Source organism: Lathyrus oleraceus, chromosome 7, assembly GCF_024323335.1.
Source record: "Lathyrus oleraceus cultivar Zhongwan6 chromosome 7, CAAS_Psat_ZW6_1.0, whole genome shotgun sequence".
Taxonomy (NCBI): domain Eukaryota; kingdom Viridiplantae; phylum Streptophyta; class Magnoliopsida; order Fabales; family Fabaceae; genus Lathyrus; species Lathyrus oleraceus.
The window spans coordinates 9915559-9987647 of record NC_066585.1 but is presented as its reverse complement, the minus strand read 5'-3'; the positions used below and the strand labels follow the sequence as shown (position 1 = coordinate 9987647).

The window sequence follows — 72089 nt, the reverse complement described above, 5'->3', positions numbered from 1 at the left end:
TCTAAGTGGGAGATACAAGATACATTGAGGATCTCTTGTGAGACTTGTTTGTTTGCTTATTGCTTTGTGGTTGCTTATTCCAAAGGATGGGAGCTACTTGGATCATCCATATGATCTCAAGAGAGGAACTCTTTGTGTGGTTCATTTCTTTCCCTTTACCTTTTTGCTTTTGCTTAGGACTTAGCCCTTCTTCTTCTTCTCTCCACTCTAACCCAAGCCAAAACCCTTTTTGTGCAAACATTAAACCATTGTTTTCAAACATTAGAAACCTAAGCCTTATGCTTTTGATTTTTAAACTTTCTTTTCATAACACTTATTTTGAATTGAATCGTCAAGTCAACTTTGACCACTTTTGTATATACTTCTAATTGGTAAATATAACCCATTCAAATTTCCTTTGTGGTTCCAATGGCCACTTTCTTAAATCAATTTTTCATAACCTTTAGCTATTAGGTTTGAGTTATCTTTCTGGTAGATGTAATACTCACCTATATCCTTAGTGATGGACAATGAGTCTTCCATGCTTATTATAGGGTTAACCCCTCACTAGCATGTTGAAGCTATCCTCACATGGTGCATTTGTGGTTTGATTGAGTTTTCTCCCTTTGATAACAAAATACCTTAAGGCTTTTGGACCAATCAATTCACCAACTTTGTTTTGAGATTTTTACCCCGAACTACGAGGTTTTGATCCTAATCTTTTTTAAGATGGTACGTAGGCAATGGGTTTATCCATCCAAACATAAAATGTAAATAACTTGTACATTCTCTTCTCATCTCTACAATCATGTTTGCACAAACAAATTTTTTTACAAGACAACAACCTTCACAAGTGTGAAAAGGGCTCCCTAGGAGTACCTAGGATGTTTTGGGTGCCTAACACCTTCCCATTGCATAACCAACCCCCTTACCCAGATCTCTGTTTCTTTTACTAGTTTTTGTTAAAACTTATAGGTTTTTGTTCGCTTTCTAACCATTCCTTTGGATAAATAGAAGTGTGGTGGCGACTCGACTTTGTATGATTTACCTTGGATTTAGTCAATATCTCTAATGGTAACGAATACCCCGCTACAATCACCAAATCATTTTGGATCAGCTGCGGGTAGAACTTATTATATGGCATCGGAATCGGGTCATTGTGATATTTGTTCCCCTTGTTATGATTCTGATTTTTGTTCTGAATCTGACTTCAGTGATTTTAAGAAGGAATAGCCAGAGGATGTTGATGATGACATCCTGAGGGAGGGCCGTATGCCAGTAGATGAGAAGTTGCCATATAGAATTTCCCTTGACTTGGGGTAACACCGGATGGATGTGGAGTAGTAACTCCCTCCATTGCAGCAATAGGTATGACATGACCCTCTTTTCTCAATAAGGTTTGGAAGGTTTTCACGACCCATCCCATTTGGCTCTTTAAAAGATTGAATTCCTCCTTCAATGCTTCTTGACTTTTCCTTAGCTCATCCATCATCTCTTGAGACATGGTTCTTTAATCTAAACGCGTGTCGGGAATCACTTTGCTGATCATGGACAAAGGATGGATGAGTTTCTTTTTGTATTTCTGGAAAATGACATGCATTCTGATGAGATGTAGATGCAACGGAATGTGAATAAATGCAATGCAAGCCATGTATATTTGAGTTTTTTTTCAATACACGGGTTCAAAAGTCTGAGGTATTGATGAATCTAATTGCTTTCTAAGAATAGGTTCTCACCGGGTATGATCTAGGGTCTCAAAAAAAGTTCTTAGAGTCATGGATCCATTAGACTGTTTGCTGCATGCGGCAACTTACTTGTCGGGCATCAACTTCATCCAAAGAATCTACTCTAAGTGAGGTTCTCGCATCGATCCAACGAGAAATTCATCTCGTGGACCCACACTATGCAACCATCTTTCCTAGTTGGTCAAAGGATTAAGGTTCTACAAGTGATACTCAGAGTCATGGATCCTAATGAAAATATCGAATCTTACAGCAACTTACTTGCCGGGCGACGACATTCTCCCAAGGATCTACTCTAAGTAAGGTTCTCGTACTGACCCAACGAGAAATTCATCTTGCGGACCCGCACTACTCAACCTCATCCTATCTTTTGTTTTTACTCGAGACTCGGGTAAAAAGTCTTTCCCACAAGGTTTGCAATCAGAGTATCCAAGTACCAAAGCATAATGGAGCCAATACAACAGATTTATATCAATATGACAATAAAGATAGCAAAAGTAATAAAGAAAAGCCACACAAGTAAACAAAAAAAGCATACAAACAACCTAACTCGGCTTGACTCACTTAGGGAAACGTGTTTTATCTCCAGCAGAGTTGTCATCTGTTGCACCTCGAAAAACAAGAACACGACTTAAGCAAAGCGCAATCGCACGCTCGCAGAATGGACTGAACAGAGTCGCCACCGAACTTTATTTATTCCTAAAAAGGAAAGGGGAAATATCGATAAAACCCAAGAAAGAACAATAATGATTATGGTCGTCGCAACCAAATCAGGGTTTGGGAGTCGATTACGCAAGGGGAAGGTATTAGCACCCCTCATGTCCGTTGTACTCAACGGGAACCATTTGGTTAGTTGTGTGCGTTAGTGTGAGCTTAGAAATGTTAGGCTTCTCAAGTTATTATGAGGGAAAGAATAATAGGATCAAAATAAAAGAGAAGATGTTTTTGGATTTTTTGCAACGAAGGGGACTAAACCTAAGTTTTTTATTAATGAGCCTGACAAGATTTACAAATCCTGCTCCTACGTATCTCCGGGTGCAATAGAGAACTCAAGGCTTACGTAGTTCTGGGTAGAAAAGTATTTGTTTGTTGGTCGATTTTAGCGAAAGCTATATTGTATTAATCGATGAAAACATTGTTTTACCCAAAACAGATGAGGAGCGAACGTATACCACACATCGAATGGATTTATAAATTAACATTCGGAAAAACGTCACTTATCTCAACTCAACAATTGTGGCCGAAGCATTGCTTTACATCATCTTAAGACAAGATGTATTTCGTTTTGAAAGGGTTTTTCTAATCAATCACACGGCGGTGAAGAAAAGAGTTTGACTGGTTTGATGTGTTTTTGGGCTTGAAAGACGAGTATTTATGACTTGGAAGCTCTTACAACTTGTGTCTAATACTCGGGACTACGTCTGGACCTTTCACCCAGGTAATTTTTTTCTTCCAATTTTATTCAGAAAAGACGTTTGAACATTTACAAATATTTTAAAGAGAAGACGAATATTTATGGCTTGCAAGCTCTTACAACTTGGGCCTAATATTCGAGATTACAACTGGATATTTCATCAGGGTAATCTTTTTTTCCATATTTTATTGAGAAAAAGGATTTGAATATTTGAATGTTTTGAAGAGAAGACGAATATATATGTCTTGCAAGCTCTTACAACTTGTGCCTAACATTCGGGATTACAACTGGATATTTCATCCAGGGTAATCTTTTTCTTCAGATTTTATTGAAATACGAATTGGCCTATCAAGACGCATCACAATCAAATTGGGAACTTCATTCCAATACTTCACTACAATCATTGACGCAAACATTGCAAGAGCATCTGCCATCCGGTTTTCATCTCGAGGGATATGATGAAACTCAGCCTTTGTAAAGAAAGTTGAAATCCTCCTTGCGTAATCTCTATATGGTATCAAACCGGGTTGATTCGTCTCCCATTCACCTTCGATCTGATTCACAACCAAAGTTGAATCTCCAAAGATATCTAAATGCTTGATTCTGAGTACAATATCTCTTCATCCGGAAAATCATACCGCACTGGATGGTAATCTTCAATCGGTTGGTGAGCCAAATGGTTAGCCAAGACACTACCTTTGATCACTTTCTGAGATCGGTATTCGATATCATACTCTGATAAGAACATCTGTCAAAGGGAAATCCTCCCAATTAAAGCAGGCTTCTCAAATATATACTTGATTGGATCCATCTTGGATATCAACCAAGTGGTATGATTCAACATATACTGACGCGAACACTTAGTAGCCCAAGCCAATGCGCAACAAGTTTTCTCAAGCATAGAATACTGAGTCTCACAATCGGTGAACTTCTTAATGAGGTAGTAAATTGCAAATTCTTTCTTTCCAGTCTCATCTTACTGACCTAGGACACAACCCATACTATCTTCAAGCACAATCAAATACATAATCAATGGTCTTCCTTCAACAGGTGGAGACAGAATCAGAGGTTCAAGCATATATTCTTTGATACTGTCAAAAGCTTTATGGCAATCTTCGGTCCAATCACAAGACTGATCTTTCCGAAGAAGGTTGAATATAGACGCACATGTGGCAGTCATGTGTGAAATGAATCTTGAGATATAATTCAAGCGGCCGAGAAAACCTCTGACTTGCTTCTCAGTTTTGGGTGCAGGTATCTCTTGTATTGCTTTGACCTTGGTAGGATCAACTTCAATACCCTTCTCGCTGACAATAAAGCCCAACAACTTACCAGAATGAACACCAAAAGTACACTTATTCAGATTCAAGCTATACTTCCTCAAATGCTGGAATAGCTTCAACAAATGCTCAACATATTCCTCTTCATCAATCGATTTAGCAATCATGTCGTTGACATAAAATTAAATCTCTTTATGTATCATATCATGAAAAAAAGTAGTCATTGCTCTTTGGTAAGTTGCACCAGCATTCTTTAAACTGAAAGGCATCACTCTATAACAGAATGTTCCCTGAGGTGTAATGAATGTGGTCTTCTCCATATCTTCGGGTGCCATCTTGATTTGATTATATCCGGAAAATCCGTCCATAAACGAAAAGACTTTGAATTTAGTTTTTTGTCTACCAACATATCAATGTGTGGCAGAGGGAAATCATTTTTTGGACGGGCTTTATTCAAATCTCTATAGTCAACACACATGCGGACTTTTCCATATTTCTTCGGCACAGGCACAATATTGGCCACCCATTACGGATACTCGGCGGTCATAAGGAAATCGACATCAATCTGCTTTTGCACTTTTTCTTTAATCTTCACTGCCATATCAGGATGCGTTCTCCTCAACTTCTGCTTGAATGGCGGGCATTCTGGCTTCAACGACAAATTATGCTCCACAATCTCAGAATCTAAACCAGACATGTCTTGATAGGACCAAGCAAACACATCTGGATACTCTCGAAGAAGATCAATCAACCCCTTCTTAACATCTGGACATAGTCGAGACCCGATCTTGACTTCCTTCACGTCATCCTTGGAACCCAAGTTGACTAACTTAATTTGCTATTCGAATGGTTGAATGGCTTTTCCTTCATGCTCAAGAAGACGAGACAATTCATCACTCACTTCTTCATCACCTTCCTCCTCAGCCTCAAACACAGAGAATTCAAAATTTGGAGAAAGAGAAGGATCATTGTATTCAATGGGGTTAGAAACCAACCTACATAATGCTTTGATATTTTAATTTTAGAGAAAAGAATTTGTAATCAAATATTATGCAGATGGACAATTATATTATTTATTTATGTTTTTTGTGATTACCATTTTCAAAATAAAGCAAAAAGTAAGAACAAAACATCATAGATGTGGATGAATAGAATTAATTTTATTGATGATCAAATTGAAATGCCCAATAATGTCCACTTCTCCCTTGTGCATAGGAGAAGGATTTTTAAAACAAATAAAAGCAATTACTTAGATCGATGCAAAATAACAGGAATATCAACAGCAGTCCAATTGTTGCAGGCTTTTCCATGCGTCACAAAATTGGTGCAGTCTTCCTCTTCGTCATCCTCTAGCACGGTAGCTAAGTGTTGTTCATTGCCATGAATGAACCCTCCGGTACGGAAGCTAAGTTTCATATCCTCTGATCTAGCAGCTGATGAACCTTGCTGAAAACCCAGACCGGTTATATTATTGTTATCGGAGACCTCTACCACTCGTCCCCACTGATCAACATTTCCTTCTTCAACAATCTTTCTTGCATCTTTCAATAAGGACATAGGTTCCCAAACTCTCCTTTCTGCAGCAATAGAAAGGCTTGGAACGGAGTTCCAACCTCATCCTTAGCTTCAACATAAGAGAAAGATGACAGGTGGCTAACCAACAACGCCTTCTCCCCGCCAATGATGACTAACTTCTCATTCTTGACAAATTTGAGTTTTTGATGCAATGTGGAGGTAACAACTCCCGCCTCGTGGATCCATGGCCTTCCTAACAGACAACTGTAGGCCGGGTGGATATCCATGACTTGAAAAGTAATTTGGAAGTCACTTGAACATATCTTCACTGGAAGGTCCACTTCACCTATCACTATTTTGCGTGAACTGTCAAAAGCTTTGATGATTACACCATTATACCTTATAGGTGTTCCTTGATATGACAACTTTGATATGTTGACTTCGGCAGCACATTCAACTATGATCTGGTGTCAACCAATACATTGGAGAAAGCGTCATCTTTGTAATTCATGGAGATATGCAAAGCCAAGTTATGATTCATACCCTCCTCAGGGAGTTCTTCATCACAGAAGCTGAGATTGTTGCAGGAATTGATATTAGCTATAATATGATCAAATTGATCCACCGTAATATCATCTTCCACAAATGCTTGCTCTAGAACTTTTTGCAGTGCTTCTCTGTGCGCTTCTGAATTCATAATCAGAGACAGTACTGAAATTTTTTAGGGGGTTTGGAGCAGCTGCTCCACCACATTAAATTCCCTCTTCTTTATTAACCGAAGTACCTCATCATCATCATTAGTCTTCAAATTGCTGGATTCACCAGACTAACGCTTTGAAGTTCTAATCGAATCTACTGTAGGCACTTTCACCTTCTTACTGATTGAACAATCTTCTACATATTTTGGGAACACCAGCTCAAAGACTCGACAACTATGGGTCACCTTAGTAACATCAGCAATGCTCACGACATAACTGGTCGTAGGTAATGGAACCTCTTGACCATTCTTCACCATAGTTGCATTATACTTATAAGGAACAACCTTATCAAATGCGTACGGGACTGGACCCGCTAATCGTATGACCAACGGTGATACCGATCTTTGACAAATATTGTTACTATTGTTGCTATCATATTGAATCACCACTCTCTCAGGGTTCTTGAAAACGGGAACAATGACATTCACATCGTCACCTAGGTGATGGGATTGGAGGATTTGGATCATGCCTTCATCCATCAACCGCTGGATATCCCTTTTCACAATCATACAACCCCTTTGGTTAACACTACAGATAGCACAACCATCATGGTCATGCTCACAATTGCTCACCAAGCAAATGTCCTTATGCATCCTTACCAAGGACCTATGAATAAAATGGACATCATACACTTTGAACTCCCCAGGACAACCGTCCACCATGTTGACAAATGAATTTCCATGAGCGGGCAGTGGGATTGCTTTCACGTTCGACGCTCGGTCCTCAAAGCACACCATTCCACTCTTCACTAGCTTTTGAACTTCATATTTGAGTGGATAGAAATTCTCGATATCATGTCCTGGTGCTCCTTGGTGAAAAGTACATCGGAGTTCAGGCTGTACCACCATGGAAGTGGTTCAGGAATTTGTGGAGGATTTCTTGGCTGTAGTAGGTTCTTGAGAACCAATGATGGATATAGTTCTGCATATGTCATCGGAATAGGGTCGAAAGAGATCTTTTTCCTCTCAAAAGTTTGTTGATGATGATTGTTGGTATTGTTGTTGTTGTAGGTGTTTGTACGTTATTGTGGTTGTTGTTGTTGTTGAATTGGTGTTGATTGGTTTGCTGAGAACACATGAATTATGGAAGATACTTGGTGGTGGTGTTGATGGGGTGGTTGACTTCTTCTAATCTGATGCCTCATTTGCCTCCCACTGGAAATTGCATTAGTTTCATTGTCTTTCTTTTTACCAAAACTGATGTCGTATCTCTTGCTAGACGATACCTCCTCCTTAGACAACTGTCCTTCTCGGATACCTTTATCTAGCCTCATCCCCATATTTACCATTTCGGTAAAATCACTGGGGGCACTGGCGATCATCCGCTAAAGGAGGGGTGATTTGAGCAACGAGTTCTCTCCACCTTTGCGCATACTCCTTAAATGTTTCTTTATCCTTCTGATATATTGATCTCAAATGATCTCGGTCCGGAGCCATATCAATGTTGTACTTGTACTGCTTAACAAATGCTTCACCCAAATCGTTGAAAGTGTGGATGCTCGCACTATCCAACCCCATATACCATCTTAGCGCAACGCTGGTCAGACTATCTTGAAAGTAGTGGATCAACAGTTGATCATTGTCTGTTTGGGTGGACATCTTGCGGGCATACATCACCAAATGACTGAGCGGACATGTGTTCCCTTTATATTTTTCAAAGCCAGGCACTTTGAATTTCACTGGAATCTTCACATTCGACACCAGACATAATTCAGCAGCACTCTTCCTAAAAAGGTCTTTACCTCTCAAAGTTTTCAACTCCTTGTGCAGGCTCGGAATGATAAATGGTATCTTCCACACGAGGTAAGGTATGCACTACAGGTGGTGGCACAAACACGACCAGGCTAGATGCCGACATGGAAGCAAATGTAAGCGCAAAGCCTTCAGGCACGAAGTTTGGCGGCATTCCCCACGGGAATCCGGCAGGCATAGCAGACGCGAAATGAGCGGCAGTTGCGGGAACAGTAGAGTTAGCCACCTCTGAAATAACAATCCTCTGAGGAGGAGGAGTTGCAGGTGTCGGAGAAGACTCACTTTATGCATCTAGAACTGACTTAATCATGGCAGTCACGCGGGCGATCTCCTCTTTCAGGTCACTATTCTCTTGCTCAAGATGTTCCATAATTCTGGAGTGATTGGCGCGAGTGTTGTACTGATGAGTCAGCTTGGCTGAAGCACAGAAGAAACACCAATGAGACACATGGCGAAAGAGAAACCTGCTTATGCAAATGAGCATGGCCAAAAATCTCGTTTATTTATATAATTGGAAGGATTAAACTTAGTACAATTTTGGAAATCAAATGAAAAATACAAGAGAAAATGAAAGTGGTCATCCTAAGGATCCCTAACAACAATGTCAGAAGATCTAGTTGTAGGCGCGTACATCCTTCGAATGCGTCGAATCTCGGTCTCAAAAGAAGCCTTCATCTGAGTCTTCTCGAGGACAAACTGATCAACAATCTTCTTCCAAGCAACGGAAGGCTGAGGCATAATAGAGGAAGATGAAACCTCTGACTCTCTTTGTCACTAGATCTTAAAGTAACTCAATAAGTGCGTCTTTGTCCTTAGACTCAAGCTGCAACTCCTCATGATTTTTGCTCAAAGCATGGAAACACTCTTCCCTAATATCTTTCTCTTGCTTCATCTTGGCGAACGCGTCTTCCAACTCCTCTACATGTTGGTTAGGGAGAGTTAATGGCTCAACCACAACCATAGACATGGGTATTTCACAAGGATAAGGCATCTTCAACTCTAAAGCTCTCTTCTTCGACCAAAGAGTGTAAGCTTCCAAATCTACACAATTGCACGGACCAAGCTCGGATATTCCTTTCCTATGCACATTATGCCAAGCATGCACAATCTTCTGCTTCAAATGTTGGGGATCTTTACCCTCTTGATAGAAAAGTTCTTCTAACAAAGTGTTATTAGGTTTGTCTCTCAAGGGGAACCCAAGTTGACGATGAGCCAAAGCAGGGTTGTAGTTAATTCCTCCTTGTGTACCAATGAGGGGCACATTAGAGAATTCACCACAATAATCAATAATCTCCAAACTGCTCAATGAAGGATCATACCAAACTATATCATCATTAGTGAGAGACATAAGTCTCTAAGACCACCGTAGACATTGTTTATTCTCCACAAAAGCAGGTGTCTGAGGCAAGTGCGAAATAAACCACTTGTATAGAAGAGGAATACAACAGATAATAGTTCCACCACCCTTATAATTCCTTAGATGCAAAGAGAAATACATATCACCCAACAAAGTAGGCACGGGATTCCCAATCAAGAAGATTCTAATGGCGTTAAGATCAACAAAGCCGTCAATGTTAGGGAACAAAGCTAATATATGGATGAGCAACACAAAGATAACTTCAAAAGCATCCACACTATCGGCTTGAGCAAAGGCAGTAGCTTCCTTGATGAGGAAATCAGATGGCAACCCAAATAATCCTTATTTCTTCACCCAATGAGCCTCTATCTCAGACTTCTTTAAGTGAATAGCTTCAGCTATAAGATGAGATATGGGAATCTCTTCCAATCCATTAAATGGCACTTTGTTAGAAACAGGTATCCCAAAAGATGGGCATACTCCTCCAACGTAGGCACAAACTGATAATCTGGAAACGTGAAGCAACGATAGAGAGGATCATAGAACTGCACCAATACACTCAAAATTCCTTCAACCACATTGGTAGACAAGATAGACAGAAGCTTCCCATTACGTTGTTTGAAGTCAAATGGATCTAATACAAAAGATGCTAGCTTCCTTAACTCTTTCAAATCGGGACATTTGAAACTGTACTTCTTAGTGTTCCTTCATCCATAATCTATGGTCTGAAAATATTTCCAAATAATACCTCAGTTCCTTGAAATTTTCGTGTGATGAATGTTATGGTGCGCATGAATTCATGAATGCAACAATCACAAATAAGGGATCACACATAAGGCAAACAAACAAAGGTCAAGGGATGAATCAAGTCATTGTCAAGATCAATCATCCATTTTGGTGGATTATGGTTTACGCCTTATCAACACCCAAGTTCCATTGATATTTGTCGCAACGCGAAAAACAACCGGCAGAAAAAACACAGAGCCGCCACCGTGCGTTATTTATCCCAAAGGAGGGAAAGGAAATGCTCGAAGTAAACCTGAAAAAGGGAAAGGAATGGTCTTACGACCAGAGATTGCAAGGTACGGGAGTCGGTTACGCAAGGGGAAGGTATTAGCACCCCTCACGTCCGTCGTACTCGACGGGATCCATGCTCAACAAGATAGGAAAAGGTTGCTAATAAACTGCTCAAAGAATGCACACACACTGGAATAACAAAACAGGTGAAAGAAGACGGGGGAAGGGGACTCGGCAGGATGTCGCATCCTGGGCCTACGTAGTTTGTCAGAAACAAACATCAGAGTCAACGTAGTTCGGGGAAACGGAAAACATGCTCGCTAGGATATCGCATCCTATGCCTATGTATCTTCTCTATCCAGAGAAGAATCAGAACACTCGTAGTTCGGCTAACGCACGCCGAAATAAAACACAACACAGAGACGCTGAGACGTCAAAAGAAACTCAACAAGGAAACGGAATGCCAATAGCTGGACTTATATCCGACTCCAAACAAAGGCAAACAAGGAAACAGAATGCCAATAGATGGGCTTACATCCAACTCCAAACAAAAGCAATTAGGAAACAGAATGCCAATAGATGGTCTTACATCCGAATCCAAACACACACAATCGCTAACCAGCGAACACCAAAGAAAAAAGTTCTCCGATTGGCAAACTAAAAGGGAGTCTGGAACTCGAGCCTAATAGATGTCACACAAGCACCAAGAAGATGTTGAGACGTCAAAAGAAACAAAAAGGTTGAACACACAGACTAAAAGGGAGTCGGGAACTCAGACCTAATAGCTGTCAAGCAAAACACACTCAAAAAAAGAAGAAGGGTGCCCGGAGAGATCTCGCACGATCTCCTGCCTACGTATCTCATCTGGTATGAGAATCAGGCCGACGTAGTTCCCCTTAACAGGGGAGAAACTCTCTTAACCAAAGACCAAGGGAATAACGAACTAAAAGGGAGACTGACTCGAGCCTAATAGTCGTCATGCAAATTATAACCCTAGGTTGAGGTCTCTAACAAGAGTTTGACTCACACAGAAAGTGAGTCAACTCAAGTCTATCTCTAAGTACGTTCAACTTCCTCGAAAGTTGATCATACGACTCCTACAGAATAGGAGATAAGAAGTTGAAAGCAGATAAATATATCAAAAGCAATCATCACACTCTATACACAAACAGGAGGCTCAGACAAATGGTTGGGCTTTAGTCAATGAGTCAAATTAACCTCGACAAACAAGCCAAAACTGTATGGGTGTCTGAAGCTCTTAACCACTGACATTGGCCGTCAGGGTGAGCAAATGAAAGGTAATGAGGATTAGACCTCATAGCTCTTAACCCTGGCCTGGGTGAGCTCAAATCAAAGAAAGCGTGGGGGTCCAGAAAGAGGGACCCTATTCCACTTGACTGACTCTATACAAGGATCTTGGGTTAGGTTCAAGAGCATCAGCACGTAGTGTGAGCATAATGAACGACTCAACGATTAACAGGGGATTGATTGCTAATCCCTTCTATTTGTCAATTACCTCTTCACTTAGGAGGACTTAACAAGTAACATGCCTCGACAAGGAGGTCTTTGGCACAAATATAAACAAACACAGTCATTGCCTCTTAAGGAGGACTTCAGCCAAACGCCTGCCAAAAAAGCGACAGGGCTTCCAGACTACATGAAGTGAGAGAGTGGTTACCTAGGTGGTAAACCAACCACAAACCAAAGCAAAGCTCAAGCAAGAGCTAAAAGCGACTAATGTACCTGTACAAAAGCCCAAACATTCAATATTGTATTCAGAAAATCAAACAGACAACAGTGGAATCATCCAACAATTATACACAAGGTAAGTCTCAAATGCAATCACCCAAGTGAGTTCATCACATCAAGGGACCTACAACACAACAAAGGTTAGTAAACAAAGCAAATGGCATCTCAAATGATGAGGCCACACCAATCGTTAGTGCTAAATACCTAATACCTGAAACACAAAACACAATTGGTGATTACAAACCACTAGTACAAAGACTAGGGTCAAAGGCAAGTCAAAAGACCAAAACAGAAGTCAATATTTCACATGAAGCACATTTAAACAAACAAGAAAGAGTCCTCAAAAGGACCAAAGCCAAATCAAAAGGCAAAGCCATCAAATGATCAAGATAAATCAAAGGCAAACAATATGATCAAAATTGGACATCAAACATAGAAAATCCACATTAAAACAGAAATGTATCCAATGATCATGAAATTTTTGATACAAGCTTATAATGTTAAGAATGAACATCATACAAAAAATCAACTCCAAAAGAGATCAAATGGCATATGAATGAAAATGTACAAATGCAACATCAAATATTGTGACACAAATTGTCACACCAAATGTTCATGTGTCTAAAACAGTGATGGTAAATGATAAAAATGCCAAACCAAAGCCAAAAAATCACAACATGAGAGGGGATCAAACATGCAAAAATTCAATCCAATTGGACAAATCATGAGCATATTACAAAACAATGAATCCAACATGTCAATATAACATCATGTGCAAACAAACAAATCATCATTAAAAATCCAGAAGTGCAAAAATCATGAAATAAACATAAAAAAAATAGACATCAACACAAGCATGTGGAAAAAAACTAGAATCAATTTGCATTATTCTACCATTTTTTATGGTTTTTAGAAGTTGGAGAAAATATTTGAAATAACAAAAGAAACATGGAAAACGAAAACCAAATGAAAATTAGAGTATGCCTCAACCAGGACTTGAACACGGGTTAACAAGGTCCACAAGAGGCGCTCAACAAAATAAATTTCAGAAAACACCTCTCCAAGGATCGAACACAGGAAGCAAAGGTCAAAAACAAGCGCTCAACATAAATTCTATTGGAAAATCAGAAAAACACCTTCGCCAGGATTCGAGCACAGGAACATCAGGTTAAAAGCGCGCTCAAAAATGAAAATCAGAAGCGCATACATGAGGGATCGAACAGAGGTTCACGTGGTTGAAGGCGCTAATGGCAAAACGCAGTCGTTTTGAGCTTGAAACCCTAGGCCACTTGCAGGCGGTGGCGGACGGCTGAAACAACCGTCTTCTCCGGCCAGCCAGGCGGAGCGCCACCGTCAAATTTTGCAGAAATTCACGTGCCTTATATCATTCGAAAGGCCTTGCTACGAGGAATCCAAATCCAGGATTATCTAAGCCTGATTCCTAATATATTTTTTGGAATGGCAGTGTCCAAAGTCACGTGTTCAAGGTTCCAAACGTCCATATCTGCTCCAATATGATTGATTAGAAGCTTTGTGTATAAAGAAGCACTTGAATCCACCTGAATCTTGTTGAATTTCAAGCTTCCATTGATATGCTCATGTTCTTGAACAACTTCAAAACCAACTCAATTGCCATGAATTATGGATGATTCCTGCTCAAAATTTCACGAGTATGAAGGATCTATGAAGAAATCTTGTGGTTGTGTGAAGAATTTTTGAAATCCAAGGAGAGAGAGTTTTGGAGGGAAAGATGAATTCTAGATCTAGAATTGTGATTATGAGCAAATTCTATTATGATTATCTATTTATACCATGTACTAATCACTTTGCTAATCCCACTTAAGCTTGGTTAATTAAAATTAGTGAAATAAGAGGTGTTTTGCAAAAAATGAATAATGCTCCATTATGCCCATGCAACACGTGAGTTTTCTTATGCAAAAGCTTGGATTCACTTAAAACCAACCAATAAACATAGTGCAAGTGGTATTTTGATTGTATGATTATCCAATTTTGAATTATCACTTTTCCCTCCAAAATGTACATGAATGAACACATGATCATATGAACTTTTTTCATGCAATGCAATGGTTGATTTAGAAAGTATTTGTCATGACAAACATTTTGCAAAAAGAGTGGACCAATTTGGAGTTTTGAATCAAAAGTTATGCCATGTTGAACTTCCATATACACTTTGTGATCATTTGGCCATAACTCCTCAACCAATCATCAGATGGACATGATCTAGGACGTTTTGAAAAGAGGAGAGAAAGATCTTCAACTTTCATGTTGACCAAAAATTCATTTGAAGCCTCTTCGATATTGGAAAGTTAAGTTGAATGTGAACCAAAAACTTGCCATTTTTGGAAACTTGAAATTACAAGTCACTTTCCACTTTGGGAAACTTTTGCCTTGACTTCAAATTCTTCAAGATAGATGTTTGAAATGACAAATGAACCTCTTTTGAACATGATTGAGATGTTGAAACTCATTTCCCCACCTCAAAGCCCTCAGTTGACTGCATAGTTGACTTTCTGGTCTTCAAATGACCCTACAATGCCCTGATCAATTTGAGCCTTTAACACTTGGGGAAATGGCTCAGAAATGCAACCCTAGCTCTTGTAAGCTCAATATAATCATGTGACCTCCATCTCAATAAAAATACCTCATCTCCTTGAGAAACCCTGGATGGCAGACTGGCAATGATTAGGGTTGACCAGAGGTCAAAACCCTAATCCCAAGGAACCTGAGCATGCATAATGAAGCCCTTGAGGATGATAGAACCATGATGATGGTGATATATCCTTGCACACAAGATAATGCTCAACCTCCTTGAAGAACCAAGAAAACCCTAACTGAATTGTAAACCCTCAGATGGTTGATGATCAATTTAAAGAAACCCTCAGGCTTGAATCATGCAACTTCCGATCTTCTGAAAAGACTTTGGAGGATGACTTCATTATTTTCAGATGATATGCAATATGAAAATGCCTAATGTCCTAAAATATGAAATGCAATGAGCTAAACCAGTCCCAAGAGAGGAGGGCAAATTTTGAGGTGTTACAGCTGCCCCTATTCAATCCACTGTGAACTTGTGGATATGAACATCCTCGGCTTTCAGATGAACAGAGTGAAGAGTGGTTGAATACCAAGAACAAACGAACAATTTGCGCTCCGCTGGGGAAATAATTAACAATGCCTGTCAGAATCGGCAAAGAAGCGATCTTGAAAGAAGAACTCGTCTGGTACGGAGTTAGCCTGCCTGAATACCGAAAAGAATATTAACCTGGATACCAAAATAAATGGTAATACCGGAATAACCATGGCCTGAACGCTGCTCATCAGTCTGAATACCTTAAACCTGGCCTGAATGCCGTAAGCTGCGTCGATCTGAACTTCGGAAGCTTCTTCGATCTGAACATCAGAAAATTTGGTCTGAATGCCCACTTCGGTCTGAACACCGGAAACCTAGCCTGAATGCCGTAAGCTGCGTCGATCTGAACTTCGGAAGCTTCTTCGATCTGAACATCGGAAAATTTGGTCTGAATGCCCACTTCGGCCTGAACACCGGAAACTTGGCCTGAATGCCGCAAGTTGCGTCGATCTGAACTTCGGAAGCTTCTTCGATCTGAACATCGGAAAATCTGGTCTGAATGTCCACTTCGGCCTGAACACCGGAAACCTGGCCTGAATGCCGCAAGCTGCGTCGATCTGAACTTCAGAAGCTTCTTCGATCTGAACATCGGAAAACTTGGTCTGAATGCCCACTTCGGTCTGAACACCGGAAACCTGGCCTGAATGCCGCAAGCTGCGTCGATCTGAACTTCGGAAGCTTCTTCGATCTGAACATCAGAAAAACTGGCCTGAGTGCCACAACTGCTTCAACCTGAACGTCGGAAACTTCTTCGATCTGAACATAGGAAAAACTGGCCTGAGTGCCACAAGTGCTTCAACCTGAACGTCGGAAACTTCTTCGATCTGAACATCGGAAAAACTGACCTAAGTGCCACAAGTGCTTCAACCTGAATGTCGGAAACTTCTTCGATCTGAACATCGGAAAAACTGGCCTGAGTGCCACAAGTGCTTCAACCTGAACGTCGAAAACTTCTTCGATCTAAACATCGGAAAAACTGGCCTGAGTGCCACAAGTGCTTCAACCTGAACGTCGGAAACTTCTTCGATCTGATCATCGGAAAAACTGACCTGAATGCCACATCCGCTGGGGATTATTATTATTTTTTGCTTTTTCTTGAACCCCAGAATCTCTTTGATTTTTTTTTTGCTTTTTCTTGGACCCCAAAACTTTTCCGCGCGAGTGATCCCTGATCACCACATTTGAACCCCGATAACTTCATGTCATTCTTACTGCCAAACAATGAACCTCGTTCTCCATTTGAACCCCAGTCGCCTGACGATAGCTCTCGATCGTCGTTGTGAACCCCGCTCTCCAGAAAACACCCCGTGTCTCCCTTTCTCCATTTGGACCCCGATCTTCGCGTTGATCGCGTAACGTTCTCTGATCTTCATTTCCATCTCCGCCCGATGGAAAATTTTCCTCCAATATCGCACTACTGGGGAACATTGTTGCTCCAACATCATGATAGTAACATCTTCTAACTGACAGAACCAATCCTTAAACGGTAACCACGACTTGAGTCGCGCTGATCGCGTAACGTTCTCCAATCTTCATTTCCATCTCCGCCCGACGGAAACTATTCCTCCAATATCGCACTACTGGGGAATATTGTTGATTCAGAATCACGATGTCGAACTCCTCAGAGTAACATCTTCACCAACCAGCTAAACCACTCCTCAAACGGTAACCACGGCTTGAGGCGCGCTGATCGCGTAACGTCATGATGCTAAACTCCTCGGAATAACATCTTCACCATCCGGCGAAACCAACTCTCAAACGGTAACCACGGCTTGAGTCGCATTAATCCAACGTCATAATGCTAAACTCCTCGGAGTAACATCTTCACCATCCGGAGAAACCAATCCTCAAACGGTAACCACGGCTTGAGACTAGTTTATGTTTGCGATGCTGATGCATGAGTTTGAATTTTTTCAGTGTAATGCTCCATAACCATGGAAATGCTACGCAATGAGCTATGCAATATGTTATTCTTCTCTAAATGATGAATGCATAAAAGGTATCCCCCTCAGGGGACTCTACTGGGGAGCTCGAGGCACTCTGCTGAGGAGCTTGATACCACTCTAATCTCCACCCTACTGGGGAATAGCACTGCTGCTGGGGAAAGAACAACCCTTACTAGGGATGACCTCCGCTGAACCCGATCCACTTGGGGACTTCGATGGGGAAAACAGCTACCAACACACACCTCCGTTGGGGAAACGGCAACCTTCCGACTTGTTGGGGATATAACAATCTCGACACTGCTAGGGGAAACAACAACCTTCAGGCCTGGCTGCCGAGGAAACACCGATCTCGAACCTGCTGGGGAGATAACAATCCCGATCCTGTTAGGGAAAATACGGAAAACTTCGACACGGAACACCTGTCGACTCGTCGAACGCAGGTATCCACCATCTAACCAAAGTGTTAACTTTCCACTTCTTCAGACTTTGAAGAGTCTTCTTGATTAACACTCAAGGATCGTCGCAATCCTTTCGCCGTCTTTTCACCATTCTTCAATTCCTTGTCCCTGATTGGACTCCACGGGGATCTTTTGTCAAAAAGCTTCACATCACAACCTGCAAGTGAGTGAAAATATCTAACAGCACCTGCAAAAGAGATCGTTAGATAAAAACGTGCCCCAGGCGTGCCAAAATTTCAACACCCAGGTCACTCAACCTTCCGAATAAGATTTCAAGCTTTCAATCTTATAAACATGCATTGGAAGGGACATGTATGTCTCAAAATGCAAAGATTCTTATCAAAATAAACTGATGTTTTTGCAATCAAAGCGGTAATGAAAACAAAAACAAAATTATTTGACTGAATATGCATTTTATTGATTTGAAAAGGTGGCTCATAACTGAGCAATACACAGGAAGCAATTCCTGAAAAGAGGTAATTGCGCACAAAAGGAAAAATCTATCCTAACGGCAATGTGAACCCGCGATCTCATCGAGTTCCAACTCGGTTACACCCCATATGTCCTCAAGACTCTCCGCACTTTCTGCCTTCTGAACAGGACGCTTCCGACCGATCCCTATCGGGGATTATCCATGTCATATCCAAAGCACAAACGATCATGCTAGACGCAGTTGTTCGTTTCAATCCCTCTTTTGCCTAGACCGCCCTTTCGGGTTTTCACTCCACCGGGATACCCTTTTTTGCCCAAGCCGCCCTTGTGGGGTTTTCGACTTGCCGGGTGTACAGTTTTTTCCTTTTTATCCCTAATTTTTGCCCGAACCTTTTTCATTTTTTTTTCGGTTCGCCGGGATGCCCATTTTTGCCTGGACTATTTTATTCTTTTTATCCAGCGGGTCTCTTATACGAAGTATTTTTTAACTGCGTACGCATTCACAGGGGATGGAAAATCTTCGCCATCCATGGTCGTCAACAACAAGGCTCCACCAGAGAAAACCTTTTTAACCATGAATGGACCTTCATAATTGGGTGTCCATTTGCCCCTACGATCGTTCTGAGGAGGAAGGATCCCTTTCAACACCATATCTCCCACATGGTATACCCGAGGTCACACCTTTCAGTCAAAAGCATGCTTCATTCGCAACTGGTACAACTGTCCATGACAAATGGCTGCCAGCCTCTTTTTTTTTCAATCAGGCTCAACTCTTCGTACCGAGTCCTTATCCATTTAGCCTCTTCCAACTCCACGTCCATCAGGACTCTCAATGACGGAGTCTGAACCTCAACCAGTAGCACAACTTCCATTCCATACACGAGCGAGAAAGGCGTTGCCCCAGTAGACGTACGCACCGAGGTTCGATACCCAGGATACAAGCTTCGTACTTGCCACATTGTTGGTGCATTCAAACGTTAGCCGGGCAACAAAAGGAATGTGGGATCCTTTCGGCGTAACCAAAACAGCACCAACTCCACTACCATTCATGTTAACGGCCCCATCAAACATCAAAATCCATTCGGATTCAGGGTCAGACCCCTCCTCCGGGATCGATTCCTCATAATCTTTCGATTTGAGAACCATGATGTCCTCATCAGGGAACTCAAACTTCATCGGTTGATAATCCTCAATGGGTTGCTGGGCGAGGTAATCCGACAATACGCTCCCCTTTATTGCTTTTTGAGAGGTGTACTGAATATCGTATTCAGTCAAAAATCATTTGCCATCTCGCAACCCGTCCGGTCAATGCTGGCTTCTCAAATGTATACTTGATCGGATCCATCTTGGAAATCAATAAAGCGGTATGAACCAGCATATATTGTCTCAGTCGGCGAGCAACCCATACCAAAGCACAATAAGTTTTCTCGAGTAGTGAATATCTTGTTTCACAGTCGGTAAACTTTTTGCTAAGGTAGTAGATTGCATGCTCTTTTCGACCAGACTCGTCATGCTGCCCCAGTACACACCCCATAGACCCCTCGAGGACCGTCAAGTATAGAATTAACGGTCGTCCCTCCACAGGAGGCATCAGAATCGGAGGCTCCAACAAATATTCTTTTATCTTTTCAAATGCCGCTTGGCAATCATTATTCCACCTGACCGTTTGATCTTTTCTCAACAACTTGAATATGGGTTCACACGTGGCTGTTAGATGAGATATGAACCGTGAACTGTAGTTCAATCTATCTAAGAAACCACGAACCTCCTTTTTTGTTCTCGGTTCAGGCATTTCTTGTATCGCTCTTTACTTTAGCAGGATCGACCTCGATTCCTCTTTCACTCACAATAAACCCCAGTAACTTACCGGACCGCACTCCGAAAGTGCACTTATTCGGATTCAACCTCAGTCTGAATTGTCTCAATCGGTCAAACAACTTGGCCAGATCTACCAGATGCCCCTCTTCTGTTTGGGGCTTTGCTATCATGTCATCAACATAGCATTCGATTTCATGATGAATCATATCATGAAACAAAGTTACCATAGCCCTTTGATACGTGGCACCGACGTTCTTGAGACCGAATGGCATCACCTTATAACAAAAAGTGCCCCATGATGTGATGAACGTTGTTTTCTCCATATCATTTGGCGACATTTTAATTTGATTATAGCCAGAAAAGCCATCCATGAAGGAAAACACCGAGAATTGAGCTGTATTATCTACCAACACATCAATGTGAGGTAATGGGAAATCATCTTTCGGGCTAGCTCTATTCAAATCCCGGTAGTCCACACACATCCTCACTTTCCCATCTTTCTTCGGGATTGGCACAATATTCGCGACCCAAGGCGGATAATTAGTGACAGCGAGGAAACCAGCATGCAACTGCTTATGTACTTCCTCTTTAATTTTCATGGCCATCTCAGGTCGAGTTTTGCGCAACTGCTGCTTCACTAGAGGACAATTTGCTCTCAATGGTAACTTGTGCACAACGATATCGGTATCCAACCCTGGCATATCCTGATAAGACCAGGCGAAGATATCAACATACTCTTTCAACAAGGCTACCATTCTTCTCTTGACATTCACCTCCAAAGCAGCCCCAACTTTCACTTCTTTTCTGACCTCCTCGGTGCCCAGATTCACAATATTGACTTGCTCCTCGTGCGGTTGAATCACCTTCTCCTCTTGTTTCAACAACCTGACTAATTCCTCCGGCAGTTCACAATCGTCTTCACCTTCTTCTTCGGCATGATAGATCGGATTGTCGAAGTCATATGAGGGTGTAACAGAATTATTATCAATGAGATCCGGAGAATACAAAAGTCGGAACGAAGCCAATCAAAAGGAAGGAAAAATGAAAATAAACATTGCCATTTTTATTTTTATTTTTGTTAAACTGCAAAAATAAATGAAAAATAGGGAACACCGCTTTTAATGCGAAAAACATCATTTTATTAATGATGCAAAATGTTGCAAAATGAAACACATGAGGTGGCCCTTACAATGAACCATTACGTTTCGGGCAAAACGTATGGCTTTCATGCAAACAGTATTGAAAAACAGAAATATTACTCTTCACGTAGAGTGACAGTGATGATCTTTTCGGCCTTCCAGTTCTGGACCTCCATCTCTGGTACGCACGGTTTTATCTACGAGTCAAGCTCACAGTCACTGTCAGTCTCTTCACCCACAGCCAATGGGGTCTTCAACTGATCCACATCCGTCACCCAGATTTTACCTTCATCCTCAAAAACTACACCCACCATCATCTGATCATGCGCCGGCATGAGAGTAGCATTAACATTTAGTGATAGTGTAAAATTGATGGCTTTGGAATCCACAAAGTCTTGGACGACATGCTTAAAAGCTTTACAACCCTCCACATTATGCCCGGGGGCACCAAAATGGAACTCACACTTGGCATTCTCATCATAGCTTACGGGCCTCTGATCTAGTCTCAACGGAGCTAACGTCCTCAACTGTACCATTCTGAGATCCTTCAACTTCTTCAACAAAAGAGCATACGTCATGGGTGGCTTATCAAACCGACGATTTGCCATCCTTCCTCCCACTTGGTACCCAGCTCTCTGTGTTCTCTGTTGAGGGGGCTGATGCTGCTATTGTACCGATTGATTACCAGCAAGACTCGTTACTGCAGCAGTGTGCTGGTAGTAATGATTCCTACCATGTCCTCTTTGGGCATACACAGCACTAGTGTCACCCTCCTTCTTACGCTGACCGTTCCCAAAGGGCTTCTTTGATCCAGACGACGAAGCATTTCCCTGTATCTCCCCTATTCTCAGCCAGCTTTCAATCCTCTCGACCTTCTCGACGATTGCTTTCTGCCCCAAGGCGAACCCTTGCATGATGTTGATCAACTCACCCATCTTCTCTTTCAGCTCGAGAATGTCTGTGTTGGGTATATCCATCAATTTGGATTTGTTGCGTCTGGTAGGGTATCTGTACGGACGAGCTACGTGCAGAGGGATGATTCTACGTGTGCGAGCAGTGATTCCTAAGTCAATCAAACATGTTAGAAACTGACACCTGCAAAACAGAAGACATGTTATTATGACTCACGCATGAATGCAATGTCTATCCGTATGAGGAACATTCTGTCTTTCGATTCTGGCTTCATCAAGACGAGTAATAATTTGACAATAATATTCTGACATCAGGATGTCGCTCAACCAAAATCTCAATCGAGAATGTACCCTGATTATGGATAGACATGAGTTGGATGCGAATGAATGCAAAATGGGAATGATGCAGATGCATGAATGCAAGTCACAGTGCCATCCTCCAAGTCATCTGAACACCAACTGTACGGAAGTTCCGGTCTCAGAACTGATCACAACCATATGAGGGACTAGGTAACCACAAATCCAACTCGGGGTTCCGAAATAAACGGAACCGGAGGATATACCACCATCATCACTGGAAAACCACTGAACTGATAATAACATGAACCTCTGAACAAATAACTTCAAATTCAACTCGGGGATCCGAAATAAACGGAACCTGCTGATAAATACCACGGACAGAACTCCGGCGTCTCAGCAATAAATATCCATAATCCAACTGAACCAAAGTCACCATCAGAGAGTCACCAACAGAATCTGCATCTGTAGGAATCAAACCCTCCCCTCACAGGTGAATTCTAACAAGGTCATCCTAAGGCGGATAATGGTCTCGACAATCAGACAAGATACTCAACGGGTTTGCCCTTTCGGGTGTGCCGTTGCAGCTCTCATAAAATCATCTAAACCAAAGATCCGGGAAAGAACGGTCACCGAAGTCAACAGCTCAAAAGAGGTAACCCAACCAAAGTGGACTACTCCACCCGGAAGAGCTCTCTCAGATGAACCTCGTCCGGCTGTGGTATGTCACGTCGCAACAACATGTTGATCCAACATGTGAGGAAACGTGAGACCACGCTAATCCTAGGTGTATACTCGGGCCTGGGTTTTAGCCCCACTTAAAACACCCACCCCAAATCAAAAGAACCAACCTGTCCAGAATCCAGCACAATGATAATATGATGCATGCAAACATATATGCAAATATATACAATCACAGTATAATAATCATAAATGCAATAAATAAAGCAGCAAAAGCAACCAAAACTATCCTAGAGAGCGCTAGGATTGACTCGCTTAGGGAAGATGGACCAGCAAGAGGTCAACTTCTTTTAATCCCCAGCAGAGTCGCCAGTTGTCGTAACACGAAAAACAACCGGCAGAAAAAACACAGAGCCGCCACCGTGCATTATTTATCCCAAAGGAGGGAAAGGAAACGCTCGAAGTAAACCTGAAAAAGGGAAAGGAATGGTCTTACGACCAGAGATTGCAAGGTACGGGAGTCGGTTACGCAAAGGGAATGTATTAGCACCCCTCACGTCCGTCGTACTCGACGGGATCCATGCTCAACAAGATAGGAAAAGGTTGCTAATAAACTACTCAAAGAATGCACACGCACTGGAATAACAAAACAGGTGAAAGAAGACGGGGGAAGGGGACTCGGCAGGATGTCGCATCCTAGGCCTACGTAGTTTGTCAGAAACAAACATCAGAGTCAACGTAGTTCGGGGAAACGGGAAACATGCTCGCTAGGATATCGCACCCTATGCCTACGTATCTTCTCTATCCAGAGAAGAATCAGAACACTCGTAGTTCGGCTAACGCGCGCCGAAATAAAACACAACACAGAGACGTTGAGACGTCAAAAGAAACTCAACAAGGAAACGGAATGCCAATAGCTGGACTTATATCCGACTCCAAACAAAGGCAAACAAGGAAACGGAATGTCAATAGATGGGCTTACATCCATCTATAAACAAAAGCAAACAGGAAACAGAATGCCAATAGATGGTCTTACATCCGACTCCAAACACACACAGTCGCTAACCAGTGAACACCAAAGAAGAAAGTTCTCCGATTGGCAAACTAAAAGGGAGTCTAGAACTCGAGCCTAATAGCTGTCACACAAGCACCAAGAAGACGTTGAGACGTCAAAAGAAACAAAGAGGTTGAACACACATACTAAAAGGGAGTCGGGAACTCGGACCTAATAGCTGTCAAGCAAAACACACTCAAAAAAAGAAAAAGGGTGCCCGGAGAGATCTCGCACGATCTCCTGCCTACGTATGTCATCTGGTATGAGAATCAGGGCGACGTAATTCCCCTTAACAAGGGAGAAACTCTCTTAACTAGAGACCAAGGGAATAACGAACTAAAAGGGAGACTGACTCGAGCCTAATAGTCGTCATGCAAATTATAACCCTAGGTTGAGGTCTCTAACAAGAGTTTGACTCACACAGGAAGTGAGTCAACTCAAGTTTATCTCTACCTACGTTCAACTTCCTCGAAAGTTGATCATACGACTCCTACAGAACAGGAGATAAGAAGTGGAAAGAAGATAAACATATCAAAAGTAATCATCACACTCTACACACAAACAAGAGGCTCAGACAAATGGTTGGGCTTTAGTCAAGGGGTCATATTAACCTCGACAAACAAGCCAAAACTGTATGGGTGTCTGAAGCTCTTAACCACTGACATTGACCGTCAGGGTGAGCAGATGAAAGGTAATGAGGATTAGACCTCATAGCTCTTAACTTTGGCCTAGGTGAGCTCAAATCAAAGAAAGCGTGGGGGTCCAGAAAGAGGGACCCTATTCCACTTGACTGACTCTATACAAGGATCTTGGGTTAGGTTCAAGAGCATTAGCACGTAGTGTGAGCATATTGAACGACTCAACGATTAATAGGGGATTGATTGCTAATCCCTTCTATCTGTCAATTACCTCTTCACTTAGGAGGACTTAACAAGTAACATGCCTCGACAATGAGGTCTTTGGCACAAATATAAACAAACACAGTCATTGCCTCTTAAGGAGGACTTCAGCCAAACGCCTGCCAAAAAAGCGACAGGGCTTCCAGACTACATGGAGTGAGAGAATGGTTACCTAGGTGGTAAACCAACCACAAACCAAAGCAAAGCTCAAGCAAGAGCTAAAAGCGACTAATGTACCTGTACAAAAGCCCAAACAGTCAATATTGTATTCAGAAAATCAAACAGACAACAGTGGAATCATCCAACAATTATACACAAGGTAAGTCTCAAATGCAATCACCCAAGTGAGTCCATCACATCAAGGGACCTACAACACAACAAAGGTTAGTGAACAAAGCAAATGGCATCTCAAATGATGAGGCCACACCAATCGTTAGTGCTAAATACCTAATACCTGAAACACAAAACACAATTGGTGAGTACAAACCACTAGTACAAAGACTAGGGTCAAAGGCAAGTCAAAAGACCAAAACAGAAGTCAATATTTCACATGAAGCACATTTAAACAAACAAGAAAGAGTCCTCAAAAGGACCAAAGCCAAATCAAAAGGCAAAGCCATCAAATGATCAAGATAAATCAAAGGCAAACAATGTGATCAAAATTGGATATCAAACATAGAAAATCCACATTAAAACAGAAATATATCCAATGATCATGAAATTTTTTATACAAGCTTATCATGTTAAGAATGAACATCATACAAAAAATCAACTCCATAAGAGATCAAATGGCATATGAATGAAAATGTACAAATGCAACATCAAATATTGTGACACAAATTGTCACACCAAATGTTCATGTGTCTAAAACAGTGATGGTAAATGATAAAAATGCCAAACCAAAGCCAAAAAATCGCAACATGAGAGGGGATCAAACATGCAAAAATTCAAGCAAATTGGACAAATCATGAGCATATTACAAAACAATGAATCCAACATGTCAATATAACATCATGTGCAAACAAACAAATCATCATTAAAAATCCAGAAGTGCAAAAATCATGAAATAAACATCAAAAAATAATAAACATCAACACAAGCATGTGGAAAAAAACTAGAATCAATTTGCATTATTCTACCATTTTTTATGGTTTTTAGAAGTTGGAGAAAATATTTGAAATAACAAAAGAAACATGGAAAACGAAAACCAAATGAAAATTAGAGTATGCCTCAGCTAGAACTTGAACACAGGTTAACAAGGTCCACAAGAGGCGCTCAACAAAATAAATTTCAGAAAACACCTTGCCAAGGATCGAACACAGGAAGCAAAGGTCAAAAACAAGCGCTCAACATAAATTCCATTGGAAAATCAGAAAAACACCTTCGCCAGGATTCGAGCACAGGAACATCAGGTCAAAAGCGCGCTCAAAAATGAAAATCAGAAGCGCATACATGAGGGATCGAACAGAGGTTCACGTGGTTGAAGGCGCTAATGGCAAAACGCAGTCGTTTTGTGCTTGAAACCCTAGGCCACTTGCAGGCGGTGGCGGACGGCTGAAACAACTGTCTTCTCCGGCCAGCCAGGCGGAGCGCCACCGTCAAATTTTGCAGAAATTCACGTGCCTTATATCATTCGAAAGGCCTTGCTACGAGGAATCCAAATCCATGATTACTAAGCCTGATTCCTAATATATTTTTTGGAATGGCAGTGTCCAAAGTCACGTGTTAAAGGTTCCAAACGTCCAGATCTGCTCCAATATGATTGATTAGAAGCTTTGTGTATAAAGAAGCACTTGAATCCACCTGAATCTTGTTGAATTTCAAGCTTCCATTGATATGCTCATGTGCTTGAACAGCTTCAAAACCAACTCAATTGCCATGAATTATGGATGATTCCTGCTCAAAATTCCATGAGGATGAAGGATCTATGAAGAAATCTTGTGGTTGTGTGAAGAATTTTTAAAATCCAAGGACAGAGAGTTTTAGAGGGAAAGATGAATTCTAGATCTAGAATTGTGATTATGAGCAAATTCTGTTATGATTATCTATTTATACCATGTACTAATCACTTTGCTAATCCCACTTAAGCTTGGTTAATTAAAATTAGTGAAATAAGAGGTGTTTTGCAAAAAAATGAATAATGCTCCATTATGCCCATGCAACACGTGAGTTTTCTCATGCAAAAGCTTGGATTCACTTAAAACCAACCAATAAACATAGTGCAAGTGGTATTTTGATTGTATGATTATCCAATTTTGAATTATCACTTTTCCCTCCAAAATATACATGAATGAACATATGATCATATGAACTTTTTTCATGCAATGCAATGGTTGATTTAGAAAGTATTGGTCATGACAAACATTTTGCAAAAAGAGTGGACCAATTTGGAGTTTTGAATCAAAAGTTATGCCATGTTGAACCTCCATATACACTTTGTGATCATTTGGCCATAACTCCTCAACCAATCATCAGATGGACATGATATATGACTTTTTAAAAATAGGAGAGAAATATCTTCAACTTTCATGTTAACCAAAAATTCATTTGAAGCCTCTTTGATATTGGAAAGTTAAGTTGAATGTGAACCAAAAACTTGCCATTTTTGGAAACTTGAAATTACAAGTCACTTTCCACTTTGGGAAACTTTTGCCTTGACTTCAAATTCTTCAAGATAGATGTTTGAAATGACAAATGAACCTCTTTTGAACATGATTGAGATGTTGAAACTCATTTCCCCACCTCAAAGCCCTCAGTTGACTGCACAGTTGACTTTCTGGTCTTCAGATGACCCTGCAATGCCCTGATCAATTTGAGCCTCCAACACTTGGGGAAATGGCTCAGAAATGCAACCCTAGCTCTTGTAAGCTCAATATAATCATGTGACCTCCATCTCAATAAAAATACCTCATCTCCTTGAGAAACCCTGGATGGCAGACTGACACTGATTAGGGTTGACCAGAGGTCAAAACCCTAATCCTAAGGAACCTGAGCATGCATAATGAAGCCCTTGAGGATGATAGAACCATGATGATGGTGATATATCCTTGCACACAAGATAATGCTCAACCTCCTTGAAGAACCAAGAAAACCCTAACTGAATTGCAAACCCTCAGATGGTTGATGATCAATTTAAAGAAACCCTCAGGCTTGAATCATGCAACTTCCAATCTTCTGAAAAGACTTTGGAGAATGACTTCATTATTTTCAGATGATATGCAATATGAAAATGCCTAATGTCCTAAAATATGAAATGCAATGAGCTAAACCAGTCCCAAGAGAGGAGGGCAAATTTTGAGGTGTTACAATATTGACAAGACTTGATTGGATAAACCAAGAATCAAGGGTTTGTTGTAAGTCACGAGCATGGAGTCTGGGTAAGAACCATCCCAAAGGAGTGAACTAAAGATAAAAATCTGTTATCATGTTCTAAAAAGTTCCCAAAGTCTTAATTCCATCTATCGGATATTACATGTTAGGATGACTGACTCATCAACCCATAATATTCTCAAGAGAAACTCGTCTGAGTGTAGTATTGCGTAACAACTGTTATAAAGTCTACACTTGATCAGTCTCCGCACTACATCCTAAATAGGCTAAGAGGGGTAAATGTTCTACGATCCTCAGCTTCTCGGACCCCAAATTAGAGATAGTAATGCCTAACCACAAATACTTGTGTGACATTTCCAAATCCAAAAGGGTCTCCACTGAGCAAATGGATCTCAAGCCAACTTGTTAAGGACTACTCCATACAAGTCGAACATGACTATATCATCCTCCTATCTTAATTGCACTCAAGTTCAGGTTAGAACTTATCTCACCACTCAGAGATCACCAAGCACAACAAGCACATTATATCATACAAACAAATATACATACATCAATTATATACAATTATATACACACAAAAAAGTAAGCTAAACTCATTGGAGACTACTCCCCAGCAGAGTCGCCACTTGATTTCTGTAGCGGTAAATTCATGATTATCAAGCTATGGATAAGCAAGACATCAATAAAATCAGAGTCGCCACTGCGCTTTTATTGTTTCCAAGGGAAAAGGGAAAAGTACGAACAAAACCCAAAAAAATAAGAAGTTTTCAAATCAAAACTAATAAAATGTCAGAGATTATAGGTAAGGGGGTTGGTTACACAGAGGGAAGGTGTTAGCACCCAGAGTGTCCTAGGTACTCTTAGGGAGCCCTTTTTTGTGTGCATATGTATTTTGTACAAAAATGATGTTTACAAACAAATAGAATGGGGGGATGAGAAAAGAATTCATTAATTATATTTTTGTGTTTGACGAGACCTTTGGACTTGTGCCTACGTACCAACATAAAAATGAGGGATCAAAACCTCGTAGTTTGCGGTATTAATTTCAAAGTGAGTGAGTTGTTTTTAATAAAATTTTAAGTTTAATAAAGGCACAAAGGCCTAAAAAAGTTTGAATGAGTGTTAGTTCTTTTTGGCTTTTGAAATTTAGTCAAGTATAGTTAAATCCATTTACAAAATTTGTTTAAGAAAAAAAGAGTTTGAAAATGCAATGGCATAAGGCCAAAGTTTCTAGTTAGCAATATGGTCTAAGTTTAGAAAAAACCAAGCACAAGCAAAGAAGTTTTTAAAATGAGGGAGAGATTTTTGAAATTAAAGAAATGGTGAGGAGATGAAGAGACTAATCCTAAGCACAAATTTAAAAGTTGAGAGTTGAAAAGATCTGATCAATGGGCGGTACTCCAATAGACAAGAATGTCATATAGAAACCCAAATTCCCTTGGGCATTAGAATCAAGCAACAAACCATGCACAATATATCAACTTGAGGAGCAAGGCATCAAATAAAGATAGCCACATCCAAGCTTAGCAACTCCATGATATTCTTCAAATTTGCCCATGTAGCAGATGAAATCCACAAATCACAGGTTCAAACTAACAACTTCATAATGATCATGTTGCAGATGAACTCAAATGGATCTTCAATAATGTATCAGATAAAGTTTCAAATTGCAAACACTTACTTTCATAAAAGTTGGTATTGGCCAAGTCTTTTGCATAGGGAGTGTTGCCTAAATTCTAAGTCCAATTGTCTCAGATCAAACCAACAGTCCACACAAGATATTTTTTTGGGTTTTTGTTCTATTATGTACATTAATGGTCAAAGACCACATAAATAAAACACAATATACACAAACAAGATATATCACACAATATGGTCCAAGTGGACAAAGTGAAAATGACATTAACATAAACAATTAAAATGGTATGAATAAGGCTACAAAAATAAAGTGCATTAAGGTAAATGACTTGAAATTAAATGTTAGTTGTTAATGAGTTAGAAGTTAGTATTGTTTTTGCTTTTGCTTTTTATTTTAAGTCATTCTTTGGAGAACACTCAACCCACTTATCACAAGCATGAATCCTTGAACCAAGACATCTTCCAAAGGAAGGAAAAAAGGCCAAGTTTCCACACAATACCATGAAAGAGGGGAGACTTACAATCTCACTAATTAGAATGTTATGCCTTTTGTGTCAAAATTTAGCGCTATGTTAAGCAATCGTAATTGGACTTATGTAGAAGTCACAACTATTTGAGGCCGAGCAATAGAATTTTGGTGTTAATGCATGTTAGATACATAGTATAATGCATTATACTCATGAAGCATACCACACACGAAAAGAATATGCAAAAATGGTGGCCTATTCTCATCCATACTTATGTTGATTTTGCAATCAACTAACCTTAGGATATAGAGATATCATAGGTCCATGGCATGAATGCATAAATAAGGGAAATGAGATGAAGAGGGAGGGGAAGTGGAACAAACTCAACTTGAACAAGGGAGGACTTTTACCAAATTAAGATCATCCATTCATTTTGGGAGTTGGAATGTACATTCCATCAATCCCATAAATCCAATGATCTTAACCTAACAAAGTCAAATCAACATTAACCAAGGCCCAACAACACAAGTCAAACTTACAAAGTTAACCTAAATATGGTTTGTCAAATTCCTAAAACTTCATCAAAACACCAAAGAAATGACCATGAGATTTATCATAGGTCAAAGGACCTTGGAGAAAAAATTTCAGAATTTTTAGAAACTTAAAAGTATTTTTAAACAATTAAAAATATCTACAAAATCAATTAAATTATGAAAAATATTAATAATGATCCAAAAAATATTTTAATTCAAAATATGAAAGAGAATTTTATTTAATTTTTTTGGGTGAAACTCTCATATTTTTTGGATCAATATTAAAATTAATATGAATTAATGAAAATCAAAAAAATAAAATGAAAATAAGAAAATACAAAAAACGTAGACCACTTGATCTCCCTCATTAATTGAGGTGGCAAATCAAGTGGCCACAAACGCGCGTTCCATGATGGAACTTAGTCACCGCGCTGCACAAGTGGTCATCCAAACCAACACGTGAGATTAAAACAATTTGAACTGAATTAATGGCTCAGAACCTTGCCACCTCGCTGCCGGAGCAAATGGCCGGTCACCTTCTCAGGCGAACCTCGCCGGACTGGTTCAGTCATCACCATGATCAAAATGAAAAAAGAGGACATGATCTGAAAGAAAAAATGGTGTAGAGCATGAATCTAACCTCAATTTTAACTAACTCTGAATATATAGAAAGATATGAGGAGTTGAATTTTGAGGTGTGTCAACTAAGTTGCTTCGATTTGACCTAAAAGCAACTCAATCTTCTTGCCTACATTGGTAGGACTTCAGACAACCAAAGATCCAAGATAATTAATGAGAATTGAATGAGAATCGAAGAGAAGAAAAATTCTGGAAAATACCTTCAATACTATGCAGAACTTTCTCTTCCTTGCTTCAACTCTTGTTTGATCTTGCTCCAATGACTTGCAGAAGTGGATTAGGAATGGAAAGAAGCTTTGGATCCTGGAGTTTTTGAATCTACAAACAGTAAGATTCAAACTCAATTTTCAACTGAAAATTATCAGATTTTCCTTTGAATTGTGAGGGTTTGAAGAGAGGGGGCAAAGTTGGCGCGCAAGGATCCTTTCAAATGAGCTCAAAGGGTCCATATTTATAACATTTGGAAGTGTTATTTGCACACTTAAATTTTCTTCCGAATTTGAAAATGTCATGCACAAGCTTTCATGGGCGTGTACAGGCCCATGAAGTAATCCAATTAAGTCCAAATGCATCTGAAATGAGGTTGGAATGAAGCTTGAATTGCAAGGCAATGTTATGTGATCATTTGAATTTTGATTTCCACCAATGATGCAAGCCTGTTAAAACCATGTGCAACCCTAGTAAACTTGGTCCAAAATGAATGAACTAGGACTCTTTGAAAAGCTTAGATCAAGAGGAACAACTCTTATGTTGAACACTTTTCCATTTGGAACTTGTATCAAGGTGAATTTTGATGTGGAAGTTTGGAAATTTCAACATGTTGAAAATGTTTCTAAGTGTCAAGTCATATACCTCAATGTTCCACCTTACTAAACTTTTTATATGAGCTCAAAATGAGAAAAGTGTCTTCATAAAAGTTGTAACTCTTTCAAAGGCCTTAAAAATGGTCACCAATTTGACATAATTTGGATTTATAATGATAGAGTTATGTATTTCTGAAGTTGATGAAAGTCACTTGTTCAATGGTATTGGTCCAAAATGACCTATAATGTATCCTTATATCACATGCTCATAAAAGTTGATTTAACTTTCACTCAAAACATAAAATTTGAAGTAGAAATCTTGAATTTTATTTTGAAACTTGTAAATATTTCATCTCATGAAAATCGAGCAAGTTATAGCCTTAGGAAGTTGACTTTCAAATTAGGGTTTAGACAAAATGACCTATAATGTTTCAACATAGAAAATAACTTTCCAAGCAAAAATAGCTCTAAACATCAACATGAAAGTTGTTTGGAATGTCATTTAGAGTAACTTTTGTCTTGGAATCATTTTCATATGATGAAAATTGTAGGAGATAAAGTCTAGGGAGACCTAATTTTGATTAGATGAATTCATCTGGCCAACCACCATCAACCCACTTGCTAACTTGCAATTCTCTTGACTTTTTAGGCTAATGGTGGATCATATATGCATAATATGATGAATTTTGAAGTGTCCCTTGAGAAATTTGATCAGTTGATGAAGAAGCTTATTGAAGAAGTTACTCAAGATACTCAGATGAACCAGGGTTTCCAAGGCAAACCAAATCCAAACTCTTGAAGAAATCTTGATCAAAATAACATGTAGAGATCATTGGGACTCATATATGATACTTAGAAACATTGTGGGTCATTCCTTGGTTTTGTTATTAGCCATGAGGGTCTTAAACCCTATATATGAACTTGATAGATCAATGAGGATCATGCCCTACCTACAAAAGAGTTGGGCAAATGCAAAGACATATTTTTGGCATTTTGGTTAGTAAAATGATAATATACAAGTATGATACAATCACATAGTGCTTGGTGATCTCTCCCAAAATAAACCCAACGAAAGAGGGGTAAGGGAATGCCAAGATGTGATCTCAATGCTAATGCATATGATGAAATTGCATCAGGGATCTTAGGGTCAAAATTGGGGTCTTACAACAGTTCTTTGGAGACAGTGGTAAAATATTTGCTTATCAATTTTTGTCTCACATTGATTGTTTTACTAATAATGTAAATGTTTATATAGCTCATATACACATGACATGTTATCAATTGGTGTTGGACCGATATTCAAAATTATTGGGTTTAGGCCCATAAATATGTTTTAAATATTTTAATTAATTAATTAAAAAAACTTAATTAAAAGTATTAAATATTGATTTAGTTAAAACCATTATTAAATATTAAATTAGTTAAAAACATATTAATTAATAAAATATTTTAGTCATCCTTGTCAGTTAATTACAAATAAATTTTGTATCATAATCATTATTGTCATGTATGCAAAAGTGGAGGGGGTCACAAAAATCCAAAGGTCATCAAAATTAAAGGACCAGAATCGTTGATTTTGTAATAGGGGGACCAATTGTTTAAAACCTCCAAATTAGGGAGACCAAAAGTGCATTTAAGCCTATTATAAATAACAAGGAGTTTTAAAAATAATAAACTAAAAGTGAATTGTTAAATCAAATCGTTGGTCGCCTACTCTTTTGCTTAAGATGTCCAATTGACTTTGCATGCTCCAAGAGTTGGTGGGGTCAATCTACTCAACTCATTATAATCTCGTATAGTATAAAAGAGAGATTAAGGTGGATTAATCCCTCGACTTATTAATAGTTAGCCAACAATTACAATGATGATATAGACAATTTAAACCCAACTATCACAATGTTTGCTACTCTTGCACTCATAGTTCACTGAGTTTTCCATTAGCCTTTAACACATTTGATTCATGCTCCCTAGGAACACGACTTATCACGGCTAATATAAATTTGTTTACTTACATGTGTCTATGTCATACCCCAAAATATGCCCTCCCTTTTTCATTCTTCATCCAACCTTTGACTTAAGATTCATATGTACTCATTCATGTGCATTATTCATTCATGTTAATACTTTCTAACAAGCATCACAAATTCAAAGCTCGTGGTTAATTAAAACTAGGGTTTTGTTTGAGGATTGGAGTTTGGCTTATATTATGAGGTGAAACCCTAATTTCACGCCCTTTTGAACCTTGGTTCAAGAAGATTACAATCATGACATTTATTTATGTATTTAAAATCCTAAGTCTTGAGTTTACTATTCATTGACCTCATGAGTTTTTATTTGATCACCCAGACCCTAGTTCTTGACTTTGGGTATTATTCATTTTACTTTGAGTGGTTATGAAACCATAACTCCATGAGCCAGTTGTATGGATTGGCTTGAAGAGCATTATTGCTTGGATCATATGGCTTGCAACTCTAGCTTTCTTGGTTCATATCATTGAAGATTCTTGTCTATATAATTTGGTTTATGTATAGGCTTAAGGCCATAGTTAAAGGTGTTAACCTTTGGTGACCATGTTAATATTGTGCTTAACCCTAAGTCATGCGTTGGGGTACTTGGCCCTTAGGGTTTGATTCATCACCTGGTTTTTGTTTAGTATATGGTCATTGACTCATTTGGTACCTGACATTGTTGCATTCATATCAATCATGGTTCATTCAATTCCATAGTAGTCATTTTGCATCCTTCATTCAATGGTGTGTCCATGTGCATTACATTGTACACTCAATTACATTTATTGACTAAGTTGACGTTTGGTCAACTATTGACTTTTTGGTCAACCAGTTGACCAAAGTCAACCGACCAAATCTTGATTGTCTTAAGTACACATATTAATTCATTTCATTTTCTATGGTTATTTTTCACTTATGTGATTCTTGTTTCATTGCATTAATAAAGTGCATTTAAGATTCAATTTGAAGTGTGCATTATATTATAAAACTTACATTTGTAGAATTTGCATACCTAATTTGAAATGGGAAGATAACCAAAACACATTCCATAATGTAACAATGCACCATACACTAGTTATTGCAAACTCAAGCATAAAATTTAATAACACATTCCATAACACATGCTTATGTTTTCTAATGGCTCAGTCAATATCACCCTACAGAACTTTCTAAACATCACCTTGCAAGATCAATATCAACCTGCAGAACTTTCTAAACAGAGTGAAAACAGGATTGTTCCATAACTAACATCACTCTGGAAAATCCATTCTAACAAATCGCAAATTGGAAACCAAAGAATTAACATAAATCACGACTAATAGAACAATTTATTTCACTTGAACCTACAATAGAATTCAGAATTTACATTTTCATTTAATTTCAGTTTCAATTTCATTTAAGTTGAAAATTTAAACTAACCCCCAAATCTCTAACAAACTAATGAATTATCAGTGGATTTCAATAAAAATTTCAATTTCATTTCTAACAAAATTTGCAGAGCTATAAATTCGTCAAGTTTTCACCAACTCAGGTCACAATTTCATTCCAGATACTCATTCAATCGTAGAACCTCTCACTCTCTCAATCTCTTTCACTCTCAGTTTCATCTATCTATCTATCTATCTATCTATCTATCTATCTATCTATCTATCTATCTATCTATCTATCTATCTATCTATCTATCTATCTATCTATCTATCTATCTATCTATCTATCTATCTATCTATCTATCTATCTATCTATCTATCTATCTATCTATCTATCTATCTATCTATCTATCTATCTATCTATCTATCTATCTATCTATCTATCTATCTATCTATCTATCTATCTATCTATCTATCTATCTATCTATCTATCTATCTATCTATCTATCTATCTATCTATCTATCTATCTATCTATCTATCTATCTCTCTCTCTCTCTCTCTCTCTCTCTCTCTCTCTCTCTCTCTCTCTCTCTCTCTCTCTCTCTCTCTCTCTCTCTCTCTCTCTATCTATCTATCTATCTATCTATCTATCTATCTATCTATCTAAGCTCCCTCTCTCTCAACCTCACATGAACCTCACAATCAATCTGCAATCACAAAATTCATCAATTCACGACCATGCAAACGCAAGGAAGAAGAAGAGTGAGGAAGGAACGTGAATAAGAATATATTGAAGAAGAAGCAGAGAGAGAGCGAGGAATCGAGCAAGAAGAGGAACATACCTATTGTTCACCAGAAAGTCACAGTGCCAGAACTTTGAGTCTGTGTGTGCAATTAACTCGATTCAACAAATTTATAAATCTGGTGAGTTCTTCTTGTTTTAATCCATGATTTATATTGGTTTCACGATATGATGCAATTGCATTTCTACATATGGATGAAGTTTACACTCACTGGTAAAGGTTTTGGTTTGATCACGATGGTGTGATGAAAAATGATACATCATGTATAACTATTATGACCGAATGAGAAGTAATCCAAAAGAGATTTTTGAAAGCTGACGACATCATGAAATTGCACACAAAAGAGCATCTAAGGAATATTTCATATCTAGAAACAACGTATTTGAGACCACCGTCAGAACTGCTTAAAATAAAGGGTGCCCCTAAAAAGGTCAAACCAACGCATAGTGACAACTTTACGAGATAATTTCCTTCATACTTTGAACATGTTGACGAAAAATGTGGTTTTTAAGCTGTTTCGGGTTTGCTCGGTAAATGAGATAATGACCACCAATTTGTGGTTATACAAGAATTAACGACGCATATGGAATTATACACGTCGCTATACGGGAAAAAGGAAAATTGCAATGCAGTTCTCAATGCTCTTGTTCCTTGTGTTATTGGTCCGACATCGTTTGAAAATTGATGCGTTTCCCTGAAATGAGACATATTATAGCAAGTGTTTATAATATGGTGATCTGAGAAGGTACGACTTCTCCAAAACATTTTTTCCACTTCAAAGTTGCAACCTCAAAATCCACCCAGACGCATCATGTGTATTAGGTGGCTTTCAAAAACACAATATTTTGTGCAAGTTTGTTAGAAATCGGTATACCAAAGAAATCAATGAAGTGAACAACACATTTTATAAAAGATATTGAAACTTAGGCAAATCACTTTGTGAAAAGGATGGAAAAGTTCACCATGTTTAGCGACATTGAAAGAGAATCAAATAAAGAAATGTCAAATAAGGATCCACCAATAGGTTTAGGTAGTGACATATGTTTCAATCCATTTTAGTTTTTTTTTAAACAATGTAACTCATTTTTTGTATGTAATATTGTTAATGATGTAATTTCAATTTAATATGAGACATATGTAATGCATATTCTACTTCAATGTTATAGAAATTGGGAGAATTTTTGGACAAAATTTATGTTGCAAAAAATATACTGGTTTTGTGAGAACTTCTGGGTGAGTCCGGATATGCATTTTCGGACACATCCCATTTTAATTGTAAAAGAAAAGCAAACCATGAGATTTTACTGATGTGCATCTTTGTAAAAGTAAATAGCATATCCAGATATGCATATCCGAAATGTGTACCGATGAAAAAAAATATGATTTCTAATGTTCAAATTATTTTAAAACTTGTACAAATAGGGTATTTCGTTCCATTTTCTTTACAAAAACCAGAATTAATACATATCCTCGTTTTGCATTTGTGTATTTCAATGACGCAAATCTCACACTTCAATTTAGGGTCTTTGAGGACATGCTTTTAGTCGATCTAAAATCCAAATTAAATACTATATTATGATATCCAAAAAATCAGATAATTGTCAAACTCAAGTATCGTTCATCCTCAACTGACAGCAAAGGAAAAATACAGTTCACTATGCTTTAACTAAAGACATATGAGAACTCAAATGTTATGTGAAGTACATTTTATCGTTACTTAACAAGGAGTCCGATTGAAATGGATGCAATGATTGCAAGATCAACCAAATATATCATAAGGATGTTGCAACGTCCTAAACCATCAGTTTGTAATGAAGTGTAATGTTAAATTTATGTTAACATTAATGATTTTCTATGTGTGTATTTGAATGTTATTCTGTGTTGTTTTTACAATATTCAACAATTGTCTCAGTTTGTTTTTGGTTTGACTTAACAAAGCATATTTCAGAGATGCATTTTCGAAAACTCACATAATATTACATTAAAAATGGTTACGGAGATGTATCTTTGGACACACCCCAATGTTTATACATGGATGCATCTCCGGATCAAGTTTTAACAAAACAAGAGTGTTACAACAATTTAGACAAAGGAGTGTGTAAAAATGATGTGTCTGCATATGCATCTTTGAACGTTAAGAATATTTTAAATTTTCACGATAGTGAATTTTATTTATTTATAAATAAGTCACTTTTTCAAGAATAATATGAAAATAATCATAATTTCAAAATATTTACCAATATACCACTTAAAAAAATGAACCAAGATGCCATTTTGATCGAGTTGTACTCAGGCGCCACTAGGAGTGACATATGCATGCATTAATCAAACTGTACTCCTTTATTTTTTACATACATCCGCCAACACATGCTCCTACATTTTACATGTACCAATTAAAGTGACGAATGCTGTTATATTTTACATGTATGTGTCAATTGCAATGACATATACTCTTATATTTTACATGAAATATGATTAATTTGATAAATAAATCGAAAATATAATTATTTTAATATATAATTTAAAAAAATTAATTATCTTTTAAAAAAAATTCTGAAAAAGAACTCCGAAGAGATTAAAGAGCAAACATTAAATTATATATATTTTATTTTTAATTAAAAGTAACTGCAATATTTATTTATTTTATTTTGCTTTTTTTTTTCTTGGTAAAATTCACTCATAGCACAATCCAAAATGCAGAATCTCCTAAAACGCTAACCCCTTCATTCCTCGGAAACCCTAAATTTTTTTTCTTCCAATTCTAACGCGTTAAACAGGAATGCGATTCTCTTCTTAAACCCTTTCTCCCTCAATTCACCTCCATACCTGCAATTCCCGACGCTTTCTTCTAGGGTTTGTGATCAGAAAAAATGTCTGTGCCGCCGGTGCAGTGTGTATACGTTACAGAGGACTGCGTTCGCGAATGGAAGACTGGCAACTCTTCTCTCAAGGTCTCTCAACCTGTTCCAATGCTTCGCTTTCTCTACGAGCTTGCCTGGACCATGGTGCGTTACTTCTATCCAAATTCATCGCTGGTTTTTGTTAATTTGGATTTTCCATTACAATTTTGCAATTTAGGTGATGATTTCAATTTCTGGTTATTGGATGTTGTTAGGTTCGAGGTGAATTGCCATTTCCGAAGTGTAAAATAGCATTAGATTCTGTCATATTCTTGGATAAAGCTTCAGCTGAGAAAGTAGCCTCGAATTTTGCAGATATAGTGAGCCAGATGGCTCAAGATGTGAGTTACTGCAGCTTTTCACTGTGAAAGTATTGTTAATTTCTTTTTCCAGCTCTTACTCCTAAATTCACTAGATGCTGGAAATGATTGATGTAAGAAATATGGATGGAAGTAGTCACTTTTTCATTTATGCGATGTCTGTGTCGATCCTTATTTTTTTTCATTCTTATTTGGCTTTGAATTCTCTTAGTCAAAGATTGAAACTAGTAGGACATGCGATAGTTATCACTTGGCATAGCTTGTTAGAGTTTTAAAAAGAAAATTCAGTTCAATAATTGAAATATCATTTGAACAGTGTTGTCAAAGGCGGATGGCAGTCCATGACAGGGAGCCAAAATCCCACCATACCGTCTGCTTTACGGCGCCATTATAGCGGAAAAACCCGCAATATCGGCTGGTTTTTACCATTGCGGCAAGCCCAAAAATCGCCATGTATATCTGCCATAGCCCCACAATTTGATAACACTGCATTTGGACAATGATTTATGTGCAATTCTACATTCTTAAACATCAAAACACACATAATGCAGACATACCTATCTACGGGCCTATAAGTATAACCATACAATGCGATATTGACTTGTTTTGCAACTTTGAGTGTTCACGAATTTGATCCATGTAGCCGATCCCATTTAGTGTTGTATTATTTGTGCTAATGGGGTCGCACCCATAGTAGAAAAGATGGTGGAGAATAGGCTTGGTGGTTTGGGTATCTAGAGAGTTGATATGTGGATTTTGCAGCAAGGAGAATAGATTAGACGGAGGGTAGTCAAACAACTAGAGGTAGGGGAAGATCTAGAAAAAACATAAGAGAAACTTTTAGGAAAGATCTTGAGATTAACGAGTTTGATAGAAATATGGTTTTTGATAAAAGATTATGACGTAGTTTGATCTATGTAGTTGACCCCATTTATTGGGATAATGCTTGGTTGTTGTTGTATATTGTTTGTACTAAATCCACCAAATATATTTACTTGCTCATCTCCTTGGTTACAGCTTACATTGTCCGGAGAGTTTCGTTCTCGTCTCATTAAACTGGTCAGTACTTGATTTTGTGGGCTTTATTCAATGCAAATATTTATGCGTAGATCTTCATATTTTGTATAAAATTTATGGTTTTCATTCATTGGAATTTTTCTACATTTTTTTTGCTTAATTTTAATTTTGTAGGCAAGATGGCTTGTAGAATCTGAATTGGTTCCAGTTAGGTTACTTCAAGAGCGCTGCGAGGTCTGCTTTTCTGGTTTCCTTCATTTTCAAATTATTAATCATAAACATTATAATTCATATGTTGTCTTCTAGTTGGTTTGTTTAGCAATTTTACAAACAAAGGCTTGAGTTTTATGCATTAGTAAGTTTCTTGCATTTACAACATTTTATTTTGCAGGAAGAATTTTTGGGGGAGGCTGAATTTATCAAAATTAAGGCTCAGGAGCTTAAGGGAAAAGAGGTGAGCACTTAACTTTAATAAATGTGTGCCACAATGTAAGGCGTTTCTGCTTCTTTCTTTTCCCCCTTTGATTATTCCTATTTCCCGTGTTTTCTCTTATTCTAATTTATGTTTAGGGGAAATAAATTGAGTTTCTGCCCTGACTAAAATGTGGGGTTGCTACTTGCCAATCCCCACCAAAAGAAATGCCCACATACTTGTGTAGACAGATACTAACATGTGATGGAACTCACTATAAGATAGCAAACTTACAAATTTACAATTCTATGTCACATGCATCATTATTGATGGTAAGCTTTATTCATACTTGGTTTTTGTTGCTTATGCGACGGAAAGAATATAAAATATAGATTTTTTCAAAAGTTGCAATTGTATGCCACAAACATCATTTTTGATCTTAAACGTCAGTCATACTTGGTTTTTGTTGCTTGTATTGAATATATAATTACTTAAATAGAGTCTGTAGAAATAGTTGGTTAGTAGTTACTCCCTCCGTTCCTTTTTAAGTGTCCATTTCATGTAAAAAATTTGTTTCTTTTTAATTGTCACTTGCAAAATTCAAGATAGTGTTAATTGCAATTTTTTCAAAATTACCCCTAAGTAGTTATTACAGAGAGAGAGAATGTAAAATGAGTGTAATAAATAATTAAGAGTATTATAGGTAAAACAAGAATTATTGTTTGAAAAGTAACAATAATGATTAGTTTCTTGGTATGCGTAAAAAGTCAAAAAATGACACTTAAAAAGGAACGGAGGGAGTAGTTAGCATTGTCTATTATTCCCTCCGTACTCATTATAAGTGCCCAGTTTGTGATATTTATATCTCTCAAATTATTTGTTCCTTTAGAATAACAATGCAACAGTTATTAATTTTTCCACTAATATACCCATATTTATTGTATTTCAAATCACCTAACTATTCAACTAATTACTATTAATAAAGGTATTTTAGTCAATGAAATTACTTTTATCATTGAAATCAACACAACTAATAATTATCTTAAGAAGTGTGCAAAACTCAAATGGGGCCCCTAAAATGAAATGGAGGTCGTAGTAAATAATAAAGTTCGTCTATGTTGTACAAGTTTGCAATGTGTAACTGACTGAATCCAATCAGTTAAGCTACACCGACTTTGTAAATACTGAAAACCTCTTGTATTCAGAGTTGGCTTTTCAAATCAAATATTCAGAATTTAGATTCTTCACTCTGCGCGCTATGTCTGCTTGAATGATAATTTCGTTATTGTATGTATTTGATTCATTTATGCTGTTGACATCAGGTCAGAGTTAATACACGACTTCTTTATCAGCAAACCAAATTCAACCTTCTCAGAGAAGAGAGCGAGGGCTATGCCAAACTGGTATAACCAGAATTTCCTTTCTCTCGACTTTCTTACTTGTTAGGATGTCTTCTATGCATTATCATTACATGTTACACACTCACCCATTGACGTTTGGACTGAACACAATAGTGTGTATAAGAGAAACTGTATCTTCCTTTTTTGAGTTCAATTAGCAAGGAAGTTATTCAGATCTTAAGAAAACTAAAATAATATTGTTGCTTACTATCAATATTATAATAGTACTAAACGCTGCTCTTCTACACTGTAGTTAATTGATTTTAAGTTTTACTTGGTCTGAGATAGTGTTTGGAAATTCTGAACCAAAACAAAACCTATTTTTTTATTCTTATATAAATGTGACCTATATCAGTTTCTAATAGCTTATTGACATTTTTCCAATACTTTTGAAGAAACTGAGAGAGTAGAGAGACTTGGGGATCAAGATAAGGAACAAGCAAATAACCTTTCTGACCTCGAAAATTACGTTTAACTGAAAGAACAGATAATTTGTCAGGACTTAGAAAAAGATCATACACATAAGACAAATATAGATATTAGAAATTTGAGGAGGAGAAATATAAGGTGGTCTCTAGGAAATAAAAGACTAGGCTTAATATTTTTTGTTAAAATAACAGGATGGTATCCAATAAATCAAGCATTAGGATGAGTTGACCTTTTGTTGTCCCTTGTCAGATGAGGTTGCACTAATGTGGAAATAATAAATTAGCATTACGGAGTGAAGTTATAGTTCTCTGTGAAGGGACTTAATTGTAATGCTTGTTTTCCACTTTGGATGCTTTGTTATGAAACTCTTCTGTAGATTTAGGAAGACTGACAACATGGTTAATAGATGTTACATTGGAGCATATCCTTAAAATTTTATTGGGTTTTTCAATCAACAATATGGTTCTTTTTGGTGTTCTAATTCTTACATATTGTGTGATTAAATACGACATAAAATTAGTCTCGAATATTTGTATAAGTTTGAGATTTTGACTGAATTATGCCTCATGCTTTCCAGATAGGATTCTACTATATGCTGTATTAAATTTAGGTTAATTGTATAGGTCACTCTACTTTGTCGGGACTCTGAAGCGCCGACTCAAAAAGGATCTGCATCAACAATTGGCATTATTAAGGTCTACTGATTTTAAGTATTATACCTGTTCCATGATTTTCTGTTTTATTATAATAATGATTGTAATTCTGGTTTAGCTTACTTCTGCAGTCATTGATTGGCCATTTTGATTTGGATCCAAACCGTGTTTTTGATATTGTAAGTTGGATCTATTCAAGTGTACTTTTTCCCAATATACTTCGGTGCCTATCTGCATTATCATTTCTTGTCATATCTGGCTACTGACAGATGTTTCTTATCAGGTACTTGAGTGTTTTGAAGTTCAGCCTGATAATGATGTGTTTATAGAGCTGATTCCTATTTTTCCTAAGGTAGACAAAAATAGAAGCCTAGGCCATTTTATATATTATTTTGAAATATTTTAATGGAGTTTTTTTTATATCATACATTTTTCTCTTTTATGCAGTCTCATGCTTCACAGATTCTTGGGTTTAAATTTCAATATTATCAGCGCATGGAAGTCAGTAATCCTGTACCGTATGGGCTTTATAGACTTGCAGCCTTGCTAGTGAAGCAAGACTTTATTGATCTTGATAGCATGTAAGATGCTGTGCTCATGTGTTGCTCAAGAATCACATTTAGTTTTCTTATGTAATATATAGTAGTAGTAGTTCTAAGAAAGTATTTAATACCAAATCATATTTTTGCTCTATGGTCATACCAAGCGGTGGCTGCATTGAAGATTTACGCTCACCATTTGTGACAGTAAAATATTAATCCTTTATTGCGTGGGTTGTGTTATAAACATTTTAGGCGAAATTGATGATCTTAGAAGAATGAGTGCACCATATAATCATGCCCAAAACCAAGTATTTAATTTGTATGTATGATCTAATAACTAGTAGTCTAGTATGTTAATGCAACTGACATGTAGACTGGAGGAGGTACTTTGTGCAATTTCTGAGACACTTCTTTAACTATCCTTTGACCGCAGATATGCTCATCTACTCCCCAAAAATGAAGAAGCATTTGAGCATTATAGCACTTTCTCTTCCAAGCGCCTTGATGAGGTAATCACGCCCTGGCAGTTTATTTATTGCTGTTGTTTTTATTTCTAACTATTTTGGATTGGAAGAAAGAAAATATTCTTCATAACCTCTGCATGGGATATGACTTGATTGTTAAAATGAAAAAAAAAACAGAAATGAAGAAAGCTGCCAGTAAATATCTTATCATTACAAGAAAACTGTTGATCTCTCGTGCTTCAGAACTAGAACACCATTTTCCTTGGTTCATATTACCCTCAGATACTCATTGGTTAGGCTTGTATTCAAATTAATATATGGCTGTAAGTTTCTAAATTTTTACACTCCCAGACATTCTGAGGCCCTTCTGTCCATGACTTTCTTAGCCATGGTGCTGTCTTTGGCAGTTCCTTGTTGATGGCCTATGCGAATCCAGTCAAGTGTGCGGGCTCATTCATGCCTTGTGCTATTAATCTTTCCTTAGTTTGTAGGTGACTTGTTTCTGAATCTTGCATCAACTCAATTACAGGAATATGTTAACTTCCAGTTCCTAATTTTCAATCTATTTGACCTAGTCTTGGTGTTGATTTTGCATAATATTAACATATACATGTTTTTCTATGCCTACCATAGTACCATGTCCTCCATTGTTTTTATATTTTGTTTTGGCGCTCTTGTCTGGTATCATGAAGATTAACAATCTAAATTACAGGCTAATAAAATTGGAAAAATAAACCTTGCTGCTACTGGAAAGGATCTAATGGATGATGAGAAAACAGGGGATGTTACTATTGATCTTTTTGCTGCTTTAGCTGTGGAAACTGATGCAGTCGAGGAGCGGAAATCCGAGCTTCAAAATAGTCAAACTTTGGGCTTGCTTACTGGCTTTCTTTCTGTGGATGACTGGTATGCTTATTTGTAAATCTGCTTGTAGCATGTGGTTATAAAGACAGTTATTATTGCAAGCAATACCATTTCGTTTATCTTCTAGCTTACAACTCTTAACAGATTAGATTAAGAATTCAGTATCTTGGTTTTCTGGGATTTGAATCTCGATTTGGTAACCATATTATTGAGATATAATGTAGATTGCGAAGCTTATGAATTTTTTCTTAAGATTTGGTTCCTTTCCAGTCCTACTAAATTGGTTTATTGCTTAACTTGATTCTTCTTTTTGTAGAATGTATTTGCTGTGTTCGTAGAATTCCCTCTAATGCATATATTCATTAGATTGTTTCCTTTTGTTTTTAACAGGTATCATGCACATGTACTATTTGAACGTCTCTCACCACTCAATCCAGTGGAACATATCCAAATATGTGATAATTTGTTTAGGTAAAGGCTTGTGCATAATATATCTCTGTCATGCAGACACCAACTTTGAGAACTTATATTTGAGCGCATTTTGGACATGCATGTCTGTTGGATGTTTTTATGATGTGTTTTTTAGTGATAATATATGTCAATATAGATGAGGATGTCTACCGATAGCTAGTAGAGCTTGTAGTAATATAAGGAAAAAGAGAGGATGGGTAATAAAATATCCTCCGAAAACAAAAGCTATGTTTTTCTTAGACTAACTCCCACGTGAATAAAAATAGAGCCAGACTATACTGAGAACAGTATGAAATCCAGGATAAAACCCCGCAAAAATCAGTCTCTGATACCAATTTCGTCTCTCAACCCAATTTGGATAATGACTTGCGCCAAACTATTACCTTAGTCTTGCAAGCCTTATCGAAGTCCAACTTTATATCCTCTATCAAACATAATTTTAAAAATAAGCTGGATGATTTCATATTATATCTGAATTTTGATAGGGATACAAAGTTGGACTTAGAGAAGGCCTGCCAGACTAGGGTGACTGTCTGTGTGCTGGTCATGATCCAAATTATGTTGTGACACGGTTATGCTATTAGGCGATGTCACCTGAATATTTTTAATATTTATACCCCTAAAATCACCTCTCACAACTTGCTCTTTGGAGTTGAAGGGTGGACAATGCCTTGTGTTGAAAACATTGGGGCGGCAAGGCCTCTGGACCACTTGGTCGTTGAGGCTTTTGCTAAAATGCTATGAACTAACTAGTCTCAAAGCTTAAGGTATTAGGTGAAAATTTGGAACTGAAACTTTGAAGTAATGGTATCTAAATTTCCAATTCCATTGCATATTCAAAACTGAAACTTCCTTGAAACTGCCTCAAGTAAAACACTAGAGAGAAGCCATACAAGCAATCTTATCCTGTAGCATGGCCAAAGGAGATATGTAACATCAGTATCCTTTTTCTTCTTTGTTTGACCTATTACACACAAAATAGTAAACATGTGAAATTGTGGAACACATGGGAAGAGAAGAGATTATAGTGAAGCAGTGAAACAGAGTGAGAGATGGCTGTTACATTTTCTTTCTAAGAACATATTTTGGAATGAATAGATTTGCTACATTACATTATTGTTTATCGGCTGTTTGACCACCTTTTTTTTAAGAAACGTCGCGCGATGCTATCCTTTTTCGGAAGGCAACCTGAACACAAACAGAACTGGACTATTATTCCAACTTGTTTTGTGAATCATGTGATCCGCAGGCCTTGGCTGATATATGCACTACGGCCACTGATTCATAGCTATAAACAGTTCCTCTAATGATTTGCATTGACAGCCACAGTTCCCGTTTCTTTTCACAATACGAACAACCAAATACATACAACTTCTCCATCTGCATGCTTTGGCCAAACTTTGCACCAATTTTCCTTCCAAGATCTTTTGAAATAAACTGTGAGAAGCCTTCCTAATTGGAGGTCCATACTTAATATTTATTTATGCCTGTATGTTTGTTGAACGGGCATGCAGTTAGCACATATTTTTGGACCACTTAGTTGGGGTATGTTACGGTCAGCAGTTTGTTTGAATGATTATTTTAGCAATAACTATAAGTAATAGAGATCTTCATACAGGCTTATTGAGAAGTCAATTTCTTCACCGTATGATGTTATTCGTCAAGCACATCTTCAAAATCCTGGATCGTCCACTGGAGGCAGCACTGATGCTATGGACGTAGATAACCCTCCAGGACGCCATTCTTTCATAGATCTTCCAAAGGAGCTCTTTCAGATGCTTTCTTGTACTGGACCTTTTCTCTACCGAGATACTATGCTGTTACAGAAGGTGCATTAAGTTTTAATATTCATGTAACTTGTCTCATTGGTATATTTTATGCTAATTATGATTTCCCTTTCTTCCTTATTCTCCCTCAAACATGTGTAGGTTTCTAGGGTTTTGAGAGGTTATTACCTTTCTGCTCTTGAGCTTGTAAGTCATGGCGATAGTGCTTTGAATTCTCAATTTCATGGTATTGGAAATCTTCACCTGCATTTGAAGGAAGCAAAGCTAAGAGTGGAGGATGCTTTGGGAGCATGTCTACTACCTTCTCTACAGTTGGTTCCTGCTAATCCAGCTGTTGGCCAGGAAATTTGGGAACTAATGAGTCTGCTTCCTTATGAGGTTTTCCTTTGCATTTGCTGTTTATCCTTGTACCTGATATATTGTTATCTGTTATCTACAAGATTGGCTGATGAGTGTTACCTATCTAGGCACGCTATCGATTATACGGTGAATGGGAAAAAGATGATGATCGCTATCCTATGCTGTTGGCTGCCAGACAAACTGCCAAGGTTCGGCGATCTATATACACATGCCTAGTATGGACCATCTGTGCTCAATGCCGCAAACCTGATTCCTTGTTATTTTTGTTCTCTTTGCTTTATTTTTTATACAGTTAGACACTAGACGTATTTTGAAGCGGCTGGCAAAGGAAAATTTAAAGCAGCTGGGTCGGATGGTTGCAAAATTAGCTCATGCCAACCCTATGACTGTCCTTCGAACAATTGTTCACCAGGTGCTGATTTAGTTGGGCTTGGATTCTGCAAAGTCTGAAGGGCCCTGGCCTATATGATGCTGTGCATTCTGTTATGTTGATTTTTTTATTGTGTGATATGTAGATTGAGGCATACAGAGACATGATTACTCCTGTGGTGGACGCGTTTAAGTATTTGACTCAGGTTTGTATCTTTTTTCTTATATTTTCCTTTTGCTATCTTTCTTGTTCACTGCCCTGCATCCACTAGTAAGACCATATATATGAACTCATAATAAGCAGCAAGAGACATGTGACCTTATACCATGTTTATTTTTCAATCCTTTGAATTATGCTAACACAACCATCTATGGATGAAAGGAAACCTTCCAATTTGTTTGAAGCTCAACCCTTTTTCTTTTCATATAAATCATGGTACTTTCCCATTTGTTGTTTCTAACTGTTTCATGTATCATGTTCTGCTTTTGGAAGTTGTTTTCAATATTGATAGATTGTTTTGATTTGGAGCCTTATTTTTGTTATAACAGCTTGAATATGATATATTGGAATACGTTGTTATTGAGCGATTGGCACTTGGTGGGCGTGATAAGTTGAAAGATGATGGGCTTAATTTGTCAGATTGGCTTCAATCTCTAGCTTCATTTTGGGGCCACCTGTACGTATAGTTTTTTTTTTTGCACTTCTATTATATTTGGTTTTCTCATCAAGTTATCATGTGCATTTGGTTAAGTTATAGGAAGCAACTATGATCCTTTTGAAATTTACCATCGGGATATGTGACCGAATCTTATTGGGTTTTCTTTTATAATTAAATTATAATGGGGTTTTCTTTTTTTTGTTGTTTGGGTGATATTTGACTTTTTATAGCTATTTCTTGCAAATTCTTATTTTTTTTGGAATTATGCCATGTGTATTATTATTGATAATAACATTCCCTAGTCATTTTTGCACATGTACGGCATCCTATAGAATTTAGATATATCCGGAAATGGAGTGCCCTGTATCAAATTCCCGGTTGCAGATCAACCTTAGCAAAAGCAGGATTACTGGGCATAGCAGCATTTTGTATCCCTGACTGGCAGTTCAGATGAGTTCAAACCACTTGGCTTGCCAGTTGGTGGGCATGCGTCGGCGGCTGTTTGATGTGCAGTTACTGTTATTTGGCGACAGATGTTTTGAAACAAATATTCATTGGTTGAAAGGGGTGGGAATTTCTGTTATCCTTTCAAAGTCCGAAGTTCAAACTCCCATTATTCCATTGTCCTTGTAATTTCTTAAGGGCAATTTATAAAGTTAACATGCCACTTAAGAACAAGTGATTTGTCAACTGCAATAGGACTCTACCACAATAGATGGAGTGATGGAGAATAATTTGATTTAAGTGAAGTTATTCATTAAGTTGGTTTTTAATGTCTCATTGGTTGCTTGGAAGTTCAATACCCCGACACAATTAGTTAATGGAGATAAAAGACTGAGTGCTTACCAAGTGCAATAATATCAGTTGGAAGTCATTTGTTTTGTATGCACGATATTTGTGATTCTCAATGATCTATGTTGAAAGTCATCTAGTGGAGATAAAATAATGGAGTGATTTTAATGTGAAGAATGATTTGCATTGTATACATGATACCCCCTGTTCTCAACGACTTTTGGTCATTTCTAATGCTAATAATGAAATGACAGTTTAATGGGGCAATTAAGTTCAGGAGGGAGACAGATCCGTATACCATATGTTAAACATTTTGTCTTTGCTTAATTGGTCATGGGTTTCAAAAAACTTGGGGATCAAATTACTAAGCTGCTGGCCTTGTAGGGAAGGAAAATCTCAGATTGTTTAATTTGGATTATTGCTATATGATGATTAGTCATTGCGGAAACCCAACTGTTGGGCATGAATGTTTTCTCCTTGGCATGGAGCTGATAATTCGTAGGGTTGGCTCCAATCTGAAGAGACTTAAGTTAGTAGTAGCATTCTTGTAAGTGGAATACTCCATTAGTTATTACTTTCACCTTATGATGCTAATGGTGACTGCAAGATATGAAAGAAACCATAGACTCTTTCTGAAGCTGCTTTTCTTATAAATGGACGTGAATGCTTTGTCCTTGGCGTGGAGCTGATAATTTGTAGGCTTGGATCCATCTGATGAGACTTAAGTTGGTAGTAGCTTTCTTGTAAGTGGAATACTCCTTTAGTTATTACTTTCACCTTATGATGCTAATGGAGACCACAAGATATGAAAGAAAACATTAGCTTTTCCTGAAGTGGACATAATGGAGAAGTAGTAGTGTTTTATAGTATGTTCTTTCTTCAAATACGAGGAGATCAGAAAATTCAGATTTCATTTGACTTAATCATCAGTAGTTTACTTGGTTGGCCTTCAATAATTCATTACAACAGGACAATTTGTGATTGTGTTGTCTGTATAGAGATTGAGTTGCCCTTCTTCTGGTGAATGAATTACATGACAAGTTTTTGTAGTATCTGGTCTTACGGGGGTATATATACTTCGAAAATGAAGCATGATATGTTGCCACTGCATTGTGTTTGCTGAGCATACTTGTAATCCTGAACTTCTTTGGGGGCCATTATTCGGCTAGAAATTTGTTTTTGCTTTGAAGGGATGGGGATTGAATTGTCTGGAACAGTTTGGTTTGGTTTTCTTCTCTCTCACCCTCTTTTTCTTCAAAGCATTATGTTGATTTATTATGTAATATTCAGTTCTTAATAATATAAAATAGAGTTGGAGTATGGTTATATGCTGTATTAGCTCTCTAAATTTCCTTGGCTTGTGAATTGAAGTGTATGTTTGGTTTGGTGTTTCTTTAGAGGGCCTTAGTTATATTACTAATTAGCTACTTTGAACGTACATGTGACTAATCTAGGATTTGAGGAAAAAAATCTGCTTAATAAATTATGGTATAAGGCTGTTTTAAAATAGGAAAGTGGAGGGAGTGTAGGATCTATCTTTCACGATTTAGTAAAATCCGGAGAATTAGATAACAAAATATAGGAAAAGAGTATCGGTTTTTAATAAATATGATGTTTGCTTGTTTGAATTATTGAAGAGAAAATATGTATTTAAACAAATGTAGTTAACTGTGAAATGAAATAGACCAGGCTGAAATGACTGGGAAATACTAAGTATAAATGAATTTAAGCAGCAGTCAATAAGAAATAATTATGGAAACAATGAGTGATGGAGCATGAAAAATAAGTTTGACAAATGTCATGCAAAATAAATACAATAATTTGGTCTACATTATCGACCCTCAAGTTTTATGAGCAAACGTAGGACCTAGTATGCCCCATGTATTGACAGAATGGCCATTGGTTATATTGTGCAAATTAATCATCTGCTGGTAACAAGAGTATTCAATATCCTCTCTACAATTAGATTCAGCATTTTCTTATTTTTTTAGCAGAGTTCTTGGAATGTGTGGCAATTATTATAGGGCTAAATATGTTTTTTGGCCCTAGAAATTTACCAAATATTGTTTTTCCGTCCCCCATAAAAGAACTGCACTTTACAAAATTATCTTGCAATCAGTTTTAGTCACTGCTATTAAATAATCCCATCCACCCAAAAGTTCAAAATTTTGATTTTTAAGTCTAAATTTTTGTTACTTTGATCTCGAGTAGTTGGTGATTAAAAAATCATATTTAATTAATTTGATGTAAAAAAATTCTAAAATTTTGTGGAGGAACTTTTTATCATGTTGTAAGCATTCTAGAAAAAAACCATTCAAAAATGTATGTTGACTTAACATCAAGGAATAAAATAAAACTGCATATGATAATTTTTTATGAACTAAAAATTGAGACTTTTTACCGAGACGAAAAATAAAAATTTGGTAATTTTATAGGACTAAACACATTTAACCCATAATTATATAATAAGATGTAGCCACTAAACATGTTCCTAGTTGATGAAACTGGCTTACAATTCCTTTCTGGCTTTTATGTAAGATTCTGTGTGTGTATTTATTTTTTATTTATGTCTGTTCACATGTTGTAGATAGTTTGACTTGATTATTGCCTGTTTTTGTTCAGAATTGGGTATGGCGTTTGTCTATGTTGTTTCATTATGTATGTTGTTTCTAGAGCTTGATATTCTTAGATGTTGTTTCCTTGTGTATGTTGTTTCAAGAGCATGATATTCTTAGATGTTATCATGAATTCAAGTCTACTTTTTTATTTATTATAGATGTAAAAAGTACCCATCAATGGAGTTGCGGGGCCTTTTCCAGTATCTTGTGAACCAGTTAAAAAGGGGACAAGGAATTGAGCTTGTTCTACTGCAGGTTCTTCTTCTTTGTTGATTTTTTAATCAAGACTACTGTTGCGAGCTATGGCTCATGAAATACCAAATACAGATTGTAATTAAGTATTTATTTTGTTGGATTTTCAGGAGCTTATCCAACAAATGGCAAATGTTCAGTACACAGAGAACTTGACTGAGGAACAGCTGGATTCTATGGCAGGGAGTGAGACTCTGAAATATCAAGCAACTTCCTTTGGGATGACTCGAAATAATAAGGTACATCAAGTAAATCTTAAAGGATTTCGGAAAGCAAGAGTTTGATTAAATGATGTTTTTGACAGATTGAAATTTTACTCCAGGTGAAAGGGAGATAGTTTTGTTGGTGCGGAGATTAAGAGTTTTAACTTTCACTGGCCCGGTTTTTTTGTTTTGTATTTATTGAACTGGTTAATAAACACTTGTTTGCATATGATATGGAAAATTTAGTGAAGACATGGAATGAGCATCGTTTTATTGCATAATTGATTGAGGTTTAAGATGAACTTCCTGAACAAAGGGCATATGTCTCTTTTCATTACTTTGTTTGAGTAGAAAGCAGAGTGGATGCCTCTTGTTTGAATAGTGTTTGATGTCGATGTCTTACAGTCATTTTTTTCATGCTCTAGTTCATGATATATCTTGTGCAATGAGCTTCTGTAGTCTTATGTGTTGAAGTTTAATTATAGAGCATTATACATAGTTTGATGTTTTATTATGTGGCATTGTTTGACTTTACAAGTCGTTAAGAGATCAAATGATTTATACAGGCATTGATAAAGTCAACTAGCAGGCTAAGAGATGCATTACTTCCTAAAGATGAACCGAAGTTGGCAACCCCCCTCTTGCTTCTTCTTGCTCAGCATCGATCTCTGTAAGCTCTTAAACTTATAAATGTTGGAGCTGATGATCAAGACTTTATTCTGAAATTTATTGTTTTTGCAGGGTTCTTGTCAATGCAGATGCACCCTACATTAAGATGGTCAGTGAACAGTTTGATAGATGCCATGGAACTCTTCTTCAATATGTCGATTTTCTAGGCAGTGCAGTCACACCAGGGTCAAATTATGCTATTCTTATTCCCTCACTTGATGATCTGGTCCATCTTTACCACTTGGATCCCGAGGTTTTTCTTTCCCTTCTGTCTCTATGTTTCTTTTAAACGTCCTTACTTCATGGCATCATCCCTTGAGTTGCAGTATTCGTTCTTTGAAATATCGCCCTGCATTTAATTCCTTTTTTTTTTCTGGTCAGGTTGCTTTCTTGATATATCGCCCTGTTATGAGACTTTTCAAGTCTCAGAGGACTCCCAATGTTTGCTGGCCCTTGGATGATAGAAATGCGGCAAGTGATTCATCTACGAACTTTGAGTCTGATCCTGCAGATCATCTTGGTACCATGTTTCTAGATACTGGCTCCAACAAAAACCCGATTAGGTTATAACTCTAACCTTTTTCCCTGATTTTTTTAAAACCTTTCCTGCTATACTTCAATGTGAAACTGTGTTGGCTGTTGAACTTTCCAATGTGTTGAAATGGATTTAGATGCCATTCCAGCTGAAAAACTTGAGCCTTAAAATGTTACTTTTTTAAGCTGTATCAGGTGTATGTTAAGATAGTCAAAGTTTATTTCTGCTACTTTCTGCATTAGTATTTACTATTTTATTACTGGACGCAGTTGGTCATATCTTCTTGGTACTGTTAAAACTATGTTGCCTTCAAAAGCATGGAATAGCCTATCTCCTGATCTTTATGCAACATTTTGGGGTCTAACATTATATGATCTGTACGTTCCAAAAAATCGTTATGAGGCAGAAATAGCCAAGCTTCATGCTAGTCTTAAATCTTTGGAAGAGATTTCTGATAATTCAAGCTCAGCAATCACCAAGAGGAAGAAAGAAAAGGAAAGAATTCAAGAATCTCTTGATCGTCTGATTAGTGAACTGCATAAACATGAAGAAAATGTCGCATCTGTCAGCAGACGGCTCTCTTATGCAAAAGACAAATGGTTAAGTTCCTGTCCTGATACCTTGAAGATTAACATGGAGTTTCTTCAGCGCTGTATATTTCCACGCTGTACTTTCAGTATGCCAGATGCTGTTTATTGTGCTATGTTTGTACACAAACTTCATTCTCTTGGAACCCCGTTTTTTAACACAGTTAACCACATTGATGTTCTTATCTGTAAGACCCTTCAACCAATGATATGTTGCTGCACTGAATATGAGGTTGGTAGGCTTGGTAGGTTTCTCTATGAGACTTTGAAGATTGCTTATCATTGGAAGGTAACTAGTTATTGCTTTTTGTTTACCGTTTATGATTTTATTTTGACAATTTCTTTATAGCTTTTCAGGGGTTGTTCAAATTTTCTAATGTTTCCGTGCGTTTTTTCTGTTTCTACCTTTTATTATTTCCAGAAAGATGAATCTATTTATGAACGTGAGTGTGGAAACATGCCGGGATTTGCTGTTTATTATCGATATCCAAATAGCCAGCGAGTTACATATGGACAGTTCATTAAGGCAAGTCATCTGTTTGCCAGTTTACAAGTTATAGCTGCTCAGAATTGTTTCCTTGCATGTGCTGTCCAGATCTTTCTCAATTGATTTTTGCAGGGCTTAAATTGTTTCTTTCTGACTTCACCGAAGATAATGGTGTTTACGGATCAATTTCATATTTCTTTATTTATTGCTGATAGGTACACTGGAAATGGAGTCAAAGAATCACACGGTTACTAATTCAGTGTCTGGAATCTAGCGAGTACATGGAGATTAGAAATGCTCTTATAATGTTGACTAAAATTTCTAGTGTTTTCCCAGTTACACGGAAGAGTGGGATAAACCTTGAAAAGCGGGTAAACTATCCCTATACTCAATTTATTTATTTTGAATACTGCTGCATTTTCAAAAAAATGTTTCAACTTTGATATAGGTAGCTAAGATCAAAAGTGATGAAAGAGAGGATCTTAAGGTGTTAGCAACTGGTGTAGCAGCAGCACTGGCTGCTAGGAAGGTATGCTCTTATCTTATTACAAGCTTATTTGTTGTCTCTTTTAGCCCACTAATATAGTCCACAATTTGCAGCCTTCTTGGGTTACCGATGAAGAATTTAGTATGGGTTATCTTGACTTGAAGCCGGCACCATCTATGACAAAATCTGCCGCGGGAAATTCTGCAGCTGTACAAAGTGGAACAGGTCTTCATGTTTCTCAAACTGAATCTGCCAGTGGGAAACATCTGGACTCTGGAAACACAGTCAAAGACCAGACAACAAAAATAAAAACTGCAGATGGCAAGTCAGAAAGAACTGAAAATATTACAGTGACAAAATCTGATTCTGGCCAGGTAAAATACAAAGGTAGCTCAATGGTGAATGGATTGGATGCTCAATCTTCTCTACCCTCACCTGCTGGACAATCCGGGGCATTAAAATCCCCAGAAAACTCAAAGCAAGTGGAAGAATCAATAAGTAGGGCACCGGATGAACACGTTACAAGAAATGTTGAGGTATCATTTAATTATCTCTGTTATGTTGTGTAGTTAGCATTTTCCATTTGTATGACGGCTTAATCTGTAAACCATTTTGCGTCACTTGTCACATTGTTGACTTACTGCTAATTGCCTCAACTTACTGCTCGTGTAGAGGAAAACAACACAGGGAGAATACGTCTCATCTGAAGAAAGTTCTATTACTAGCTTTGATTGATATAAGACGAGTTCAAAAACACTTTCTGCAAATTAAAGTTCATACTAATCATTAAAAAATAATAAGTTTATCTTAAACCCGAGTTTGTGTTCTCAAAAGTGGTAAAACATCTAAAGCAATTTCCAAATCTAATTGTTTCAAACCGTTACAGTATGTTTCATTTTATGGAATAACACAAAATGCCGATTTCAAAAGTAAATTTATTTACAAACACCTTCTCTTGGTGCAGCTGTGTGCATTGCTAAACTTAATTTCTTTTGTTGCAATAGATGTTTCATTCATCTTGGTGGACACTTTCCTGACAAGGATGTCGCTATTTCTAGTGCATACTTGGCTTTGGAGTGTTGATTCTCCCTTGCAAAAATTATTGTTTGTCCTGTTTTCCATTTTACTCCTTTTATGTTTATCCATAATGATGTGGTTTTCCTGTTTTCAGTCAAAAACCTCTGCAAAACGTTCAGTGGCTGCTGGTTCACTTTTGAAGCCATCAAAACAAGACCTTTTGAAAGAAGATGGTAGATCTGGTAAAAATGTTACTAGAACTTCTGGTTCCTCAAGCAGTGACAAGGATCTTCAGGCCCATGCCTCTGATGGAAGACACACTGGAACAAACGTCTCTTCTTCAGTCAGTGCTAATGGTAACAGTGTTTTAGGTTCTGCAAAGGGCTTGGCTCCATTGGGAAAGAATTCTTTTGATGGTTCTGGTATTGAATCAAAGGCAGAGGTTGGAGCGGCCAAGTCTTCTGTGGCAAAGGATGATGGAAATGATATTGCTGACTTCACAAGAGGATCTTCTTCTCGTGTAGTCAATTCCCCTAGGCATGAAAACACGGCCACCTCAAAGTCTAGTGATAAAATTCAGAAGCGAGCTGGTTCTGTTGATGAACTAGACAGACTAGGTAAACGGAGGAAAGGGGATGTTGATCTAAGAGATTTGGAGAGTGAAGTTCGATTCTCTGAAAGGGAGAAGCTGATGGATCCTCGACTGGTTGATGATAAAGTGGGACCAGATGAACTTGGTATATACAGAGCAGGTGATAAGACATTGGAAAGGCCAAAAGAAAAAGGCAATGAAAGATATGAAAGGGAACACAGGGAAAGATTGGACCGACTGGACAAGTCCCGTAGTGATGATTTTGTTGTAGAAAAACCTAGGGACAGGTCGATAGAAAGATATGGAAGAGAACGATCTGTTGAAAGAATGCAGGAGAGGGGTAGTGAGAGGAGTTTTAATAGACTCCCTGACAAGGCTAAGGATGACAGAAGTAAGGATGATAGAAATAAATTACGATATAATGATGCATTGATAGAAAAATCGCATGCTGATGGCCGCTTCCATGGACAAAGCTTGCCTCCGCCACCCCCTTTACCTCCTAATATGGTTCCTCAATCTGTAGGGGCTGGTAGGCGTGATGAAGATGCTGATAGGAGGTATGGAGCCACAAGGCATTCTCAAAGACTTTCTCCAAGGCATGAAGAAAAAGAACAGAGAAGGTCTGAAGAGACTGTGATTTTGCAGGAGGATCCTAAACGTAGAAAAGATGATGATTTTCGAGATCGGAAGCGTGAAGAAATGAAGGTATGAACTGATATTGTGCATACCAATTCTCTTAATTTACTGGGTGTTACTAGGGATTTGTACATTGTGCTGAAAGGGCTTAAAATGGATAATATACAAGTATCATCACTCTACGATTAGTGTCAACATTTTATTAGGGTACACATGCTTTAAAACAACATCAGTCATATATGAGATTTAAAACAACATTTTATTATACAGTATGATTATTTCTTTAACTAATTAAAAATGGATTGACATGAAAAACTGTGTGATAACTGATAAGTGTCTTAGGGACCAAATTTAATACCAAGTGAAAGAGTCTCACAAGTATTTACCGAGCATCGGTTTCTATGAACTAGTACTTGTTTTTGAAGCTGATGTATAGCATTGACAATTAGTAACGTTAAAATACAACAAATGCGGGAAATACTTCTGCATACAATGTTATAATTTAGGACACTTCTGCATACAATGTTATAATTTAGGACATTATTTGGGTAATATTTCAACTGGAATTATGCTAAGGTCTGTCCCTGATTTTGATTTTGTGATTTATGCTGTTATACTTTTAAGTTGGTATCCAATGGCTTGTAGAAATTTGTTTTTGTGATGCCCCAAATGTTACATTTTTCGTAGTTATTATTCTCAAATCTCAAATTTTTGTTTTTTGAGGCTTGCTTCTCAATACTCTTTCCTGTCCTCTGGTGTTCGAGTAGAATGGACAATACAACTGTTGTTATGGTTCAAACCCCAGGGTTTGGCCTGTTGGTGAAGGCTTGGCCGCTTGCGTAACAATCCTTGAGTTGGACCAGTCCATCCTCACAAGTGGACGGTGGGATTGGTCTCCCTTGGGTTAGTCGGTACTAGGGCCGAATACCAAGTTTTCAAAAAAAAAACTGTTATTGTTCTCATGTCGTCGTTCTTTTCTGCAGGTAGAAGAGAAGGAGAGGGAAAGAGAGAAAGCAAACATTCCTAAAGAAGATTTGGATTTAAATGCTGCAACCAAGAGACGCAAACTTAAGAGGGAACATCTATCAACTATGGAACCAGGGGAGTACTCACCAGTTGCTCCCGCGCCTCCTCCCCCCAGTATTGGTATGTCACAAGCATATGATGCAAGAGACAGAAAGGGTCCAATGATCCAGCATGCTAGTTACATAGATGAACCGAGTCTTAGGATTCATGGTAAAGAGGTAGCCAACAAGCTGAATCGTCGTGATATAGATCCGTATCCTTAAGTGCAAAATACTTTGGCTGATAAGCATGTTTGTTTTATTCACGAGTTCCTGTCTTTCTAGCCTGTTTACATGTTCTTCTTATCTGCGTGCCTTTTTTTCTTTCTTTTCTGTTACACCATGCAGAGATGAAAGCTGTGAAAATGATGTGATATGATACTATGTGTGTCTGAATTGCATGCTGTTCATCATTTTTACAGCTGTTAAAATCCCTTGCTCAAGTTTAAATGCATGTTTTCGTTAGATTTAATTAATGTAATGTTTCCATTAATAATGATGCACCGCTGTGTCCTTAATTGATTATTATTAGCTTATATGACCGAGAATGGGATGATGAGAAGAGACAAAGAGCTGATCAAAAGCGAAGGCATCGGAAGTAAATAATGAAAAGGACGTGATTCACAAGTAAAACTTATTTGAAGGTTGTTCAGTTCTTAAAGGTGCCGGGGTCACATTACTGGTATCTGCTGCTACCTTGTACCAAATTTTAAACTGTTTAAATGATTTGTTTTCCCCACTAAAGTTGGTGCAAAGAAAATATGAATTGGCATGTACACTTGTATATAATGTTGTATATTTTATTCTGGGTAGCCAGTGATCAAATGCACTTTGAGAATCTGATTGATTCCTGGAACCTTATTTACATGATTAGTCCAATAGAGGGAACACAAATTTTGCAACTTAGTGTAAACATTATGTTGTTTTACATGATAAGTGTTAGAACTTTGAAGTCTATGTCTTCCAGTTCTTGAATGAATGCCTGAATCTTTGAATTGCGTGTATCAATATTTTGAGGGCAGTCTCAATAATTTCACACCAAGTTTCGGAAATATTGCCCCTTAAGTCGATTATTACCTAAACAAATTAAATTAACATGTCATATTTAAGTTAAAATGTCAATTATTTATAATTTCATTTTTTTTTTTACATTTTTAGTAAATAATAAACAATCATTTTGATTCTTAGACGTGTGAGACGTAGTTATTATAATTTATAAATGTATTGACATTGTTAATATATCTCTAAGTGTTTTTTTTTGTTGTAATTTTATAAATAAATTGATCAGTAAAAAACTCATTTGATTGCTAAACTAATTAACTAAAGGTTCCTTTAATCAAATGACTAAAATGACTATCAAAACAAATATTTATATATGTTTATATAATTTTAATAAATTTAATGACTATTGATGGTGGTTCACTTCCACACTCAAAAACGAATGCATGTATATGAAGATACCTCAACTCTAATCTTATTTGTATAACAAAAAATGTAATAATAATAATAATAAAAAAAATCCACTATAGACCCCAAGGATACACAGGGTTGTGAGGAAATCTCCCATAGTAACTTGATTCATAACTTTGTTGAGAGAAAGGATTAGAACTGAACAAATCATTCTGATCATAAGAATGACAAAAAGTAACAGAAGATTCCAACACTGTCTCCCAACTAACATCATCTTCATATTCACCTTCTAGATCAATCAAAGGCTTCTCCTCTTCATTACCTTTCATCATCTCTTTTTGTTGTCTTCTATCTTCTTCCGTAAAAACCGAACTGGATTCCTGATCAGACATTGACGATGAACTAGACTCTGTCAACTGCCACATACCACTCAGAAAACTTTCCAAAGCTTTGATTTGTATACCTGGAATTGGTTCCAACAAAGGATATTCATAGTAACCACACAACCCTTTTGCTTTACACCATTCATAAAACTCACAAAGCTTATTTGTTTGCACTGCCGATTTCTTGTATATATTGAATGCAGCTATGCAGTTCCTATAAGACATATCAAAAAGATTCTCCAAAACAACAACAATTTCTGCTCTAAACTTTGTGTAACAAACGAAACTGTCGCGAATTATGTGTTTCATTGCAGACTGAACAATGAAACTTCTTGTTGCTACTCCTATAGGGTAACAGTCGATCACCCTATCAATAATACTTTGAAGCTGTGGCAAAATTTCAAGTATCTCACCCATTTCCTTCATCTTTTCTTGAAAAGTTTCATTTTTTTCTTCTTGGTATTTTTGGTTTTCAAGTTTCTTGCTGTCCAAGGCAACACAGTTAAGAGCTTCGTCGAGTAATTGCGCATAAGAACTAACAAAGTTTGTGTACGAAATGGAACAAGTAGATGAAGAAGAAGTAGCATCCTTGAAATGACAAGGGTAAAGAGAGATCAAACCATTGGAACGAGTCCATAACAGTTCAGCCCATAAAGGAGAGTTTCCATGAACAGAACGAAGAAGACGATGAAGAAGAATCAACGACTTTAACGCTACTCTCCAACTACGAGTAGTTCCAAATCGACGCGTGAAGCTTATAGCAAATGAATGACATGTAGATGGAGATAATGAAAAGAGTTTCAAAAAATATTGAATGTATTTTTCATGAACCGGCAAATCATCGGGCGATGTCGCTTTTATGATGATGAGATTCATATCAGAGAAGCCTGCAGCTGAAGCAATCTTTGCATAACTTATATTACTTTGTTCTTTTAGAGAAGTGCAAACTTTGTGGAACCTTCTCTTCATGGCTCTTGTTAGTTCTTTCTTGTGGAAAAGAGTAGAGAAAAAGTAGCTTAATAATAGGTGGTGACTTGTTTTGTTGTAATTTGTCACTATATATATGACAAAGTGGAAAATGGTGATTTTTTTAGTCTTTGGTTTTGTCGAGGCTACAACTACGAGGGAAAAATTATTGAAGATTGAAAGAGACTGAGAGCCTGCAAAAACTGTAGAATTAAGGTATGGTAGTTTGGTTTTACTATAGGAATTTTGAGTGTCCTAAGGGACAAATATGTAGTGAAAAAAACTTGAATTAGATTGTAGAAGACAAGTTTTTGGTGTCTCAGCCAGCATTTTGTGTTGTTGATGCTGCATAAGAAAAATTCAAAAGCTGACAGCTGTGTATGTAATTAATGATTTCCTTTCTATGTGAGGGGGTAAATTAACTTAGTCAATAAAGAATTATCTGAACCGATTTAATGGAATAAACAATTATAATATTGTTTATAAACTGTTTAAAATATATTATAAGAGTTTATAATTTATGCAAAATTTTATTTAATCTTTTGCTTTAGAAATAAATATTACTAAGTGTTTATTATGATAAATGTTTGTGCTACTTTATACCAACAAACATTAATTCTATTATAAATATATACATCCGTCTAGGGCTGGAAATGAACCAAACCAACTCGAAAATAGTTCGAGACTCGATTCGATAATTAATTCGTTGGATTTGGTTTATGAACTAAATGAGTCGAACTTGAGCTCAAAACTAAGTTCGTAAAATAAATGAGTTGAACTTGAGCTATGTATAGTTCGACTCGTTAGGTTCATGAGTCGACTCGATTATATATATATATATATATATATATATATATATATATATATATATATATATATATATATATATATATATATTTTTAAATCATATATCTCAATAGTATCATTTAAAAAAATAATGTATAGATTTTAACCTTTTAACTTATCAAATTAAATATTTTAAAAAATACTTGTGATATTTTTTTATACAAAGTAAAATACTTCTAACTCAAAAAAAAAAACATAATGCACCGCCGTGACTTTTAATTTTAAAGTGCCATTTTAAATTACTTCTAAATTTGTTTTTTAAATTACCACTTTAAAAATAACGTTTTTTAAATATTGTACCATTTATATGATTTAATTTGTATCATTTTATATTATTTTTGACTTTATTATTATTATTAACTATTTTTAAGATTTTAAATATGCCCATTTATTAGTATTGCATTTTTCAAATGCAAAATCTTTCCTTACTAACTATGACAGTAAATAAGTTGACAGTTGGTGTAACAAAGATTGAAGTTGAATAATCATTTTGTGATGAGAATGTATCGATTTTTAATAGTTTTTGTTGTACTATTTTATTATATTTGTAATAGTTTTTGAGACATACTTAAACTCAAAAAGAATAGTTTTTGAATTAGACTTTTAAATTTATCTCTTGAAAGTTTTATTTTATTTTAATATTTTCCCTTTAAAAGGAATAATTTAAAATGTCAAATATAATAAAAAATTTAAACTTTAAAAAATGACTTTTTAGTCCGTGAAGTAAACAAACTGAACCTAACGAGTTGAACCGAGTTGTTCAAGAACTTAAAACGAGTCGAATTCGAGCTTAAAAAAAAGTTCGTGTCGAACTCGAGTTAAACCAATTCTTATCGAGTCGACTCATTTTCAACCCTACATCTGTCACTACACTTTTAAATGATAAATAAATTAAACCTATATTTGTAAAATAATTTTTTTTGAGCTTTAACCCATATCTATACAACATTCCAACAACCCACAAGTGTACGTCACATTAAGCTAGTGTTCACTTTATAAACACCTAAACTAAAAGAAAATTAATCTATGTGGAACCTATGAGAAACAAAATCAACAAAATCCTCCACTTAAATCCATCTTGAGTATAGGGAAGATGTTGATTTCTTTTCCAAACAAAAGCATGCCATGTTTTACTTAACTCAACAAGACATCTCAAACCAAAACAAAACCTTGCGAATGTCATACCAAAGATACCAATTGATAATTGTTTGAAGCTTCAATGCATCAATAGAACATCATTGTCTCCATTACAAAAAGAGTACCTTACATTCCTAAGAGTAATTTTGATATTCATTTATTTTGTTGTTGCTTCATTGGTTCAGCAGGGAAGTATTTTATACCAACTAGATCGCCTAAATTGCTAATAACCTAAGAAAGGAACACAACCACAACAAGTATTAGATATTCAATAATTCGGTTATTTGGATATTATTTGGATGTTATCTTTTCCATTATTTTAGGATAGTTAGTTACTAGTTTATTGTATATAAATATTGTAGATCCATCTTTTGTATTTCATTTAGTTTTAATAATATATCAAGCTGAATGTCTATTCTTATTCAACCAGTCACAAAGTGACATGTAATATGATATCAATTATCAAAATACCCTTCCCATTCTTTCCCATCGCTTCTGCATTTTTTCTTTAGGGTTTTCTTTCTATTCATCTTCTTTCTTGCGTTATCTTTTCTCTGCGCCCTCTTCATGGCTTCCGATGACGAAGCTTCCAACCATGACTTCGTTCATAACGAGTATTTAACCAACAAATCCACCAGAAAAGATCCCGATACCGATCCTCGCAACCCTTACCATGTTTATCCCGATGATAATCCTGATGTTGTTCTTGTCGCACTACCACTCAATGACCACAACAACTATAATTGGAGTCGTTCGATGCATCATGCTCTTACATCCAAGAAAAAAATCATCTTCATCAACAGAACTCTTCTAAAACCCCCTTTCAAAAACCCTAATTTTGAACTTTGGGATCGCATTAATAACACAGTGTTGTCATGGATCAATCGCACTCTTTCACCCCCATATTGCTCAAAGCACCATTTGCTTTGATTATGCTTTCGATCTTTAGGAAGATTTGCATGAAAGATTTACAAAAGGAAACCATTTCCGATTCTCCAATCTTCTTCGTGATCTTCACTCAATCAAACAAGGTTTATAAACCCTCTCGCAATACTTTGTTGAACTCAAAACTTTATGGGACAAACTTGAAGATTTACGCCACACCCCTCCATGTTATTGTCCAATACCCTGCACCTACGATCTCGCCAAGGTCGTTCGCGAATACAAACATATAGAGTACGTTTCTTGCTTCCTTAAAGGGCTAAATGATTTGTACATAAACATTTGCACACAAATATTACTCATGGATCTAATTCCCAACATTAGTCTGGTCTAATCCCTTATTGTGCAACAAGAATCGCCTCACCGCCTACTGCTTTCGATTCCACCATTTCTTTTGCCAATAACATCAATTCTCAAGGTCGTGGACGCGGTCGAGAACGCCCTAGAACCCCTATGCTTTGTACACATTGCAACAAAACCAATCACACTGTAGATGTCTTCTACTTCAAACATGGGTTTCCTCCCGGCTATCGCAACAGAACTTAAGCTATGTACAACAACAACAATAATAACTCTCAGTCTGATCACAAAGCATTGACTCCCTCTGTTTCCAACAGTGATAAGCAGACCTTCATCTCAATGGAGGATTATCAACACCTTATCTCTTTACTCCAACAGTCAAAGAAGGATGCTCAAGAATATACATCAGATAAGAACATTGTTGACTCTTCTCATACCATATCTAATCTCACTGATACAAGTATGACTTTCCCCAATCACTTTACTTGGATTCTTGATTCAAGGTCATCAGATCATGTATACAAGTATGACTTTCCCCAATCACTTTACTTGGAATCTTGACTCAAGGTCATCAGATCATGTATGCCCCCGTATAAAATGTTTTTCTGATATCTGTAAGACCTCAATTTTGACCATAAGATCCCTCATGCAATTTCATCATAAGCATTAGCATTGGAATCATATCTTGGCATCCTCCTCCTCTCTTTCATTGGGTTTGTTTTGGGAGAGATCACCAAGCACTTTGTGATTATATCATACTTGTATTTTATCATTTCACTAACCAAAATACCAAAAATATGTCTTTGCATTTGTCTAACTCTTTTGTAGGTAGGGCATGATCTCATTGATTCATCAAGACCATATCTAGGGTTTGAGACCCTCATGAACAAAGAGCACAACCAAGAATAGATTCAAGAATGGTTATGAACATCATATATGAGTCCCAATGTTCTCTACATGTCATATTGATCAAGTTTTCTTCAAGAGTTTGAGGGTGATTTGCCTTGGAAACCCTAGTTTGACTGGGTATCTTGAGTAACTTCTCCAACAATATATCTCACCAATTGATCAAATTTCTCAAGGGACACTTTAAAATTCATCATCTTATGCATTTATGATCTACCATGAGCCAAGAAAGTCAGGAGAATTGGAAATTAGCAAGATGGTTGATGGTGGTTGGCCAGATGGATTCATCTGATCAAAACTGGGTCTCCCTAGACCATATCTCCTACACTTTTCACCATATGAAAATTATTCCAAGATCAAACTTACTATAAGTGACATTACAAACAACTTTCATGTTGATACCTAGAGCTAGTTTTGCTTGGAAAATCATTTTCTATGTTGAAACATTATAGGTCATTTTGTCTAAACCCTAATTTGAAAGTCAACTTCCTAAGGCCATAACTTGCTCAATTTTTATGAGATGAAATATTTCCAAGTTTCACAATCAAATTCAGTGTGTCTACTTCAACTTTTATGTTTAGAGTGGGAGCTAATTCAACTTTTTTGAGCATGTGATATGAAGCTACATTATAGGTCACTATTTGACCTATACCATTGATCAAGTGATTTTTCCAAACTTCAAAAATGCATAACTCTATCATTTCAAATCTAAATGACATGAAACTGGTGACCATTTTGAAGGTCTTTGAGAGAGATACAACTCTGATGAAGACACTTTTCTCATTTGAAGCTCCCGTGAAAAGTTAAGCAAGGTGGAATATTGAGACATGTGGCTTGACACTTAGAAAATTTTTGATATGTCAAATTTTTCCAAACTTCCACCTCAATTTTCTCCAAGTTCCAAACTCCAAATGAAAAAGTGTTGAACATCAAACTTGTTCCTCTTGATCTCACTTTTCCAAAGAGCTCAAGTTCTTTCATTTTGGATGAGAAATGCCTAGGCTGCGCATGGCTTAAACAGACTGATATCATTTGGCATGAATCAATCTTCAAGCAACAATGCACATGTGCCTTGCAATCTAAGCTAACTTCAACACATCTGATATGCAATTTTGGACCTTAAGCTATCATTTCATGGGCCTATGCGCGCCCATGCACCATTCCATCATCATTTGCTAAATTTGGAAAGTGAAAGTGAGTATGCAAATATCATCCAATTTAGCTATAAATAGAGCTTCCATTGCTTAGAATTAACAACACCATTGCGCCAACTTTGATCCCCCATTGAAAACCCTTCACTCTCATAGGATAAACCTGATAAATTCATTTGAATTTGAGCTTGAATATCCACTGTTTTGGAATTCAATTCTCCCATAATCCATTGCTTCTAAACCTTTCCATTCTCTTCTTGCAAGCAAGTAGAGTGAGTCCAAGTGCAAGCAAGCTCAAGATCCATCAAGTTCAGACTTCCATTGAAGGTAATTTGTAGAAATTTTAAACTCTTCGATTCTCTCAAATTCTTGCTCAATTCCATTGATTTTTTTATTGTCTGAAGTCCTATCAATCTAGGCAAGGAGATTGAGTATCTTTGAGGTCAAATCGAAGCAACTCAGTTCATGTACCTCAATTTTCAATTCTGCATATCTCTCAATATATTTGGAATTGGAATGAATGGAGGTCAGATTCGAGCTCAGTGCCATTTTTTCTTCAAGATCATTTCCTTGTTTCTTTTTTTGGTGATGGTTCATCTTGACCAGTCTGGTGAAGGCCACCGGAGAAGATGACCGGAGCTCTGGCTCCGGTGATGAGGTGTCTTGCATCTGAACCACAGGATCCATTTGCCACGTTTTAATCTTGAGCGTTTGTTTTAAATACCATTTATGCCACGCGGTTGACTCAGGTCTTTGTGGAACACACGTTTTGGATCATCAGATCTGCCACCTCAATTAATGAGGGAGATCTAATGGTCCACGTAATTTACATTTTCTGATTTTTTATTTTAATTGCATTTTCTTCAATAACTCATATTAAATTTAATATTGACCCAAAAAATATGGGACTTTCACCAAAAAATTTCTCATATTTTTCTCTTTCATATTCTGAATTAAAATTATTTTTTGGATCGTTATTAATATTTTTCATGAATTAATTGATTTTGTATTTGTTTTTAATTGCTTAAAAATATTTTTAAATGTCCAAAAATTATGAAATTTTTTCTCCAAGGTCCTTTGACCTTGTTTGACCTATGATAAATCTCATGACCATTTCTTTGGTGTTTTGATGAGTTTTAGGAATTAGACAAAATATATTTGAATTAAATGCACTATTTTATTATTTTTAATTGAATAAATATCATTTAAATTGTGTTGACCATTTGTATTGACTTAATTGAGTTTGTTATTTGTTGTTGGGCCTTGGTCAAAGTTGATTTTACTTTGTCAAATTAATATCATTGGATTTAGGGGATTGATGGAATGTACATTTCATCTCCCAAAATGAATGAATGATATTAATTTGGTAAAAGTCCATCTTTGACCAATTTGTGATCTCATTCATCCCCTTTCCACTTCATCTAATTCCCCTTCTTCATTCATTCATTTCCATTTGGCCTATGACATCTCAAAAGTCCTAATGTTAGTTGATTGAAAAATTGACATGAGTATGGATGAGATTAGGCCACACCTTTTGCATATTTCTGTGTGTGTGGTATGTTTCATGAGCATAGTTCATAATACTATGTCTCCAACATGCATTAACACCAAAAGTCTATTACCCGGCCTCAAATAGTTGTGACTTCTACATAAGTCCAATTACGATTGCTTAACATAGCGCTAAATTTGTGACATATAAGGCATAAGCATTCTAGTTAGTGAGATTGTAAGTCTCCCCTCTTTCATGGTATTGTGTGGAAACTTGGCCTTCTTTCCTTCCTTTGGAAGATGTTTTGGTTCAAGGATTAATGCTTGTGATAAGTGGGTTGAGTGTTCTCCAAAGAATGTCTTGAAATGAAAAAGCAAAACAAAACTAACATTACCTACTAACCATTAACTTTTAATTTCAAGCTTTTGCTTTAATGCAATTTATTTTTAGCACTTTATTTCATTTGTCATTGTACATATCATTCTAATTGTTTATGTTAATGTAATTTTCACTTTGTCCATTTGGACCATATTGTGTGATATATTATGTTTGTGTTACTTTGTTTGTTTGTGTGGTCTTTGACCATTAATGTACATAATAATCATAAAAACCCTAAAAAACTTTTGAGTGGATTGTTGGTTTGATCTTGAGCAATGGACTTAGAATCTAGGCAACCTCCCTAAGCTAATGGACTTGGCCAATGCCAACTTGTTGAAAAACCAAGTGCTTGCAATTTGAATTTCATCTGATACATCTTTGAAGATCTCTCTAAGATTCATCTGCAACATGATCATTGTGAAGTTGTTATTTTGAACCTGTGACTTGTGGAATTCATGTGTTACATGGGCTATTTTGAAGGAGATCATGGAATGGATAAGCTTGGATGAGGCCATCTTTATTTGATGTCTTGCTCTTCAAGATTGATATAATTGTGAATTTGTGTGTTGTTTGATTCTAAAAGTCCAAGGGAATTCTGGGTTTCTATTGACATACTTGTTTATTGGATTGCTACCCATTTGGTAAGATCTTTTCAACTATAAACTTTTAATTTTTGTGCATAGGATAGTCTCTTCATCTTCTCCCCATTTCTTTAATTTCAAAATCTCTCCCTCCATTTTCAAAATCTTCTTTGTATGAACTACTTTTGTCCCAAACTTTGACCACTTTTGCAAAAAAGGTAGAAACTTTGGCCTTATGCCATTGCATTTTCAAACTTATTTTCTTAAATCAAACTTGTAAATAAAATTAATTATACTTGACCTAAACTTCAAAAAGCCAAAAAGAACTAACTCATTCAAACCATTTTAGACCCTTGTGCCTTTCAAACTTAAATTTTGTTAAAATCAATGCATCCATTTTGAAATTTATAGCACGAACTACGAGGTTTTGATCCCTCATTTTTATGTTGGTACGTAGGCACAAGACCGAAGGTCTTGTCAAACACAAAAATATGATCAATGAATTCTTTTCTCATCCCCTCATTCTATTTGTTTGTAAACATCACTTTGTACAAAATACATATGCACACAAAAAGGGCTCCCTAGGAGTACCTAGGACACTTTGGGTGCTAACACCTTCCCTCTGTGTAACCAACCCTCTTACCTGTGATCTCTGACTTTTATTAGTTTTTATTTGAAAACTTCTTACTATTTGGGTTTTGTTTGTACTTTTTCCATTTTCCCTTAGAAACAATAAAAGCGCGGTGGCGACTCTTGTTAATTGATCTCTAGCTTGTCAGTAGCTTGATGATCATGAATTTCCCGCTACAATATCCAAATCATTACCCCTGTTTATGTTCATTTCCCTAATGGATATACCATAGTTGCCAACGTTTCTAACACAATTCGTCTTGGCTCATACTTGCACTTATATGATGTTTTGTACTTACCTGAATTCAATTTTACCCTTATTTCCATATCTAAGTTATGCAATAATTTGGTCTATCAAATCTCTTTCTATCATAACTCTTATCACATTCAGGATGTATCTACACACAAGATGATTGGTCAGGCGATCCAGCATAAAAACCTCTACATCCTACACAAATCACCCATTTTTACACATTATGCTTGCACTTTGCACAATTCATGTAACAATGACTCTAGTCATGTTTTGACTATTAATAATGATCAAATACATTTTAGATATTTGACACTATCGACTAGGCCATCCTTATGATGATATTTTATAACACATGTCTTATTTTTTTCCTTACATTAAATTTCATAATCTATTGCCTTATGTAACACCCCGATAAAAATAAGATAATTATTTAATTTAAGTTAATATTATATTTATTAATTTAATTAAATAATTGGAATTATTGGATTATTATTATTATTATTATTGGAATAATAATTATTGGAAAATATATATAAGTTGGAAATAAGAAAAAGAGTCCATTTGGTAAAGAAAGGGTTTTTACGTGAAAAACAGAGAAGCGGCTGAAAAGTGGAAAGTGGAGAAAGAGCAAAGAGGCAGAACAAGAGGAAGAAGGTTGAAGAAGGAAGAGCTTGAAGCTAAAAGATTCGTCGGATTAACTCAGGTAAGGGGAGTTTATCGTCGTTTAATGGGTATTATGGATTAGCATGTAATGGGTAGTGATAAACCGTTGAATTGACCCTAATTGGGATTGTGAATGCTGAAAATTACGTTGGATAAACTGTGTTAAAAACTGTAATTGAATCGATAGTCGTGTGAGTCGTAAATTGCTGGACGTATAGCTTGTTACGGAATTGGAATCGGAGGTCCGGAAGTCCTCCAACGGCGGAAAATGCGGAGAATTCTGCATTCTGCCTTGTGTTAGCGCAGGAACAGCTTTCTGTCTTGCGTTAACCGGTTAACCCAGGGTGTTAACCGGTTAACACTGTGTTGTATTGTGTAAAATTGTTGTTTTGTCTGCGTTAACCGGTTAACCCAGGGTGTTAACCGGTTAACACTGTTGTGATTGCTGAGATATTGTTGTTCTGTCTGCGTTAACCGGTTAACCCAGGGCGTTAACCGGTTAACACTGTTAAGTTTTGGGCAGGAAGCGT

At 37.0% G+C, this 72089-nt stretch overlaps 2 protein-coding genes across 3 annotated transcripts; one reads left to right on the top strand and one right to left on the bottom strand.

Annotated features, from left to right (window-relative positions):
• Positions 1–39604: 39604 nt before the first annotated feature.
• On the top strand, positions 39605–60481 carry LOC127107255 (THO complex subunit 2). 2 transcript variants are annotated; one of them, XM_051044554.1, is made up of 33 exons: positions 39605–39943; positions 40054–40179; positions 41176–41217; positions 41350–41409; positions 41567–41629; positions 42910–42990; positions 44040–44111; positions 44201–44248; positions 44353–44421; positions 44517–44650; positions 45045–45120; positions 45788–45981; positions 46330–46410; positions 48029–48239; positions 48339–48575; positions 48665–48745; positions 48850–48969; positions 49073–49132; positions 49476–49603; positions 53154–53250; positions 53358–53486; positions 54017–54120; positions 54192–54372; positions 54501–54682; positions 54924–55530; positions 55663–55767; positions 55944–56099; positions 56177–56257; positions 56329–56751; positions 57387–58215; positions 58348–58529; positions 59444–59739; positions 60057–60481. In XM_051044554.1, exons 1-33 carry the CDS (start codon positions 39809–39811, stop codon positions 60124–60126), a joined length of 5460 nt encoding a protein of 1819 aa, XP_050900511.1. In that variant the 5' UTR covers positions 39605–39808; the 3' UTR covers positions 60127–60481. The 2 variants fall into 2 exon arrangements, with proteins under 2 accessions (XP_050900511.1, XP_050900510.1); XM_051044553.1 differs by having other exon boundaries at positions 57387–58529.
• A 402-nt stretch (positions 60482–60883) lies between these two features.
• Positions 60884–62449, bottom strand: LOC127107254 (putative clathrin assembly protein At2g25430). The gene has a single exon (XM_051044552.1). The coding sequence runs from the start codon at positions 62284–62286 to the stop codon at positions 61048–61050; it is 1239 nt and encodes a 412-aa protein (XP_050900509.1). The 5' UTR covers positions 62287–62449; the 3' UTR covers positions 60884–61047.
• Positions 62450–72089: the final 9640 nt, after the last annotated feature.

Excerpts from the sequence above, each read along its gene's own strand:
- LOC127107254 (XM_051044552.1), bottom strand. The coding sequence starts at position 62,286 with ATGAAGAGAAGGTTCCACAAAGTTTGCACTTCTCTAAAAGAACAAAGT.
- LOC127107255 (XM_051044553.1), top strand. The coding sequence starts at position 39,809 with ATGTCTGTGCCGCCGGTGCAGTGTGTATACGTTACAGAGGACTGCGTT. Across the intron at positions 48,240-48,338 it reads ATACTATGCTGTTACAGAAG|GTTTCTAGGGTTTTGAGAGG; the intron begins GTGCATTAAGTT and ends AAACATGTGTAG. Across the intron at positions 49,604-53,153 it reads GCTTCATTTTGGGGCCACCT|ATGTAAAAAGTACCCATCAA; the intron begins GTACGTATAGTT and ends TATTTATTATAG.